Source organism: Sylvia atricapilla, chromosome Z (assembly GCF_009819655.1).
Source record: "Sylvia atricapilla isolate bSylAtr1 chromosome Z, bSylAtr1.pri, whole genome shotgun sequence".
NCBI classification, from domain to species: Eukaryota; Metazoa; Chordata; class Aves; order Passeriformes; family Sylviidae; genus Sylvia; species Sylvia atricapilla.
This window is the reverse complement of record NC_089174.1, coordinates 77,703,973-77,764,920: the sequence shown is the minus strand read 5'-3', so window position 1 is coordinate 77,764,920 and position 60,948 is coordinate 77,703,973. Positions and strand designations below refer to the sequence as shown.

Genomic DNA, 60,948 nt, shown 5'->3' with positions numbered 1-60,948 from the left:
GGGCAGTGCGGGGCGGAGGGCAGTGCGGGGCTGGGCGGAGGGCAGTGCGGGGCGGGGCGGAGGGCAGTGCGGGGCGGTGCGGAGGGCAGTGCGGGGCGGGGCGGAGGGCAGTGCGGGGCGGAGGGCAGTGCGGGGCTGGGCGGAGGGCAGTGCGGGGCGGGGCGGAGGGCAGTGCGGTGCGGAGGGCAGTGCGGGGCGGTGCGGAGGGCAGTGCGGGGCGGAGGGCAGTGCGGGGCGGTGCGGAGGGCAGTGCGGGGCGGGGCGGAGGGCAGTGCGGGGCGGTGCGGAGGGCAGTGCGGGGCGGGGCGGAGGGCAGTGCGGGGCGGAGGGCAGTGCGGGGCTGGGCGGAGGGCAGTGCGGGGTGGGGCGGAGGGCAGTGCGGGGCGGAGGGCAGTGCGGGGCGGTGCGGAGGGCAGTGCCGGGCGGTGCGGAGGGCAGTGCGGGGCTGGGCGGAGGGCAGTGCGGGGCGGAGGGCAGTGCGGGGCGGGGCGGAGGGCAGTGCGGGGCGGTGCAGGGGGCAGTGCCGGGCGGTGCAGAGGGCAGTGCGGGGCGGTGCGGAGGGCAGTGCGGGGCGGAGGGCAGTGCCGGGCGGTGCGGAGGGCAGTGCGGGGTGGGGCGGGGGGCAGTGCGGGGCGGTGCGGAGGGCAGTGCCGGGCGGTGCCGCGCCGTGCGGAGGCGGGGCGGGGCGGGGCGGTCCGCCCCCTCCGCGCCCTCCTGCGGGCCGCCCGGTGCCGCCGCGCAGTTGCCGCCCGGCGGTGCGGGGACAGGTGGGGCGCGCTCCTGCCACGTGAGTGGATCCGGCGGGAGCGGGAAACCGGAGCGCGGGGCACCGCGGTGATCTTGGGAAGAGGAGTCTGCGGCGTTCTTTCGCAGGGTCTGTCCCGCGCTGGGGCGTGCGGGGCTGGGCGGGACGGGATGGGTATCGGGCTGCCTCTTCCCTACCTTCCTTTCAAACTCCCTGGTTTCTCGCGCGTACCCCTTCTCTCTTCTGCAAATCCCTGGCTGTGCCGCGCTGAGGTTTTTTTCCTCCCCACTTTTCGTCCTCTGGCTGCACCTGTATGCCTGGTCTTCCCATCTGCCTTCTCCCGTGCCATACCTCCGGATTCTCAGGCAATACCCTATGTTGCTTCCTGCTCCAACCCCACTGAGTGTACTTCACCCCGCAGTGCCTGGCCTCCAAGCTTTCTGTCTGTGCTCTTCACCGCGCCGTGTCTGTGCCCCTAAACCCTTTGACTGTGTCTGGCGCTAAGCAGTACTTGTTCCTCCAAACCCTCTGGCTGTGTCCCACACCTCACGATGGGTGCCTGTCTCTCAAGGGCCTCTGGCTATGCCTCACATGAAGAGAGCTCACCTTCCTTCATGAAGAGCAAGTTACGTCGTGGCATGTGCCTGGCCCCACTGCATCAGGGACCTTATTTCTTCTTTCTTCTTTCTTTTTTCTTCCCACACCTTTTACTCCCAAAGAGTGGTCCCAGGCATCAAGAAACTGCTGTTTCTTTCTCTTCAAGGGTGAAGGTTGGAGAAAGTCAGGGAAGAGGTGTGGCCCATGTGCTTAAGATGGTGGTATTGAAATATCGGGCTGGAGGGGTGATGTCTAGGCAAGCTGGAAGGGTGGCTGTCTAGCTTGCTGCTTTCCTCTTCTTTGGAGACGGGTCACCTTTGCTTCCATGTGGGGCAGGTCTGTCCTTAAGGGTTGGCAACATTGGCAGTGGGGCCAAAAACCAAGGAGGCAGGTCAGTGCCAGCTCAGGGTGGGGGGGATTGATGAGGCTACATTGGGGCAGCCTCTTAGACTTGTCCTTTGCAACTGTACATGTCATGTATATTGTTATAGAATTGTAAGTTTATGGATACTTAATTTTTAAATACATTTTAAATTCAAACTTTGTTTGGGTCTTGAGTGGTGGGGTCACCAAGACAGAATAGTGTGATGCTTGAAAAGTCATAGTGAGACTGCAAACTAGCTCTTACTGATTACTGAGTTGTTTTTTTGTTGGTTTGGTGGTGGTTTTTTTGGTGTGTTTTTTTTTTTTTTCTTGCATTGGAAATCAAGGTATGTTAATTAAAGCTGTTCAGACAAATCATAAAACTTACAGTCATGTATGGATACTCTCTTCCTTACTTCATTGTTATTCAGTTCTTCCCAGACCCATATGTAGGTCTGTACTGAACACTACCATGTGGGAGAAGTTTCAACAAGTTTTTCTGGTTGTTGGGAGCAGCATGGGAACAGCATGCTGCCTGATTTATTCTGCTGCTCAACACTTGGGGTGCTGCCCGGGATGCACTCAGGCTGCCTTGGGGCTGCCTCAGGTAGAATCCTGGTGTATTGACACGGTGTTAGGCAGCATGGACATACTCTGAAAACACTTCCATGAGGAGTGGGAGCACTGGTACTCATGTTTACCTGAAGAAAATGTACAAAGACCTAGGATTTGAAAACCTGGAGAAGCACAGCCTTAAAGTGAGACACACTTTAAGAGGTTGCTGGGAGAAGCTGTGGATGCCCCATCCCTGAAAAGCCAGGCTGGATGAGGCTCTGAACAGCCGGTCTAGTGCAAGGTGTCCCTGGCCATGGCAGGAGTGTGGAACTAGGTGATCCTTCCAACCCAGGCCATTCTTATGATCCTTTGAAATTCTTCCTAGCCAGCACCTCTGTTGAAAGTATGGGGAATAATGCAATTTATGGTGTTTCAATCTAACATGTGATCTTTCTATTAAGTATTTATTTGTAGAGCAAGACAGGTTCTGGTACAGGAAGCAATATTCATGGAATGTGTTGGGAAAGATGCCACGGCATTAGTCAAGTAATACAAGCCAAATAGGATTTAACTCATTATGAAGCTCACCAAATACCTTGAAATACTTATCAACCGGTTGCATATCAGTAAAAAACTAATCATGGATGTTTCTGTATCCTGACACAACTTGATGGCTTTTGCTGAGTGTGCACCCCTTGCCTCTCTGTGCCCTTCCTGGCTTTGTTTCTCTCTGCTGCAATAAACTGGGCTTTATTTCCCCCTACTGTGCTTTCCTCTTGAAGCTGCTTCTGCCCAGTCTGTCTGGCTTAATGCTAGTTTCTTCCTCTGGCCTGCCATATCTGGTTGCCTAACACAGATTTCTGGAGGTGTGGGCAGATGCAGAGCTAGGCAGAGGCACAAGCAGGGATAGGCATGGGAGACATACGTGGGGTGAGGGAAGTGGGAGGACGTCACCTCTGTGAAGTTCCTCTCCACGTTCAAGGACAGGAGGTGGAAGGGAGCCAGAATCCCTTTCTGGATCTTCATTAGCTGCTTGTGAAATCATATTTATTGTGTTCTGGATCTAACTTGGCAGAGTTCATGTGGCATCTCTCCCTACCTGATGACTTCCTCAGCATGGCAGTCAGAGGCTGCTGCCCTGTAATTCTCTTGGTCAAGGCTGGTGTGAGCTCGCTTGCCTGCCCCAGCTGAAATAAGACGGTTTAGCTATCAGTTTTGTGTTTAGACCAACAGTGTAGTTTTGTTTCAAATGGATCAAGGACAACTTGTAAAATATGGGTAGTAGAGCTATAGTATGTAGGCAAGTATGAATAGATGGGATGTTGGCATCTTCAGTGGCACAGCATATTCTGTACAGATAATGTTGTAGCCTAACATTCATATTCACATCAGGCTAATGGACGTCTGAAACTTTAGCTGCTTCTCAAAGACTGGGTAGCTGTAAGAGAAGAAATACTTGTTCCCCTCAATATTCCTCTGTCCCTGACTGCAGCTCTTCACTATTCTGGTTTTCTTTCATGAAATCACAGCATGTGGCACACACAGGCAAGGTTTTTATCAGTTTCTTGTTGCCCAAGTATGTACTAGATTCAAGAAATGGCAGACTTAGTTATGTTGTTCTCTACTGCAGTTTATGGATTGTTAACTTTGAACAGCAGTTTTGGTAGTCCTTTTTGAGTACTTAAAGGAAAGTTGGTCTGTGCTTGAAGGCTGAGGGGGTACTCTGCATTGTTGCACAGTGCTAGGGAGCAAGTCCCATGTGCTTGCCGAGGGACCTCAACCAGTACTGAGGCTCAGTGCTGCTTGTAAAGGGCACATGCAGCCTAAATGGTGGAAATGAAACCTTAAACTCCTCAAAAATGTGAGATTATTAGAACAAAAGAATTAACAAAAAAGTAGTTAATTTTGTAAACCTGATTGTACTTTTTTTTTTTAAACAGTTTCTTTTAAAGGGTACCTTCAAAGCTAGAGGGTCATGCAGTAGTTTCAGTGCCTCTTGTCACATTTCCAGTTTGCCAAAAGCTTGGCAAAGTTGCCAGTGACGTAGCAGTTAAGAATTGTTCTTCTATGTATATGACATTCAGTTGAAATCCAAAATGTAGTAAGTTAAGTACATCAGTTTACACTGGTGAGAGACACCAGAATAACTCAGGTGTCTTTTATCCTTGCTTGTCTTTGGTTTCAGTGTTTAATGCTGACAATTGACATGGAAATATTGAATAGTAGATTGTCTTTGGTTTTTTGGTCAGTTTGTTGAGGTTTTTCTGTTTTTGCTGAATTCACAAAGTAAAATGCTTTCAATGTGACTGTCAACGTCTTCTTTCTTCTTCTGTGTGTATTTTGTTGTTTTTGTTCTGTCTTCTTTTGATAGCTACATGCAGCAATTTATCTCTGATGATGTTGAGTAGAAAACACCTGTAAGTGGTTTGTGAATGGAGTAATGTGAGATGAATAGACAGCATAGAGAACCACAGATTTAAGTGTCTTTAAGTGTTATCTTGGTTCTTGATGAGAGTCTGAGGAATTGAATTTCAGTAGCATTTAATTTCAAAATCCTGAGGTAGCTCACAAATCTCTTAAAAACTACTTGTAAAGCCTATCTGGCCCAAAGCAAACTCTGGCTTCCATCTGCATAGAGGCACAGATGTTACAAGCAGGACAAATACAGGTGTCAGTAAACTCTGTGAATCATCTTATTTGCTAGGAACCGTGGTATTCAGATTGGCCATTTTAACTGTACCAGGGGAAAAGCAGCAAACATCTGCCCTTAACTCCACTCCACTTGTGGTACTTACTCAGGCTGATGTTGCAGTTTCGCCAACATTTCTATTATAACCCATGCTTTTCTTTACATGTGCTTCTTGTGTCACTTTTCTTTTGTGCTGGAGTATTTCTTGGTGAAAGCTGGTACTAAGAAGCACTGAGGAAACAGTCTGGGTTAAAAAATACCCTTTCTTTTTCTGTGAGGCTTGCTCTCTTGAGCTAGGTCTGTTTCCCAATCTATTTTATTATGCAGCCAGAAAAATGGTTGTTCCAGCAGAAGTCAAGGGTGACATAGGAGCAGGTATGAGTAATGGGAAGAGAGGTTGATTAAAATTACATTGCTACTATTAAAAGTGCTCTTATAATTGCAAACTTATCCTGTAAACAGCCAGACTTGCTCTGCTTGAGCAGGCTGTGCTCAAGAGAAGCTGCTTTTAGCAGCTTTATGAATTCCTACATGCTGCCTGCCTGTGTTTAATTGTATTGTGAATTCTTTGTAGTTTGGATTATGTTTTATATTGATATGGGCCTTGCACACTGGGCTCTGTGCCTGGAGCTTCTATTCAAAGACTTTTTCTTTTTTTTTTTTTTTAGCAATGCCTCACTGAATGCATGTGAATGTGAGCGTAACTTTGTCTAGTGCACTGCAAAACCCTATGTAAAAAAATGGGATGGACTGTGCAAAAAGCTGCTAAGTTTCAACAGCCATCTCATGGGCTGGAATTCAAGAGAATGCTTCTATCCCAGTGATGGCATTCAGGGTTTATGGCTATGCCTGAGATAAAAATATAGCTTACTCTATTCCTTTTATTCTTTGTTTTCTAACAAAAGAAGGGGACGACTCTTGCTGGAGTCTGACTCACAAAGATCAGTTTGTTGATTTGGAAATAATTTGCATTGTATCATCAGTCCTGAAATGACTTAAAGCAAAGTCACAAAAACCTGATTCAGTGGTTCTCTGTGTCCTTTTAGAGTATGGGAATGGTTCACATTGGTACTGTGCTCTTTCTTTCAGGAAAGTTAGTTGAGATGGCATGTAGATGTTTTTTGTTTTATTTTTGTTTTCTCCTGAAATGTTATGAAGTGAAGTGCAAAAGTTTTTCTGTTTTTCATTAAAAGATGCTGGCTGAAGCTTTAAGGTTATCAGGATCGTTGCTCAGATGTGCTCATTTATTTTGTTAAGTAACACTGCAGTATTTGTTTACCATGTGGCATTATGAATAGATGGGGATGGGCTTGTGGAAATGTCCATAGTCAGTTCAGAGAAGTAGTAGCTGGCAACGTTTCCTTTGGTACAGGTGAAAATTACTTGGATATTGCAAGAGAACAGTGTATTTTACAGTATTTGTATTCTTAGCATCCTTAACATTCTTAACAACAATTCCTTTTGTGCTTGTCTAGATTAAATACATTGTTTTTCATTTTGTAGTGAGAATTCTAGCTTGTTTGTTCAGTGCTTTAGAAAAAAATGCACTTTTTCGTCTTAAACTGTACAGAAGGGGTGTGACAAGCTTAATGAAATTATTATTACTATATTACTATTACTTTGGAAGTGCCCTGTCCCCCTTTGTTTCTTGTGAATGAGAATTGTAGAATATACAGTCGACCAAGGCCAGGAGGATAATGAAGTAAGCTCAAATGTTCACTGTCAACTTTAAAAGGAAATATTTCATAAAAATACTTGTAAGGTGCATTTGTCAAAAGCCTTCTTACAATCACCCTAATTATTTCTGCTGTGCTGACAACATTGTTTCTGTAGCATCTGTTGTTCTGTAACGGTTGCTAAGAAGTTTGCTTAACTTTGTTTTTACATGAAAAAGGAAAAAACTATTAAGACAAGGCTCATGCCATAGCCTCATGCCATAGCTCTGATGTTCAGGAAGTTCACTCAGTTTAACTTCTAACTAGGATCATGGCAGATTTTAGAAAGCGAGAACAGAATGTAAAATACAGGTGCCATTAGAATACTCTGTGCCTCTTTTCTACTAGTCAGTTAATGACTGCTTGAAACCTTTTGGGGTGAAGTATTCTCTATCTGAATTTCAGGTTATCCTGAAACTGCTTTTCATAAACTGAAAGGATGCACTTGATCAGTTAGGGAAACTTATCAGAAAGTTATGGAGAAAATGTTCCTGAACATGGACTGGACCATGCTGAGTTCTGGTTTGCTCTGGAATTTTTCCCAGTTTTGAAATGAGGTTGCTACCTTATTTTAAAATGGAACATCCCATATACCCCATTTGAACTACATTTAAAAGTATGGAATGGAAAATTGCCTCTGGAGGTGTGGAAATTGTGCAATCTGCTGTTCTTGCTTTTATCCTGTAGAGACTTTATGCCTGTTGTTGTAAAGTGTAATATTTCATCAGTTGCTTTCATCCAAGGTGCTGAAGCATCAGACAAACTTGATTGAATGTAGAAAGGCTTTTGTGATAAGTGAGGAAGTCACTTTTACAGACTATGAAATTATATGACTGTGGCTCATTGTTTGAGATGGCTGCAATGGAAAGAGATCCAGTCTTCCTTTCCAGTCACTGGGATAGCATCAAGCTTTTCAGATATGGTCAGCTGGATTAACCTGCACCTGAATAATGTATATATAAGACAAAGGATGTGTATGAAAGCAAATTGTTCAGTTTAAATGTAAGCAATAGAGTCATACTGAAGTGAGGCAGAAGAAAGTTAGAAGCAAATCATGTTCACTTTCATGATGAGGGCTATCGTGTTGCTTTAGGTTCGGGGGGGGGGGGGGTGTGGCCTGCTAGTTTTGTATACTAACTGGAATATTGAACCACAACACTTTGGTTTTGAGCACACAACACTTAGGTTTTGGTTACCACTTTGCTGTGTTAACTGGTAGAGGACATGCCCCCTTCTCTCTGGGGACTGAGAACTCCATACAGAGAGCGAACCAAACCCACTGACTGACCTTTTCTGCAAGGCATTGAAACCTTTATGTCAAAAATACTAAGACTTTTTTTGATAACTTAAATAAATAGCTATATGTAAGTCTAATTTTCTTTTTGTATTGGAGACAGTCCAGTTTTCTTCTGTTTTACTGCTGTGGCATGCTGAGTAGACTGTTAGACATTTGTCTGTTTCTGGTATACTGGTGTTTTAAAGGAACATTAGTATTAGGCTGAGTACTCTGCTGCTTGCCAAGCTTCTTTGTTGGAAGTATTATTGTCTCCTGTGTTATTCTGATGTTGCACATCCATTGCCTAATGCACTTTGTTGATAGGATCTCTCTCTCTCTCTTGTTTTTTTTTAAGCTATTTATATTTGGCAATCTTTCAGGATCGAAAGAGGAGAAAAAAAGTGCAGTCGCCTTGGCCTGACATAGCTGGTTCATCCTACATGCTGTCTGGATGAATTGTTGTATTTTAAGCTGCAGATATGCCTTCTGGTCCTGGGGGTCTCCAAATGCTTGGAAAGATGGTAAAAAGTACATTTTATTGTGGTAGTGGAAAATACTGATAGAAGATGAAAAATCCTTACTACATACCTGTGATTAAACCTGTACATGGATGTGTTGTTTGATTCTGCTTTGTGAAATTACTGTTTGGTGTTCTTGCCTGATTTAAAAAAGCTCTGCTGTTACAAACTCACTGCCTGCATAGTGCTGCTTCTTGTGCTGTTCTTGAGTTTCCAGAAAGTGCAAAATAATGAACAGTTTTAGAAATCTCTCTTAGCAAAAGAACTAAAGTCTAGATAACTAGATCTGGGACAGAAGTATGCCTTCACAGCTGTGTATTGTCATTAATGTATCTTTGCCCATAATATCAACCTCTGTTTTTCATTTTGTTGTGCAAACTCCGGCATATTAATTTCTCAGGCTTTGAATGAAAAATTGATGCATTTTTAAAGCTGGATTTTTATAACAAGATCTGGTTTAGAAAATCTTGTTAGATACTTTTGCTGATCAAGCCAGTTAGTGTTTTTAGGTGATGGCTAGTTTTGCTTTTGTGCAAGCTGTTGAGGTTAGGCTGTCTTCTGAATACTGTCCATGCAACATTGTGTTGCCCACACAACCTTTTTCTTTAGTCTCCATAGGCCTTTGACTGTTCTGGGTCACTGTGTCTGGATGTTTCCTCACTCTGATGCTCATAGGCAACCATCAATATTCCTATTCCATACTATTTGTTGAGTTCTGACCTCCTAGTCTGTTGCAAGAGCCCTTTGAAAGTCCAGCACTGCCATAGTCCTTAGAAGAGTATCTGCATAGCAAGTGGAAAAGAGTCTTTTTGGAACTGGTGCCAGCACTGTATGAAAGCAAAGGTGCTCCCATTCTTGTGTTCACCCCATGTGCCCAAGCTGTCAAACTGGATCTGCCTCCAACGGGTGAGTCACTCAAAAGGAAAAGGTACTGGGGAAAGTAATCAGGCAAGTAGTGTAAGCAACATGCAAGATGGCTTGGGTGGTACCCAAATTTGAACAGAATCTAATGGGGGTTTATAATGTACTAATTTCCATGCATTCATCTTTGGATTAAACATATAAGCACCATGCAAGTGGCTTTGACTTCAGGATGAGCCTGTGGGATCGTTTCTTCCAGTTATCCCTAAACTTCAGATGCCTCTTTGCTGCCCAATTCCATGCTCCACCCCTTTCATTCCTCCATTGAGTATGGAGTGTAATAGCGACATCTGGGTTTTCCATTTCAGAAACTATATTTCACTTTTCCCCTTCCACAGTGATTTTGGGATTTTGGTCAGGTGTAAGTGTCAGCTAATTCCTTTTTTTTTTTTTTTTTTTTTTTTTTTTTTTTTTAATGGAGATCTTATTTAGGATGCAGAAATAAAAAATGGAGTGCCAGGAGAAATTGGCTTTGCTGCTCTATTTAGTTGTTCTTACTGAGAGGCCTGAGTCTCCAAACAATGGTAAAACGTGCCTTCCTGGGTTGCCTGATGCTAATACTCATGAGTGTGTTTCATAGTGATTAACCAAACCTTTCATCATGCCGAAGAATGTTAATCTAAACAACAACAACTGAAGTTCTGTATACCTCCCTGCATATCCCTCAGTGATTTGAAGCTTCCAGCTGCAGCTGTATAAATTACCAGCTCTGGACTGGATTTAGGATGTGGCAGTGTTGTAGTTGCTTCCTGGAGTGCTCCAAAAATTACACGTGCGCAGACTGGACTTGGGAGCAGCAGCTTTTTTGGTGATACTGTCAGCATGCTTTATTGGGCAGGAGCGTTCTGAGGCTTTAGTTTAAAAAGCACTTAGTGCATTTCCTTTAAAGTTGCTTTTGTCACCCCGAAGTTCTGCTGTCACCCGTCACTGTGCCACTGCTATCTCTGTCACACTTCCCAAAGTTCACGTTGCACTGTGCGGGTCACTGCCAAAGGTGCCAGCACAGCTGGTTCCTGCTCTCTTGGAAGAACTTCCCAGGGAGGGTGCAGTTGCTGATGTTTACAATGCTCAGCAGCATGTCCACTCTGCTGCATGGTAGCTTAAAAAGAGGGGGGAGGGAAGGGAGGGTGTCAGTTCTAGGTCAGCTGCCTTTAAAATTTATGCCTGCCTACTGCAATGCAAGCAAAATGGGATCAGAAGGAATGCATTATTTTGCTGCCTAGGATATCGGCCCAGGACCCAGAGGGTGGGTAGGTTGAGCAAGTGCAAGGCAGTGGGAAACAATGGTAAAGCAAATTAGCTCACGTCAGCATGGGAGAGTGGTGTGGGAGCAGTTCAACTATTGTAAATTGCTGCGTTAGAGGATGAACAAAATAGTATGTTGCAACTCTGCACCAGTGTTATCAGTGTTACTACTTACTAATATTCTGGACCCAGCAAGGTTAGAGCTGGTGCAATAAAAATTCCATAAAATGGCATTGATTTTGCAATGTTGTTTTGCCATGGCAACTACAGTGACAAGAACTGAGTGTATGCTGTACACAAGATGTAACTGTGGAAAAACACCTCTTCATTTAATAATTACAAATATTTTTCACTTTACTTGCTTACCTCTTCTTTCTTACTTTAAGAACACAATATTCACTGTATTTACATTTTTTCCTTCTCCTCTTCCTGTAAAACTCCTTTCTGATGTATTTTTGTGTTACAAAGACAGTCCCATCTACCTGTCTTTTGTCTATTGCAGGTGAAAATTATGGTCTAGTTTTTTCCCCCTATTGCTGAATAGCAACATTGCCATTGATTACTTGGTTATGGCATGTCTTTGGAAATAAAAAGGTTTGTCTGCTTTTTTTTTTTCCATTGGCATTTGCTAGGGTAGCAAGATGCTACCTGTGTAACAAGTCATGTTTCCTTTTATTTTAAGGAGTCTTCTCTGGAAGCTGAACTCCAGCTCTGCTTTTCTGTTTCTGTTTAGCTTCCATGGAGTGACCCCCACTGAGACTATTTAATGACAAATTATGCTGTTGTTCTACTAAGGGGTGGGTAAACACAAACCAAGTCCTTGGTAGCAAACTGCTTGTATTGTGATTAATTCAGTGTATGAGAGCCTTATATTCAGTTAACTCATATGCATTAACTCCTAACTGTAAATTAGGATAGACTTTATGGTAGAGCCAACTCAGTGACTCAGCTTGCTGCTAAAGGAAGGGGACAGTCTCAGACATTAGACGTCTTTGATCCAGTTCATTCAAAGTATTTGGTTGGCACTTGCACTCCCTCTCTTTAGATCTTACCTAAAAACTGAGTATTAAAAATGTACTTCCTAGGCAGCTTTAAAAAGTCTGTGTTATATTTTGCAGTGCAGGTGAATAGCAGTCCTTACCGCTCTAGTTCAGAGCTCTATATTCTGTTTTGCTTGGTTACTAATGATGTGTATACACTTTAGAAACACCGCAGCTGTAAATAATTCTTACATATCCTTATCAGAACTGTCTCTACCATAGCCGTTTGTAGAGGAAAACCAAACAGAATGGGTAAAAGCTGTGTCTTACCAAGATGTTGGCTTGTGGATGAACAAGCAAGGAGCACAGGGAGGTATGAGTTAGCATGACTGTGCAGCACGGCTGAAAATACTAGATTGTTTTATTGCTCTCTAGCCCTTAGTTCCTGTTTTGTGAAAGTCTGTTTAAAATAACTAAAGCTTAGTTGATCTGGTCTTTAAAGAGTATCTAAAATGCTGCTTTTCTAGTTGCACAATGAAGTAAGGAGGTAAAAGGAGAACCTAAATGCTTTGGGGAAGGAGGATATTAATATTAACCTGGGTCAGATATGGCCTAGTTACTAAATCAATGCATTACCAAAGGCCTTTGATAAGGGTAATGATATACCATTGTCTAATGGAAGTGAGGTTGCATTAACAACCTTATTTTGACTTCTAAGTGAAAGTTGTCACGCTGTGTGTGCCACAGGAGTCACTGTGTACCCAGGTCTAGGTGACATTGTGAGCTGGTGTCACTGAGCTGGAATCAAGCTCAAAGGAGACAAGTGTAAGTTGTTTACTGGGGCACCAAGGGGAAGAACTTCTGTTCTAAGCTGTGTCAGGAGCTGCAGCAGAGTAGTTAGGTGAGACTAGTTGGCTGAAGGATGGCTGACATTTAAACGCTCAGTAAAGAGCTTTTGTTAAAGGCAGGTGAGCACTGAAAACAAGTTAAAACCTTAGGAACTTTTCCCCTGCTAATGTTTTTGGTTTTCTCTGGTACATTGGAAATATGGGAAGAGAAATTTGGTGAAGATCCACTGATGTCCGTGGTGCTCAAGTCCTAAGTGAAACTGAGAACATTTTCAGAGATGTGCCCAGAGTCTTATATTTAAAGTGATAACTGGATTCAGGCTTGTAAAGAAACTTCCTTCCAGGCTATGGTTGCAAGAACTGTTTAGACTTGATAAGTCCTTCTATGTGATGTAGGAGATTAGTCCCTAGGATCATTCCATATGCATCCCTGCAACCTCAGGTGATATATTTAAGATATTTAAGATACTGATGATGACAGGTCTTTTCCTGCCTTACTGTAGCACAAGGTAATTTTTGGAGCTTCACATCTCATCTTGTAGAGTGTCCCTGGTGGACAGAGTGATGACTTTTTGAGGTGGAGCATGTGAAGTTCTTGACTGGGGGTCTTTTACAGGATTGTCTGTGAGTAGGCAGGACTGGAGGATGATGTGGCCTCTCTACATGACTTCACTATCAGCTTAAAGGCATCTATGACAGGGCGGTTATTCCCACTTTTCTCCCTTCCTGTGGCATTTCAGTTTGTGAGTTTTAATGTTTCCTTTGCACAAACCAGTTCAGCCTTTCAAGTCGGAGTTGACTGAGAAATATTTTTTTTCTGTCTCAAAGCCTAAGCTTTCATTTGGATTGGTGAATTGCTGTGGCTTATCCTGCAGCTGCCTGGAGCAGACCTGCTGGCAGTGATGCTGTGGGACTGGACTGCACAGGGCACCTTCCTCATTCAGACACTGCTGACTGGTTCAGTGTGTGTGATCCAGGAGGGTGCCCCTGTAATTCTGGCTGGGAGCTGGGTAAAATCAGGGCTGTACTCCTGAAATTGTTCACATAAGAAGGGGATTTTCCATGCCTGTTGTTACTGTTCAGCTTTGCTGTGAGGTCTTCAGTATCTGTTATTTTAACAATTCATAGAGAGGCGTGGAAGCAAATACAAACTGGTCTTTATTTTACACAGCAGTAGAATGGGAAATCCATTAGACAGAAAACCAGTGTGAAGTGTGGTTGAAATGAAACCTCTTTTCACTAGTTCTGCTAGGGTAACTTCAGTCACATAGGTAAATAGCAGATTTGATGCTAGTTTAAAAAGAAAAGGATTAAATAAAAGTGCGATGCAAAAAGTTCAGTAAGGGCGACTACACAAAGATAAGCATTAGATACCTTACTGAATGATTCAAATGAGGACTTTTGTAAGTAGATATTCTAATAAAGTTTCTGTAATCTGTTTTTAGGATGTCCATTGTTGTCTAGCAAAGGCAGTTTATAAGCAATATTAACAAAAAGGAAAAAGCCATCTAAATTTTAAGCAGAATGTAGTAAACCTGCGTTGTGAGATTAATCTCTTGAAAACTGGTCTGAATGTTGAGAGAAGGCATAAAAATGGAAAAAGTGACAGAAACTTCTCTCAGCAAAATCCATAACAACAGGTGACACCCAGGTAAAGTTTAAAACTTTGTTGCAGAATATGGGTGAGTAATCCGTGTAATATAATAGGCAGTTTGTAGTTGCTTGCCATGTGACATAAGGGAGTAATGTAGTTAAAACAACTGCAATTATGTAACACACAGCCTTGGGAAATAGGAAGGGCAGAGCTGGTATTTCCCAGGTAAATCTTAAGATACCATCTGTGAAACGTCCTAATTTAATTACCTTCTGAACTTCAAGAGCAGATTTAACAACAGTATACAAAGTGATTCTGAAACATGAAAGTTTCATAATTGTGCCTGAATATATAAGCTGGTATTACAGCCATTTCTTAAGCTATAATTTTGAAATCAGACCTGCATGGGTCAATGCTTTCTGTAGGCTCTCCCCCGCTTCCAGTGGGGTCTGCAAGGGTGGGTGATCCTTCAGTCATCACTGTATGGGCTGTAGGGTGTGTATGGGCTAGGTGTGATACTCCAGAAGCTTTGCTTTTGGGACCTATTCTGGGTGCAAATCAGACCACTGAAATCTGCACTGAGTTGTCATAATCTTCAGGCATTTTCTGAGGGATCACTGTAAAAGTATCTTGTCTCTCTTTATAATAATAATAAACTGGTTTTCTCGAATGTAAATTTTTAATGTTAAGTGTTTTAAGTTCACACTGAATTGAAAATTGGTTTTTAGAGTGACAGAACTTACATTAGAGTGTTTAATTCTTTTTTTGTTTTATTGAGTTTTTGGGGTTTTTTTTGGTGAAGTTCTTTTGTGTATTTATTTTGTTCAGTAGCCATTAACATAAAACAATTGTTTTAAAAATAACATTTAAAAGTTAATCTTGATACCTGTTTTATTATTTAAAAACTATGTAAGGGGAATAAATGAACATAAAGAATGGCAAATATCTTTCATGTGGGTTAAGCAAAAGAATGTGAAAAACTTCTTGTTCTCATTTAAAAATTAGGAATATTTGCGGCATACCAGTAATTCCCATTACAAAAGTCACTAATAAGTTTGTGAGCTAAGTGAACTTGAGTACTTCCAACAGCTTGTTTCCTTACCACTCCTCATCGTCAGACATTCTCATATGGTTTGCTGTAGTATTTGTGGCATTTTTGTTGGTGTAAACAGTCTTATCTGTCCTTGCCTTTCCAGTAAAGGTAATGGTCCAGCTTGGAACTTGTTCTGCCAAGCTGTGTGCCTTAGCTCAGCTGCATTAGTGGGCTCTTCCAGCTGTCTGCTGAGCTGCAGGCAAACAGAGCACAGCAGATTACTTTGCTCTTTACCACAAACCTTTTCCTCCTTAGCCTCACTTTCATCTCCTTTTTTATGGCGGTGGAGGCACATTTGTTTAAAGAAATCTTCAGAAATTATGCTTCTACACTAACTTGAACTTAGGTGCACAGTACTATTTCCATTGACAAAAAGAAAAGTAGTGCCTGTTTCTTTTGAAGAACTGATTATCTTGCATACATTTGTGAGGTGATTTTGATTCTTGTTTTCCAATTGCATATGTTTGAGAGAACTGCCTCTTGTTTAGAACTTTTCAAGCTGGGCTACTTATATGACTACATTTTTCAATTGTTTGCAATATATCGTTTAAAATAATCCAATTTTGAAAATGAGTCTGCTAGTGTTACCTAATTTTGAGAGAGTTTGCTACAAACTGGACAACCTATTGTGCATTTTAAAGGCATTTTTAAATTTTGGTATGAGCAGAAAGGGGAAGATTGGAAATAAAAGTGCTGGTGTACTGATTCTGTAAGTACATTAGCAGGTAGGTAAACCAAATGTATGTTTTCCTGACTGAACTATGGCTATACAAATGCATAATGGGCAGATGAGTTTATAGTATGAAGAACTAAAACTGTATTTAACAAATGGCCTTCTCTGGCCCCAAGTCTTTGACCCTTCAGGTGAACTCTTTCCAGTCTCACATTTGGAAGATAATTTCTGTAGCTTACAAAACTGCCAAACATTTTTGAAGATTGCATTATGGTCAAAGCATTATGACTTTACTTCTTAACAACACAGTTGTATTGTAAAAAAAAGTCTTTAAAAATGGTTTGGGTTTTTTTGATGAAGCACAAGCTAGTTGCTTATCTTGTGTGTAGGCATGTGATTTCCTTTTTTTTTTCACTCTTCTATTAAAAAAAGCAGGCTTTGATCATACTATTTTCCAGTGTGTATGAACGTGTGTGAATAAGTGTAAAAAGGTAAGAAAAAATACTTTCCATGCTGCCATTAACTCTCTTTTTGTAGGTGGTTAACAAAAAAATTATCCTGACTACCTAACATTAATGTAAACTATTGTTCACAGAAGTGGATATATGAAGGAAAACTGGGTAGCTAGGTAAGAAAATAGGTAGAATTGTAAAGCACATTGAAAGTAAAATAGTAATGTCATATATAAAAGTTGGTTTTAAATAAATCTTTTTAATGTAGGAAAGTTCTGAACAGCACTATCTTTCTTGCAGGCATTATTTCTTAAAGTAACTGGAGTTAACTTACTGTATTTTGCTTACCTTTAGATTCAGATTAATTGATCAGTCGCTATTGTGTGGTGAGTCTGGGGCTACTTCTTGTGTAAATCCTTCTCTCAAGTTACTAAACTCCAAAAGCTTTCAGAAGAAGTTTGGTAACTGTAGTGGAGTTGTATCTTGCTTGATTATGAACAGAAACAAAATCCTGAATGCTGAGAGCCTCTGCTGTCTAAACGTTTGAGGACTGTTTTAAAGGAGGAGGAGCTGTGAATGCTGAGGTTAGGAGAGGTGGGACAAATCCATCAACATAGTATGGCAAGAGCCAGTCTTACTGTTTTCATCATCTGCCTTTCTGCTACAACTAGAAGAAATCTATTGGAAATAGTCTGATTGCAGATAAAGTCTTGCATCTGGCTCCAATGCCTGGCAGGTGTAAGAGCTGCTATTTAATGCTGACAGCATGTTTGTCTGACTTCTGATGCAAAAATTAAAAGTGAAGTTGAGAAGCCAAGTGAGTAAATGTAAAGAATTGTCTACCTGTGAGTTCGCAGTTGTTGAGTGACAACTGTAGGAAGGTGTAACAATTAGCCCCCTAAACCCATTGCGGTAGGTTAACCCTGTCTGGGTCCCAGATGCCCACCAAAGCCTCTCTCTCGCTCCCCTTCACAGCTGGACAGGGGAGAGAAAATACAACCAAGGGTTCATGGGTTAAAATAAGAATTGGGGAAGATCACTCACCACTTACCATCACTGGCAAAACAGACTTGAATTAAAGGTAACAATTGAATTTCTTGCTAACTCAATCAGAGCATGATAGTAAGAAGTAAAATGAAAACTTAAAACACCTTCTCTCTGCCCTCCTCTCATTCCCAGCTTTGCCTCCTCCCTCCAGAGCACTGGGGAGATGGGGAATGGCAGTTCTGGTCAGTTCATCGCATTGTTTCTGCTGCTGTCCAGGGAGTCTTTTCCCTGCTCCTGTGTGGGGTCTCCCCCATAGGAGACAGTTCTCCATGAACTTCTCCAGTGTGAGTCCATCCCATAAGCAACAGTTCTGCATGAGCTGCTGCAATGTGGGTCACTCTTCCATGGGGTGCATCCTTCAGGCACAGTCTGCTCCAGTGTTGCTCCAGTTCTCTTTCCATGGGTTCACAACCTCATCTCAGGCATCCACCTGCTCTGGCCTGTGTCTCCTCCAGGGGCTGCAGGAGGATCTCTGCATCCCCAGGGATCTCCATGGGCTGCAGGGCACAGCTGCCTCACCATGTCTGCACCAGGGGCTGCAGGGGAACCGCAGCTCCGGTGTCTGGAACATCTCCTGTCGCTTTCTTTTGCACTGACCTTGGTGTCTGCAGGTCTATTCCTTCCACATTTCACTCTGCTTTTTTCTGGTGGCAGTTAAAACTGCACAAACGTTAGGTGTTTTTTCTTCTTACATCTGTTGTCACACAGGCATTGCCACCATTTCTAATTGGCCCAGCCTTGGCCAGTGGCACATCCATCTCTGGAGCCACCATCTCTGGCTCGGCTGCACACTGAGGAAGCTTCTCACAGCCTCTCACAGTGTAGTCCTCACACTACCAAAGCTTGGCTATGCAAACCAAATACATGGCTGTTAAATGGCAATTGATTTAGTGCCAGAATCTACACTGAATTTTCTGGATTTTTAAGAGCATGTTTTGAAGCAGATTTCTTGTTTAACTTTAGTCTTGGTCAGCACATCGAGCTAGCCATTCTGAGTTCCTGTAATGCAAGGGTGGGAATACTGACTGGCAGTGAAATCAGTAAGCTACTTTTCTTACCAAAGAACCAGTTAAATATAATATGATTGTTTGTACTGAATGAATATATTTGTTGAAAAATTGAGAAATACTCTGCACAAGGTTTCTGTGGGCTTGGCTAGAATTGTTATAACCACTGCATGAAGTATTTTCAATTTGCCATGCCATTTCTCTTGACAAACTGTTCTCATGTGTCTGAAAGAATACTGGATTAACAGGATAATTTATTGTAATCTATCTAACAGTTTAATACAATAGTTATTTATAAAGTAAACATTTTTAATGATTCCTCCCCAGCATCAGTTATGGCTGAATTGCTTGGCTGTCACAGTTGAGCACTCTGAAGTACCTGTGTTCAGGACAGGGTAGGATTTACATGTGTTTGGTATATCCATAGTTGGCTTATGGAGCAAGGTGACAATAGTATTTATGATTTGCCTCTAACCATAAAATCCTTTCTCTCATGTGATTGCTAGTGTCAAACGCAAGAGTGCTCCTCATTAGTAAAGAAGTTTCCATTAGTAAAGAAAGAAGATGTCCCCTATTTCTTGTTTTGTCAGCACCTTTTATCAGCTTAGAGCACTGAAGCAAATATTGTAATATGAATACAGGATGCATGAAAATGGTCAACATGAAGGCAGTGACATTGAGTTGGGAAATGCTGATGCTGGAGAGTGATTTCTAGAAATGTAAACTTAAGGAGACTTGCAGACGGAATAGTTTCCAAATGTGAAATTGGTGGTGGTTTCAGATATTCAGAGACACAGGACAGAAGTGCAACCAGGAAGACAAATGGGCAGCAAAATGAGAATGGAGATGAGGTAGATCAGATGAATTCTAATGGAGGCAAGCTTGTCTGTGTTGCATCTTGCAATGAAGGTTTAGTGTAATGGCTAAAAATTCCTGCAAAATGGTTGTGAACAGGATGTACTTGTAGAAGTAGAAATAAGGGTGAAATTGTTTTTCTGGACTGTGAAGGTGAAGATAAATGAAAAGATGATAGTGGGGAAATCTGAGGAGAGAGATGTATTACCATTATGAGGGAAGAACTGGCTCTCTCAACTGGCAGCTGATACAGCCTGGAGGAGATGCAGAAGGGCTGCCGGAGGAATGGTTATCAAGGTGTGCTGCAGCCTGAAATAATAAATAAATAGTACAAATAAAGGTGAACACAGTATGAAGATTGCACAGGGGTATTGAGAGAATTCATATGGTAAAGTGAGACACTCAATGAGTAGGGAGAAACACTGTCAAATGTGCTGGAATTTTTCAAAGGTATTTTCTAGGGGGGATGGAGCAAGGGAAGGGCTGATGTGTGCTTAATTGTGGAGAAAAAAATCAGTATTCATATAAGCATACTTCTCTGAAAAGTTTTACATAAGTAGGAGGTACTGCATGCAAAGTGTATGTGCTGGATAATTTTTGTGGGTTAATGGTATTGCCATTGGTACTATGACATTCCATGATTCTGGTGTGGAAACAGTTGATTCATCAGAGTGGGATTTGCATACTAATTAAAACATGGCTAATTATTGTATTTAAAAGGAGTTTCCTGACACGTTGGTACCTTTTCTCCTTCCCACATACTTTAGGAATACTTTTTATTTAGAATTTTTTTTTTCAATGATAAGTGTTGCAAAGCTAGACTTCATCATATATCAGTAGCTTGAACTTTAGGTGGAGATGGTGATAAAAATAATTTAAGCATCTGCTGTTCATTCATATTTACCTCTTAACTGTAATGGTTAACCACAGCACAGTTTCTTGAGATAACACTTTATGGCACGGAAGCACCTGGTTTGTATGTACAGATTGCAAAATCATATTGTTGTGCATAACAGCTCTGCTATAAATTAGACCCAAGGATAGTGGGATGTGGCCAGCTAGTGCTTCCTGATCTGTATTTCGCATATGGTGCTCTGTTAGCCTTTTCTCTTTTTTAACACTTTGTTTCCTGAAACTCTTTCCCAAAAAAACTTATTAATCTTTCTTTATTGACAAAAATCTGTATTTCTTTTTGGTTTGTTTTCTGCAGGCAGCATCATAAAAATCAAGTGAAAATGGCCTTTAGCAATCTGACATCAAAGGCTATACTACTGTATGATGAATGGATTAAAGATGCTGGTGAGTCATTTAAATCTAAAACTTACTAACTCCCAATAATTTTGAATAGCAATGTGCAGCTATGCTAGGTGTGCTGTTTATCAACTTAGAAGTAGCTTTGTCATCCTGTGAATATTTGTAAGACTTGCCAGGCTACCAATTAACACGGCAGTCTAGCTTCTGCATTTTAGAATAGGAAGTAAACAAAACTCAGGTAGTTTATATCCATAAACTCAGTGTAAATAAGGTGCAGGCAGTGATTCTCCTGTCAGTGTCTCTGGCTGCCTGAATATATAGTTTGAGTTTTTCCTGTGGTGCTGAATGTATAGTTTTTACTCTTTTTCATTACCAAACAATTGCATTTTATCAGTTAATTAATGCAGGCATATGGTGTTACTGCATTTTGCTTTTGCAAAAGGGAAAAAAAAAAACCCAAAATCCAAGCCGGGATAAGTTTCAGTATTTGAAATTAATCCTCAGAGTAATTAATTCCATCACAGTGGTACTTTGAAAATGGATATTAGTCTCTTGTTGCAGTTAGTAAGGGATATTGATCACACTTTACTTTTATATTTCCACTCTTGTTATTCTGTATGCTTACCAAAACCTGATACAGAAGACCTCAATTTTGGGGTTAAGACCCATCAGTCTTAGAGTTTCTCACTGTGGTAGACAGATAGTGACAGGGATCAGCTAATTCCTGGAAAAAAACTGAGAAGTGGTTAAGGTTTGATAGATAAGATTATTGATTTATCTTTTTTATTATAGCTGAGCACCACTTTTCTTGTTCTATTGAAGCACAGCCTGAAAGTGAGTGGGGAGTTTAATCAGTATGGCTCATGTGGTGAAGTGGATTGAGATGGAGTGAGCCTTTCTGCTGCAGTATCCTTGACTCCAGAACCTGAGCTGTCTCCATACCCAACTGTGCTTGTATTTGGCATATTGTATCATAGTGTTGGTGGTGGAACATGGTTTTCTCAGCATTCAGGCTGGGAAGAACAGCAGGAAAGGTTTGGTAGGAGCAGGGCAAGGGTGGATACAACAAAAACAGTCAGTTGTGAAGAAATGGTGGTTCTCTTGCAGTGCACATGAGCAGATTCCTCATGCTGTGGGTCACAGTCCTCCTTGGTCTGTGGGCAGTAGCACTGGAACATTACAAGCTGTGAGCAGCATTGTAATGTGCTCTCCTCCTCAATTTGTTTTCACACTTCCAGTGGCTGTTAACCACATGAGAGGGTCTCATGGGTGAAAGGTTGCTTGACTGCTGTGGGTTGAAAATTCGCTGACTTGAAACATTTGGCTCTGAATTAAACACTTGATGAAAATAACCGTAGTATAATTTTACCCTTAGAGTACAGCAGCAAACCATGAAAGCAACAGTTTACTAAGTCAGTAGTTAAGTTTGGGATCATTCTGAACCAAATCTTCCAAAAGTCAGAATAAAAAATTAAAGAAAATAAAAATTACATGAGGTTTGTATCAGTTCAACTGCTTATGGAGAAATGTAATCTGGGACTCTGTGATGAACCACAGAAGGGTGCAGTGGAATCATGGTGATGCTCAGATGAAATACCTGCCAGCCTCATCTGCAGGGAGAGGGAGTGGGCTGTGCTTAGGAGGAGGTGCCTCCGCAGTACAGCTCTCTGGCATAGCTGTGGGGTACCTTGCAACATTTGCTTGTTGTATTATAACTTTCTTGTTGTATGAAAGTGTGTGATTTTTTTTTTGTGCTGTAAAGACAGAAAATCATGTCACTCTTTGTCTCCTTTTCATTATATGTGAAGAAAGAGGCACTGAATCCTACATGGGTTAAACCATGTAATCTAATCAGTATGGATTTGAGGTGAATGGACTCTGAAACATGATTGGTGACAGAAAAACTTAGACCATCATGAATTAAAGACTTTTCTGTAGCTGTTTTAGTAAGTACTGTAGACATCTGATTTCTTTTTTTTTCTTCCCTCATGCCCTCTAGATCCAAGACTGGAAGGCTGGCCACTCATGTCTTCACCTTTTCCAACAACTTTTATCATTGGAACCTACGTTTATTTTGTCACCTCCTTGGGACCCAAACTCATGGAAAATAAAAAGCCTTTTGAACTCAGGCAGATCATGACGTTTTACAATTTTAGTGTGGTAGCCCTCTCTTTATATATGACTTACGAAGTAAGTACTATGTTTTTAATGTACTTATATATTTCATGTCTTTAACAACTAACTTTTAATAAATTTATATATTAATTAATATAATTCCCACACTGCAATTATCAAAAAATATTGTCATGGCAGTAATTATATTCCTCCAAGCTGTATGCTAAACTTGTAATTCTTGGAAAAAGAGAATAAATCATACCCAGAAAGAGAGAACATGAAACGTTTTGTGTCATTATACATAATCTAAAAAGTTTAAAGTTTTTATCTTTTAAAGGCATTGTACTGTGACAGGTAAAGCAGAACAATATGCTTTTCTTAGTATTTTGTAATTGTTTCTGTCCTAGCAGGTGATAATGTAACAACCTGTCCTTAAGGGGAAGGAACAACTGATGTTTCAAACACTGTATAGAGTATGTCTACTATGAAATAATCTTCAGTTAGATCTGCCTTTTAAATAACCGAAACATTGATAGGGGTTAACAAAATCTAATTCAAGGCATTTTTCCTTTAAACGAACAAACAAAACCCATCTAAACAAAAAACCTCCAACCTCTGCCCCCTGCTTTCCCCACGAAGCCCAGATTATGAGTATCTTTAACACTGATTTTCCTCACAACCCCAAAATAGCTTTTTTTTTTTCAAAAGCAATGTTGAGATTTTGCTGCTGTTGGGCTTTACTTGTTTGTTGGGATTTGGTGGGCTTTAGTGGGGTTTTTTGAAGTGTTGCTGTTCGTTGGTGGCGTTGGGAGAATGACAGCCTTACATGTTTGCTTGGTGAAGCATCAGTGTGCTAGTACTGACCCTGTGCATGACTGTCAGGCTATGTGGTGATTTCAGGTTTGGCAACCTAGTAATAAAAAGTTGTCAGACCATTGTGCCAAACTGGCAGGATGTGTTCCTGTTAGCTTAATTTGCATGAATCTTATCATGAGTTACAGTGAATCTGACATTTCTTCTAACCTCTCTAAAACCACTTGCAGCAGCAGTTACTTTGTGTCATGACTGTTGTGTGGAAAGTGGTGGACAAGCTGAATGCTTTTTTATTTAGATTTTTTTAAAAAAAATTGACGAATTTAATTTTGGAATTTGGTTCCAAGTTTGGTTTTATTTATAAAGCTCAGAAACAAACAAACTAAATACCACCAAAAACCCCACAAAGAAACAATAAAATAAATAAATTTAACCTCTATTAGTATCTGACACTATTCTGGCAAGGTATTCAGTAAGTCTGCTGTCAAGACTTCCATGTTACAATTTCATGAGTGCATGGACAGAGTGTAACCAACTGAATTTTTGCTGTGTTGTCTGGTGGTCAGCAAGAAGCTGATTGTTTCCCTTTTTGGAACTAAGTAATTTGATGGTATTTTAGTACTGTGCTGTTGTGCTGGTGTTTAAAAAAAAGGGGGTTTTTTTTAAGCAATCAGTTCTTTCAGGAAGTTAAAAGGATGAAAGTCTGCTTCAGTTAGGACAGGTGAAGCTCTTACCATGCATGAGTGGATGGTGATAATGAGAAGCATCATAAAGTTTTAAAATACAGATGTTATTTTGTATTCTGGCAGTAGAATAAGCCAAGTATAATACAAATATTGTTGCTCTTGCCTAAAATTTAATATATTTCAAGAGAAATGATGCTATATTTGGCACTTACAGTCTTTTGGTCATGTGTGTGCTCTCAGTTGTAGCTTCTTGTCACTCATATGAGTGGAAAACTAATTAAACCAGAAGTTTAACTAATGAAATTTAACTAAGCAGAATTTTAGAAACTATGATATTAAATGTATATCATGCATATTGATTTGTTCATTGTCTTTAATGATAATTAGCAATGGCTTTCTGTTGTACTGATTTTGTTAGAGTATTAAGATGCTGTGTTGTATTCATTTTTGTATTAAGATAGCTGTGATAGCAATGTTCAGAATAATTATATTTGATTTTGTGGTCTGACTTACACAGTAAGTTTTTTTTTAACACTGGTTTTGAGATGCATCTCTTTCTTCTCTTCAGTTACTAATGCTGAAATAATGGGTGTAGGAAGAAAATTCTTGTCTATGGGTGTGGTCCTGGAATTAGAAATTCATTAATCTGCAACAGCAAAGGATTTTTGTGGTAGCTATCCCACACACAGGTAGATGATTGACAAAGTTGCTGATTTAAGGTGTTTTTAATATTGTTTTTCCCCTCCTGCTTAGTGATTGCAAAAGTAATCTAAAATTAATGAATTTTTCAAAAGATGTAACGTTAATCTTTGCCCTTTTCTTTCCACCAGTTTCTTATGTCAGGCTGGGCCACAGGATACTCTTTCCGGTGTGATATTGTTGACTACTCGAGGTCACCAACAGCTCTAAGAGTAAGTTGCCAAAGACAAAGGCAAATTGTTATCATAGAACAATAGAATGGCTTGGGTTGGAAGTGACCTTGAAGGTGATCTAGTTCCAATGTCCTTGATATGAGGAAGGACACCTTCCACTTGACCAGGTTGTTCAAAGTACTATGTTATACATTTACTTTATTTTTAGAAATGCTTTTTGAACAGTCTGTTTTTTGAATGCACTGTTATAGAGTGGAATGCACGAAATGGAAATGCCCCTCTTGCATAATGTAGAGCATGTGAGGGACGGGTTGGTTGGTTGGGAGAAAGAAAGAGGCAAGGAATTCATTGGCTTGCTTTTGTTGGTTTTAAAATTCCTTTAAGTTTAAAAATGGTTTTGTGTTTTTAAAGAAAAAACAATCAAACTATACATTTAAATATTTCTGTCAGTCTTGGAACATCACTTGACTCAGTACTTTCCTTTACATAGATACTTATTTGTCCAGCCTAGTTTTGTTTATGACTTTTATGGTTTGACAGTTTGATTTTTACTCTTGCAGATGGTGCGAACTTGTTGGCTTTACTTCTTTTCCAAGTTCATTGAATTATTAGACACTGTAAGTATTTGTAGCCTAATAAAAGAAGTGGTTCTGTTTCTTTTCCACAGCAGAAGAACTGGTGCTGCTCAGGGCTGAGGATATAAGTTGCTTTTTATTTAGTCCTCCAATCTTCAATTATTAGAATACTATCACAATGTTTACCCCTATCATCTCTTTGTATCTTATTGTCTTTTTACACTGCTCTTCCTTCATTATCAGGAAAAATGTTAATGAGGGAACACACCTTTAAATATTTAGGAAGTCTAGATAACTTGTCTATTTAACAGCTGAGTACATTAATCTGTTATGGTAGGACAATGCTTGTCTCAACACCGCAGATAAAAAACAGTTGATCATGCTGAATATATTTTTCACATCATCTTCAGATTTTATCTCTTCCATTCATATCATCAGCAGCTCTGAATGCAGGACAAAGTTGCCATACCTACTTACTCTCAATTCCTGAGATTGTCTTGAGTGCTGTGACTATAGAGATGCTTGAGGTCAGGCTGGCACTCTAAACGATTTAAACAAAGTCTGAGCAGCAGTGAATTGCAGCAGAATGCAGTCCTCGTTCACCACCAGCAGCCATCTTCACAAGACTGGCACCAGATGGGACTGACTGACATATTTCCAAATCAGCTTCTGAGTGTTGGAATTAGCTGCAGTTCTATTTGCCCTGTTGTTTGGGGCATAATAGTGGTGGTTCAGGAGCTGACTCATGAGCAGTGAGGATGTTCAACATCCTCTGAGCAAAGCTGGCTATCAGGCTTTTCATCTGCAAATGTTCATGATTCAACACTGGAAGATCTTACTGAGTAAACCAAATGGAATGGTAATGGAAGTGTCAGGAATGCTAAAACTGGAAAATCCTGAAAAGTATATTTCTATATTTGCCTTTATTCTCCACAGGATATAGTGCTCCTTTTTAATTAGTCCTGGGCCTGATTTTTTTCTTTTTTTTTAATTTGTTTTGTTTGAGTAGAGACAATTAAGTACCTGTTTCTTGTCAGCTTTTTTATTTTAGTGCAAAAGTAATTTCTTAGCTGTATTTGTATCTGCTGATTCCAAATGTTTTCTCTGGCACACCAGACTTCTTTTCTTCTGTGTTTATTTGCTTACCATCTGATACTACCCTTTCCATGACCCAACTTCTCCTTGCAGTTTTTTTGCTGTCTTCCCTCAACATTTCCCTTGATGCCTGTTCTTTAGAAGGGGGCCTTCTCAATATCAATCGAGAATATCTACATATATTCTGTAGCATTTTAATGTTTTCCATTGGTAGCTAAGTCAGAGTTCATAGTAAAGTGCTATTTCTCTAACACAGTATTTCCTACTGTTATTCTTTCAGTTAACTTTCTCAAATGGCCTTTCATTAATAGTTTAGGGGACTTAAAATCTGATGTTTGTAGAGACTTCTCAATCCAAGCAAGTCCATCTTCCATGTTTTTTTGAACATGTAGGTGATGGCTAAACTTTTGACATTTGGTTTCAAAGCTTGCCTTGGCTTTTGAGATTTCACAGGTGAATTTTCCTTATTGATTTTAGTTTTTTTGAAAACTAGTTTGCATAGTCAGACACACACTCAGCTTTCCTTCTTCTGTCAACACTGTAACTGTGAAGAACTCTTAAATGTATAGTAGTGAGCAGCCAGCACTGATGTGTACATTTTTCTTTAAATATGTTGGGATTGATTACCTTCTGTAACATTCTGTTCATTAAAAATCTGTTTCAGATATTTTTTGTGCTGCGTAAGAAAAACAACCAAGTTACATTCCTGCATGTCTTTCATCATTCCATCATGCCATGGACCTGGTGGTTTGGAGTCAAATTTGCTGCAGGTATGGAGAGAGAGAGAGAGAGTGGAGTTTAAGGCGAACATACCTTCTGGTAGTGAAAGTTACCTATGGTAGGAAAAAAAAAAAAGAAATAGAATTAAACATCTTGGAAACATCAGTGTTTTTAAATTTAGACTTCTGCAATATTTTATGGAACAACTGAGATAACCATAATTATTTAAATGGGTAGGGATTACTCATTTTTCCTATTTGACAGCATTTTATTCATGTTGATTTCTTATGGGAGGAAGAGGTGCAGAGAAGAGGGTGGGGTACAAGCAAAAAACAGTATTAGAGGAAACAGTGAAGTTATTCAAAAATCCTAAGTGCTAGAGGAGATAGCAATGTTAGAACTGAGGTGGGGGGAGGACTGTTTTCAATTTTTCCTTTTTTTTTTTCCTGTTTAAGAAATTATTCAGTCTTTTTTGCAGGTACTTTTACTGACTTTAGGTAGCATGTGTGTGATTTATTTACACCTGATACTTCAGCTGTCACAAAACTAAAGAAATATTTTTCTGGACCTTCTTTATTAAAGAAACATATTTGAATTTAAATTCTTTTACCACTATCAGCTTGCCTTCACTTTCTCCTTTCCTGCTTGGTGTGTATTTGCATCCATTTTCCTATGCCACATTATCAGTGTGCATCACTAATAAATACAACTTACCATGAGAATAGTCTGAAAAGCACAGAGTGGGGAAATGCACAGTCATTTATTAATCCATTTCTGGGACAGCTTAATCTTTTTTAGGAGTTTCTACTGAGAAAGAGTGGGGTTTCATACTTTTTTACCTGGAAACATGTTTTGTGTTTTTTCTTTTTTTTTTTTTTTTTGTCACAAAATTGGTGATGAATTGATGAAGCAGTTATTCCATTGCTCTTCAGTCTGATCTGTTAGTGTCTGTTTGGTCCATAAAGCACTCCAGAAAATTTGTAGATCTTGTGAACATTTCCAGTGTGCAGCTTTTCATGTGTATAAATGGATATACTTTTGTTGTATTTGTTGATTTTCTGTTACTAGGAAAGTGGTGGATTGATTATGTATTTTTCAGATCTTGCTGAGTGACTGGTATTAAGTTAATATTAAAACTGAATAGTTTTCTTTTACACACCCCAGTGTGTTTATAGGTCTGCAAAGGGAAACCTGCAGCAAATAGCAGTCCCTCCTCTTCAACCTTGAAAATTTTCCACTTATAGGTGATTAACTTTCTACTTTTTATCTGGATGTTGGATCAGTATACCAGCTACAGGCTTCTGATTTTGCATCAGATTCAAATTTCCCATGTGACAATTTGACAAATACTTTCAGCAAAATGTGCAAGAATTGTTTTATCCTCTGCTACTAATAGTCCCTCATATTTATGCAGAGCTGTGTTTATTCAAAAAACTGTATTGCTTATCTTTACACTTAGCTTTCCAAATACTGTTGTTTGAGTTTAATTTTTTTCCAAGAATTTCAGTCCTGCTGATGTTTACCTTGTATTCAGTTTCATCAGTGCCTGTCCTTCTAAACAGCAGATCTGTCAAGTTTTCAACCTGTTTGTAAAAAAACTAACAGTTTTGGATGGAGATGCTGTTTTTTACCTAATGTGATATAAATAGAGAATTATAAAATGATGCTTACTATAATATTGCTTTTTGGAGCATATTTTTGTACTGTTGTGTAGGTTCCTTTTTTCTCTGCTTTCGCTATTTATTTTTTCTTTTGAATGTTCATGGCACAGGCCAAAAAAAGTATGTGTATTTGAACTGTAAGAACATTCAAATTATTTTTGAAAATACAAATAGCTAAGTTTCAAAGAAAGTTTGCAATCACAGCTGGAGGAGATATGTCTTCTCAAGCTGGAAGGTTAGTGTGAGCTACTAAAAACACAAAATGTGTTTTATTTTTAATTGGAATGATTCTAAATGGGAAAATGGCACTCTTTTTCTCACTAAACGTCTCCTTTTATGTAATCTTGTTTTATTTTTGATGATCATTGTTTTCATGTCCATGTTTCTTTTAAAAATACTTTGCTGTCTGCTGCTTCTTGGATCACTTTTACTTCTAATTTCTTGTGTTCATTAAAATAAAGCTACTTTGAACAGGATCATGTAGCTCCACGGTTAATCCAATGGAAAAGGAAATGTTTCCTTACTTGTTCTTTTAAATGCCCATGTGTTATCAGTTTCAGCCATAAATTTATCCCAACATGAGCCAAACTTAAGTTTACCTTTCACTGTAAGTATGTTTTGAGTTTGACAATGGATTTGTGAGACCCTTGTTCATGATTACATAAAATTACTGTCTGAAACTGTATGTCATTCCCTGGGAATCTGGAAAATCTGTATTGAGAAGAGACTTGTTATTTATCCTCTACAACTTTTTGAAGTTCATCATGATGTCTAGAAGGGAGGCAAAAACCAGGAGGAATGCTTTCTACTAAGTTTTCTGTGTCTCTATCAAGTATGTGTTTTAATAAAAAATAATTTAAAAAAATGAACCCAAAGAACAAAAATTCCACTAAAATGTTTTTACAAGTAATTGAATCAGATGGGGTTTACTGCTTTTTTGGGAATGCTTAGGTAAACCTTTCCTGAGACAAGAAACTGATACGACTTGTCAGAACAGGTATCAACCCAATTCAGGTAAAATACCTTGAGGGTTAGTCAAATCTAGGTTTTGTGGTGCATGTTTTTTTCATACCCTGGCTCAAAACAGTCTGCTAGGACCCCAGTGGCTTTTTAAATATAATACTATTACTACCTTTTGTTTTTCTGCAGGTGGTTTAGGAACATTTCATGCTTTGCTGAACTGTATTGTGCATGTTGTCATGTACACTTACTATGGAATCTGTTCTTTGGGACCAGCCTATCATAAATATTTGTGGTGGAAAAAGTACATGACCACTATACAACTTGTGAGTAACTGTCCTTGACATATGCACCTCTCAAAAATCTGATTGTAGCTAACACAGATTTAATGCAATAAACTTGTCCTTTTAGTTATGCCCATGTGTGGAGCTTACAGTTGGTGTAAGATTTACTGATGTTACTAATGTTTTAATTGAGGATAACAAAAGGTGTGAGCTCTCCACAGTAATATACTTAAATCTGCTAACTTCAGCATTCCCCATAATGACAGATTTAGTCAAATAAGCTTTTCAGTTATGCAGTACTTAGTAAATATGTTTACAAGACTCACTGCTTATATGAAAATTATCAAAATACAAATTTACACCAAGAAAATACAATTAATGTACAGAATACACATGTAACTAGTAACTATATGTAACATAGTAAGAAAAGGGAAGAAGTGTTTCTTTAGAACTTGATGTTCTTTCACAGAAAATGTTTATGTTTAGAAAATTTACCTCTCTCCAACCCAGAGCATTAAAAGCCACTCTTGCAGTAATTATGTTAAGTGTTTGAGCTTTAGGTCACTTTGAAAAGATTGCTCTTCTGAGTGCTTTTTCATGCCCACCTCATTTAATAGATGGATTTTCAAAATTCAGTTTCTGGCTTAGAATTGGCTTAGAATGAGCAAGGATGCTGATGGAGGAGGTAAAGGAGTCCCTGTCTGCTTGCACCAGGGCTGGTTTTAGTGGAATGGTTCATGTAACCATGTGCAACTCCAAACAATGTAGCCTGAATATTTATAACTTGGTCTTTTGGACCTGGAGGCACTACCAGTGAACTATTAACTTGGATTTGTGTGGAGTATCTTTTTGTCACATGCTAGTGATGCAGGGAAGGTGGAAATTCTTGTTCCCTAACTTTTTAATGGTTGCTTGCTTTTGTTGTTTTTTGGGGTTTTTTCCTGGCTAATTTTTCGAAAGGAGCCTCTCATTTGTCAATGGAAAAACACTGTCTGCCTACTTCCTTTTTATCAGAACTAATCAGGGTAGAACCCTATTTTCCTACTATGAGTTTCTTAGTTTGTCCTAGAACTTCTCTTCCTTTATTATGTAAACCTGTTTTTCAGTGGAGTAATATTTCGGGGAAATGGGCTATAAAGATGCATCTGTGTCATGTTAGGAACTTGGATTGTTGTCCGTGTTGTTCCTTGCTTTCCTCCCACTCCACCCCTATTATCTGTTTTTCAGCAAACAAGCTATGCTGAAATTTTTTAAACTTCTGTAGTAAGATTGTAATTAATTTTAAAAGTACTTATTTTCTTCACCTTTTTCCTCCAGGTCCAGTTTATTATGATTACAGTCCATATAGGACAAATCTACATTATGGATGATTGTCCGTACCAGTATCCCATTTTCATGTTTATTATTTGGCTTTATGGCTCTATGTTTTTAGTCCTGTTTCTCCACTTCTGGTACCACGCGTACACAAAGGGACAAAGACTGCCAAAAATGGCAAGAAATGGCATCAGCAAAGATCAGTGAAACAAATTATTGTCTCTGAAACCAAACAAGTGTATATGTCAAAGGGGAAACCTGCACTACTTGACAATCAAGATGTTTAGGTGCGCACACTACACGGTGTATATTTTGTATGTTTTCTTCCAAAACAGAATTTGTATTTTTACCGTAAGTTATTTGGGATTCAGAACATGGGACTGGGGAAGAACTGTGGATGTCTGATTTAAAAAAAAAAAAAAAGGTAGATGACCTCTATCTAGAAAATGCACAAAAATAAAGATAATTGGAAAGAAAAACTAAAATGTGTATGACAAGTACTGAGTACTTTGAACAGACTTTGAGGGGATAAAAATTACTTCATTTTAAATGTTGTAAGTTGCTAAGACTGTCAGCTTCCTTTTATTATAAGAATGATTCTTCAGTAAGTACTGTTTATAGAATCTAAGGCATATTAATATAGTTAATGCATAAAACTTGTTACATCTGTTTATAAACTATATTACTTTAAATAAAAGATTGTATGTTAATCTGTCAAAACATAGCGTTTCATTTGAAGATCACAGATTTTTGAATATATTGTCTTTTACTAGGAGAACTGAATTCATTTCATGTTGTACTCAGTTGAACATTATCGTAAATGTTGGAAAGCTACTAATATGGGGATTATCTGAATTGTCTTGTAGCATAGTGATCAAAACATCTTACTGATTTGTTCACTGTAGTAGCCAAGTTATACTTATTATTCAGTGTGTCTATGGAAATACTTTATATTGGTAGCCTGTGCTGTTTGTGAAGTGGGGCTAGAAGGATTATGGAATCTTTTAATTCAATAGCCAAAATCTTAGAACTCAAATAAAATGTAAAAAAAAAAAAAAAAGATTTATTGATTTAAGCTTAAATGTCACCTATCATGATTGTACTGTGCTTTCTTCCATTTCCATTGTCTATTGAAATACATGTCTAGAAAGAGTTTGTGTCATCTTGGTTTTTTTTATTATTATGGCTTGTTTTTATCAGCTCAAGGTTAAAGTTAATCCAGTTATCTTCTGTAGAACCAGGCAAAAAATATGTGACATTCTTTGAGCTTCTGAAAGCGTGGCAGGCAGCTGTGACTGGGCATGGCTCCATTCTGTGTAGAATTACCCAGTAAGTTGTTTTCCAAGGTTAGGCAGATTTTTCGGGTCAAATTTGTGTAGAAATCAAAGGAACTTGCTATTTGTAATTTGCATTTCTACTGCATGAGTTTATTAAAGAATTAGTGCATTCAACAGACCTGGAAATGAGGAATTAAATGTATTTAGATTAATGCTACCATTAAAGGTACTGTTTTCTACAACACCAAAAAAAAGAAACTTGTAATATTTGCTTTTTACTTGAGCTGATCTGTGGGATTTTCAAATACTCAAAAGTTTGAGGCAGATTTAATAACCTCCTTGTTGCACAATTCCAAGAGAGTAAGCTTTGTTACCTGAACACTTTTATTTTACTGGCATTTATGGTGCATTGTAAATGCTAAAGGAATGTAAACTTTAGGTTGGACATGAGTTGCAGATGTTTTCTTTTGAGATTATGCCACTTTTTTAAAGCAAATAAAAAACAAATTGTATTTTATCTATTCACTATTTAATCCCTATAGCTGGCAGCTCTCAGGACATCTTGACAGTAGATCTCAAAAGTATTAGGATGATTTGAGATTTAAATTGCAACCCCTGAATTTTAGATGTTTGATCCTAAAATTATCAGCATTCAGTTCCCAGCTCCCTGGCAGTACATGTGGAGAGGTGCTTTACCACAAGATCCTAAATTAAACAGCTGCCATGCTGATCAGGGACCACACCTCTTTTTGGTGGGAAATGCAGTCCATCACTGACTCAAAGTTCCAAGTCCAGTCAGCTCTGGCCTGTAGGTCTGCCCCTGGCTTCCAGTGTTAGGGGCGCTTTCTTTAAGGACAGAGACCTATTGCTGTTTTTTCAAGTAGCATTAAAGGATTTACCAGTTTTATCTTTTTTAAAAGTGTTTATTACATAAGTACTGATGAAGGAAGTAGGACAGTTTCATTCTTTTCAGCCTTCTTGAGCCTGTACATTCAACTGTGTTTGGGAAATGTGGGCCTAATGAGGAAAAGGCTGCAATAGCTGGTAAAACTGGATAATAGCACTCTCTGCTTCTTGTGCAAGGAAGCAGGCATTACTCTGTAGCCTTGCAGATGATTTCTGTGCTGGTAGGGGAAGTCCTAGTTCTGCTCTCTGATTTTGCAATCATACCTCCTTCCTTGCCCTGTAAATATGGATGGAGGAATGCATCCTGCAGCTGGGTGTGGAGGGACAGGTCCTTGTTTGTTGGTTTGGGAGCTACATCTGTAACTGATTTTTCAAACTCCCTTGGGCTTAAATAGTAGCTGAGACTATGCACAGTCAAAACTAAGGAGTGCTGCATGTTGGCAGGTGCTGAACAGAAAGGAGCCAGGAAAACTTCCAACTCCAGCACGCTGTACACTAGCCAAAGGCTTCCAGAGTCAGTTGCTTGAGATTAAGAACTAATAAGCCGGAGCAGAAACTGGAGATGCTAATCATTCTGTGGGCTGTCAGCAAGTGCCGTGTCACATTCCTGCTGCATAATATCTTGCACAGTGGTTTAGTCTTCTGTGAGTTATAAAGCATTTGGAGAAAGAGAATGCAGAGTTTCACAGTCATTTGCATGGATGCAGCCTAAGAGGATGCATATATTGTAACTGTGCCAATGATATCAGCTCAAAACAAATTCTGCCTTCCTACACACAATGTAAGAATCACACATTCTTTATCTGAACCTAAAAACTGTGCATCTCACATACTTAAGTGTATATTTTCAAGTTAGGCTAGAAACAGTCAGCTAAGTCACCGATGTTACAGTGAATATTGACTGACAGTGAGGGGAATGGGACTAAAATTTTGTTTTCCTTAGACGTGGTGGGGAAGAAACAGCCACTGGTGTTAATAGCCACTCCTCTCCTGTGAGAGTCCTAAAAATGGACAGAGATAGCGCATCTCTAGTAGGTATTACAGGAGTTTCAGTTGTATCCCTGCCTGTGCAGGATAGGTGACCTGGTATCAAAATCTCCTACCTAAAAATGGAGGTTCCTATTTCCAAATCACCCTTTCTTTAAAACGCTCAGAAAAAGCTAATATGCAACAACTCAATGAGTTCTGTGGCACCAGCATCATCCCCTGTCTTCTGTATGAATAATATCAAATGTAATTGTAAGTAATTATCATCCCACACACTGCCTGAATTCAAAATGAAATTCCTAAAAAAAAAAAAAAATTGGAAACAATTTAAAAACATTTAAAAGTGAGGGTTTGGGAGGGTTTTTTTAGTTTGACTTTTTTGTCTTGTTTGTTTAATTAATGCCAAGGTTCTCTTCCCTTTATCAGGGGAGCAGTTCCCTGGCCAAAGTTTTTCTGACATGTTTGAACCTGCAGCCACACACAGAACTGCCAAATGGGCCAGGCTGCAGGGGAGTACAGCATGTTCACCTGGCCCACAGTACCTAATCAAGCAGGGCCATCCCAGAGCACATGGCACAGGATTGAGCCCAGATCGTTCTGGAATATCTCCATGAGGGAGGCTCCGGGACCCCGCCTCTGGGAAATCTGTTCCACTACACTGATTCCAGAACCCAAACGGCAAAGAAGTTCCTCCTCATGTTCATGGAGAACTTCCACTGGGTCAGTTTTCTGCCCGTTGTCTCCTGTCCTAGTGCTCGGCACCAGGGAGAAGCCCGGCTGCATGCTGCGGGCTCGGCCAGCGGGACCCCCGCCCGCACTGAACCCCTCAGCGCGGCCGCCGCCCCCTCAGCGCCCCCGTCACGATCGGCCCCGCCCCTCCCCTGCCCCGCCCCACCAATCAAGGACGGCGCTGACCCGTCACGTGCCGCGCCCGCCACCCAATGGGCGAAGGCGGCGGCGCCCGGCCGGATTCAAACGCGGCGCAGAGCCGGCGCGGCCGCGCCCATGGAGCCGCGGCTGGTGGGGCCCGGGCCCTACCGCGCCACCCGCCTGGTGAGTGCCCCTGCCTCTGTCCCCGCCGGCAGCTCGCTCTAGGGCCTCCTTGGAGCCGGCCCGTGCTCCCAGGCCGCTTCTGTGCAGGGCGGGGGCGCCCGAGGCCGGCGCGGGGCAGAGCCCGGCCGGGCGGAGCGGCAGGTTCAGCCTTTTGTCCCGGTAAAATCTAAGGGAGGCTAGAGCCGTGTCGGTAGATCCGCATGTAGTGTGGGGCTCTGAATACTTCAGCCTCCTAAACTCGATGTTTCGTCTCGGGTCTCGGCGGTTTAAATCCTGGGCTTTGGTTTCGATGTTCTTGTGAATGCAGATGGTAAAAAAAAAGTATGTAGTTCTGCCTGCAGAACTGGCTGCGTTCTGGTCGCAGGCGAACCTGGGAGAAGAGCTCCCGTAACGATTTGCTTTGTTCCTTCCCAGTGGAATGAGATAATCGAGCTGTTCCGTGCTGGGATGCCCTTACGGAAGCATCGCTGCCGTTTCAAGAGCTACGAGCGTTGCTTCAAAGCCTCGGAGGCAGTGGACTGCTTACATGAGCTACTCGGCTCTAACCAAAACTTTGGCCCGGAAGTGACCCGCGATCAAACGGTTAAGTTGCTTAAAAAGTTCCTGAAAAATCATGTTATCGAAGATATTAAAGGAAAGTGGGGCAAAGAGGACTTTGAAGACGATGGCCGTTTATATCGGTAAGCCTGTATATACTGATAGAAAAGTTTTGGTGTTTAATAACTCTTGCTCATGTCTTAGGAATATTTTTTGTAGAATGCCTCTGAAAAGGTGTTGACCTGTTTTCCCCTTTTCCTTTTAAAGGCTTTAACAGGGAGTTGCCATGATTTGATGTTTGACTTCAGTTTTCTTGTTTGTTTTGAATTATTTTTGAAGGTCACTTCTATTCAGTTACGTTCTTTAAATACCAACAAAAGCCTTTGCAGCTTTCACATGGTATTGAGCTCTGATTGCTGATTGCGGACATCAGGTTTGTTGGTCCTGGAAGAGTACATGTTAAGACATGTAGGTGGAAGTGAGAATGCCATTGGTCATCCAGCTCCGATTGTCCTCCTTCACCACAACCCCCTCACTATTTTGGTTGCTGTCTCCACTTCTGAGAGAAGAGAAAGGCCTTCTGAATCTAAGACATTTATGATGTAACCTTTTTTTATGCTCCTTGGTTTGTAGATGGACAAGGGACAAAGCTTTATTTGCTTATCCTCAAGGATGGTTGCTTACTTATCCCTGTTGAGCATCTCAGCTGATGGCTTGTTAACAGAAGAGATTTCTTTGTAATAAAGGCTTAGCATTACTGGACTAGATTCTTTGACCTCTTGTGACCTCAGTTAAGGTTTCGGTGGGCAGAAATCGCAGGTTCTGGATTTGTACCATTTGGTAGTGTTCTGTTTGGTGCAGAAGTATTATAAAGATGACCATTACTTCAAATTTGGATTTGTAACTTTTATCATGGTGAGCCTTCTTTTGAGGAAACGGAAATACTTGTCGTGCAAAACATTAGAGAAAAAAGGTTAGCAGTAAGTTTGTGCTTGTACTTCTTATAGCTATTATTATATGCTCAAATTTTACATATTAATTTTTAAGTAATGATTTCTTAATATTATCTTTGTAGAAATAATACTGAATTCCCACTTGATATGTATTAAGTCAAATTTTCATTTTGCTCTATTGATCTTTTGTTTTTATTTCTGGGCATTAATTCTTGTCAAGAGATTTAATATGGGGTTTGATAGCTGCTGGTGTTATGCTATATTTCTTTGGTTTGATTTTTGCCTTGTTGGTGTGACTGTGGGTTTGTTTGTTTGTTTTGGATTAGCATGAGTACATATTCAAATCACTTTGTTCTTTTATTTCTTTATATTTTCAGTCATGACTTTACTGAGTTGCAGGCTGTGGAAGTTGGCTGGGTGAAATATTTCTGTTCTTTTAATTTTTTACGTGTTCTGCCTGCTGCTCTGCTATTAGACAACAGAACTGTTTCGTTATGTATTTTGTTGTGGTATTCTTTCTCCCTCTCCCACTGAAAGAGTAACTAAGTTACTAATTGAACTTTTTTTCAGTTAAACATGCATACATTTCATGCATTTTGAGCTGGAGCTAGCTTTTTCCTCACTGGGCTTGGTGCATAAGTAGTCTATATACATTACTCGTGGCTTTAAGTATCAAGACGTGCTTCTCTCCTATTTAAGTGGCTAAACATTAGTTTTCCAGCCTATTTTGGTAATGTATTCAATGTCATGGCAGCTCCCTCTGGTGGACTTTCCGAATGCTACATGTAAAATAAGGGCTTTTTCCCCTCACATTGCTGATGGGAGGCAATGATATGAGTCAGTTCTACTGATAGTGCTTACTTTGGAAATATTTAATGTGCTTCATACCTTCTGTATAAATTTATCTGTTAACGTTCTGTAACTGCACAGTGTGGAACACAGTTATGACATTCATTAACTTCACATGTTTAGTGTAGCTGTCTGTTCTTGTTCGACCACAGAGAATGCAAAAGAAATATTGTCAAAAGTTGGTTTGCTTGAGAGTATTTGGCAAGTATTGAATGTGAAGATGTGATCTCATGCGATTTCTAAAAGTAACAAAGACTTGTCAGTGTATCCTGACTTATTGGATAAGTTGACTCTTACAGTAATGAATTAGAAGTTACTGTTTTGGAAGCTGTTGGGCTCTACACATTTTTTGGGAGAATCTAAGCTATTCTGTTAAAAGCAGAAGAGTTAGCTCTCCTGCAATGATAGCAATCTTTTGGGAATTCAGCAGTAATACTTGTTATATCACAGATATAACTGTTAGCTGACCTTGTTTTATATCTTTTGTTCTGGACACAAACAGGTATCTCTAGTTCCACTTTTTATAAACTCCCCAAACTAGTGTTGCTGCTATAACCAATTCTGATCTTGATGTGCCAGCCTTGGAGTGCTCCTCAGTCCTTCACTTTGAGTGACATTAATCCTTCTCCATCTAGATCTTTCTGTAATGCTACATGAGAAAGGGGAATGCACCTCCTTTTTCTGCTTGTATGAACTCATTCTTTTACTGATTGGTTGCAAATCAGGGCAGTAAATGACGCAAAGCCAAAAATTGTGAAGAAGTCGAGAAGAAACAGGGAACTACTGAGATAAGTTTGGTACAAAGGAAAAAGGCTGCAGATATGTGGATATGTTTTATTTTAACATTAAACTCTTAAGAAATAATGGATATCTGAAAATGGCTGAGAACATTCAACAGCTGAACATTTGCCATCTAGTCTGGTTTACCATTAAAAAACAGTAAATCTTGCAGGATTAGAGTCAGGTGCTTGCTGATGATTCTGAGAGTTTGCCTGATGGAAACTGTGTTATCTCTGTGTTGTACATGTGCTGTTGGAACAGCACTGTGGAATGTGCTCAGTGTGTGTGCTCAAAACAATCAATGTGTTTAACCATTCAGTGTAACAGTACTGGACTAACCAAACTGCAATACAAATTTAAATAAAAAACTTATTAAATGTTTGAAGTGCCTTTAGAGGATGGGGTGACATTTTGGAGAAACTTCAGGATTTCTAAAGTATTTTTTTTTTCCTGGTGGGAGACATGTACATGCTATCCAACAGTGTACAAGCTGTTGTTGCAATGTCATAGACATATATTTTACATCCTGATTTAAAAGAGTGAGTGAGGCTTAAGCAATTTCTTAATGCATCAGGAATCTCAGCACCTAAAACTTGGGAGTGAAATTAGACAAGATTGGACCTGGGTCAGTCTGAAGAGGTGTTGCCATCTATCTGATTTGTCTTTCTGATATGCTGTCATTAGTTCCTTTGTAAGTGCTCTGACCTAAATGCAGCAATAATTTGGTTCTGGTCAAGCTGGATAGTTTGTTTTCCTTCTTTTCTACAAGGGCTGGTTTAGGGCTTATTTCTGCTAATTTCTCCACGGCACTTATTGAAATGCCTTAAGAAGTCAAATAGTTACCTGCAAAACCAGCTGGAAAAAGACTCCAGAAAAGAACTGCAGGATGTGATCTTCACACAGAAAGCATGTAAACGCAGAAGAACCTGGTAATGTGGGCAAAACTTTGTGTGGACACTTGCATGCACTCTAACTAAATCCAAGTGCTGGTCATGGAACTCAGCTTTGTATCTTTGCTTTAGGAAATGCATGCTAACAACGCACTTGACATGGGGGAACACACACCCACAGCTTTTTCAGCAGAATCAACATCTTCTAGTGAAGACGTGTGTCATTGCCTGTGCAAAGACAGCTAATGCTATATGAAATGCCCTGGGATGGCAGACACTCACCCAAGACCTGAACTGTTCTGGAGCAGCAGCTGGAGGGCAAACAAGACAGTCCACAATGTTTTACATATCATGTAACACCAGTCTACAGGAAGCTAAGCTGGGCTGTGAATGTCCAAAGCATTTGTTGTATTTTTGCATGTAAAGGCTGACCACAGTTTTGCATTGGTGAATAGGGATTAGGTTGGCATTCAGAGACTTGAAAAATGTTCTCTAATTGTAGATTTCCTCCTTCCTCACCACTGAAGTCATATCCAAAGAAACCTTCATGTGGAAAGGAAGTAATTAAATTTCCAGATTGGAATGAACCAAAGGCTGGCCGTTCTCAAGAACACATCCCAGTGAAGTCCGTCGCAATGGTAAGGCACACAGTTTTATTTCCCCAGACAAAAGCATGTTTGAAAAGCAAAACTGAACTGATGACCTCTACACTCTGCAGCAAAATACTTATAAAGTTAAATGCCAAATATTTTTTATTTTAAACTTCTGTGAAGTAAAGTTTTTCTTACAATTTGCTGGAGCAGTAAGATTTTTAGTGTTCTTTGTGCTACACATTGCAATGTCCTGAGCAATTTGAGTTCAACATGGGTGTATTTTCCCATATTTCATTCCAGTTTGCTCAAATTCCAACAGGGCATTTATTATATTGCAAGACAAAATAGTCACACTCTAGCTCTTATTTGGACGCTTCATATATTGGAGTATATCCAGTATTACAGCCTTCCTAGCTGCTATAAGGCTGTTACTGACTCAATTTCCTAAAGAATTTTTTCATTAAGAATGTGTTTTGGCTAAGAAGTGGCCCTGATTTTTTGGTTATCCTTTGTAAGCATGGAAAATCATCCTGTCTCATACTTACCTGGATTGATCCAGCCTTTGTAAAGTTGTTGAGAAAAACTTACTTTTATTAGTAAACCAAAACTGTATCAACTCTGTTCACCCAGACAGACATTAAAAGACTAGTCTTATGGAGTTATGTATATTCTAAGCTCCTCCTTCAGTGTGACTTATATGTGTGTGTTCTCATAATTTGTGAATTTGGGATTTCTTTGATGATTTTTGCCTTTTATTACTGTACTTCAGAGTAGGACTCTGGCCTCATCATTTCTTGATGAACCAGTCTATTTGGAAAAGTAGCTCCTACCATATTGCTGGACATCTGAATGTTCTGAATAAATGGTTATTCCATATTTACAGTTGTGTGCAAATCAAGTGCTCTCTTAATTTACTACAAGCTTCTGAAGAGGAAAAACGCGGTCTTTAGAACTTCAACAGTAGGTAGAAGAAAATATGGTGCCAAAGACAAGAAAAGAGTATTTTAGTTACTGAACAAGTATCTGTTGAAGGTGTAATATATTACAACCTCCAACTATGCTCTAAATTTCCATCCAAGCACCCTGGCCTGATAAGAATTAGCAAAAGTCTGCCTCTGTATCTGACTCAGTTGCAACAGCATAGCTTTTCCCTTGGCAGTTTGGGTTAATACAGTGGATTGTATTAAGTGAGGCAAAGGCACAAACTTCTTTCTGCTTCCTCTTTTATAATTAGATCTAGCTTCCACTGGAATGTTCAAGTAGACAGCTGAAAATGATGGTCCCTTGAATTGCTTCAGCATCCATCTGAGCACTTAGTGGCTGTGTGTGGATTGATAAGCATGGGTCTGTGTCATAAAATTCTGATGTGGAAGACCAGACTCTTAATTTCAGAGGGTGCTATTTGCTTCCAGCTAGTTCTGGTCTAGTCTGCCATGGAAGGACAGACAATTAGTGCTTGGAGTGTTTAAGTGCATTCCTGGAGTGCATTTCGTGGCTTCGTTGTGATCACAAGGAATATTTTAATGTGCTTTAGCACTGGTCTGTAGTGCAAATCAAAGAACTGGGATGATTAGGATTTTTGCCTTGAAAAGAACACTGCTGATACAAGCTGCAATATATGTCCACCCACTGATATCTTGATGATAGTCTTCAAGAATCAAGCAAGAATGTGAAGGTTGCATAAAGGATAGTGCTTTCTGTGTTCTGAGCTTTACTTTACACTGTTATAATGGTGGACTAGATCTGATGGGTGCCTTCAGATGCAGTGATTTGCTTTTACTTTCTCTTTGCATAGAACCTGTCATTGAGCTTAATGTTTAGTTATTTTCAGTATGTGCTGAACAAGGATTAATTTTTTCTAATTCTTTTGTACCTCATCTTACAATTCTCTAATAACTTTTCCATAAACATATGTTTAATCTTAAAGTGGTAGATGAACAGATTTTAGTCATGGATAGGACCTGAACATAGGATTAAAGGTTGACTCCTGAACTTTAATGGTTATTCTGACACACATAAGTTTTCAGCTTTGGACAAGTTATGGAACTGAAAAAAGATGTATGCAAGATTGAAAAAAAATGTTAAATTTCTCTGAAACACAAATACTTGCGTCCTGAAGACTTCACTGGAATTCAGGAACACTTGCAATTCTGTACTATAAATGTTTTATACTGTTTAACTTGAAAAGTCACCTGTTAATGAGGAGAGTTTTTTCTGATTTCAGAACTCTGAGATGTGGTACAAGCGACACAGCATAGCTATTGGGGAAGTACCGGGATGCAAACTTGTGTTCCGCAGAGAGCTAACACAAACAAATATAGAAGAGATATGGAAATCCATGACTCTATCACGGTGAGTATACTTATGAGTCATTTGCTGTTATAGTAAAACTGTGTAGTAGGTAATAGTCTTGTCTGTCTTCTCTGGTAACACTTGTAATTTCACCCACTCATTTTCATCACTGCCTTCAAAGCCACAGTGTCTAGACTAACTCTACCACTTGTTATTTGGCTAACAAATTCAGCAAATAAAATCTGCAAAAAAACCCTTTACTGTGCTTAGTAGCTTTTGACTTCTGTAAGTTGTGTTATACAAGTCTTTGTTGTGTGGGCTTTGTCTTGTTTAATTACTTTTTTCTCTGTCTCTTTTTCTTGTTGCTAGGAAATAAAAGCACTTATGTAGAAGTACTATGAAACATTTCAATGGCAAGTACAATACCTTGTATGAGATAAATGGAGTAGCTCATTGAGTGCTGAAGCTTTGTGATTCAGATATTCTTTACTAAATTCAAAAGGAATATCCTGTGCAAAGTGGAAGGAATTGCTTTGGACTCTTTCTGCAGAGGAAAAAAATAACATACACAAGCTGATATTACAGCATAGTTGGGTTTTACTAATGACCACTTTAGTGTAAATTAACCTAGCACATTATCTACACATAGTTTACTCAGTGCTGAGGTGAGCAGTTTTGGTGACAGCATGATGGGCAGCAGAGAGTTTTAGTGCATGTCTACTCCTGGGCTTCCCTGAACCAAGGAAACTTCAGGGGAATGGAGAGACCCTCTGGGTAGCCTGGAGCTCACATGGTAGCAACTGACAGGACCTGGGCAAGTGAGACTAGGGGCAGTGGTGGCCAAGACCCTCCTTCACATAAAGGCCCCTACAGAGCTCTAGCAACCAAAAAACTGGGTGGGAAAACATGGTTGGCACAGCATAACGTTCACCTGACAAAAAGTCCTGGCCTCTTTAAGTTTGATAATTTACACTGAGAGTCACACAGCTCTATGTTGGAAGAGTATGAAGTGCGAATGGGGAGACTCATAGCTGACCCTGAATTTGTTTGAAACTTTCTGCTCCAGCTGGATGTGCTTAAATCTATGAAGCCCAATCGCATTCATCCCAGGGTACTGAAAAAACTGGCTGATGTTATTGCCAGAACTCTCTCCATTTTTTAAAAAAATTTATCTTAATAATCTGGAGAGGCCCATGTTGTCTGGAAGCTGCCAAATATTTTCTTAATTTTAAGAAAGCAAAGAATAAAGACCTTGGTAATTACAGGCCTGTCAGTATTATTTTAGTGCCCTTAAAACTGTGGAAAAAGTTATTCTGGAAGTTAATAAAAAATATTTGAGAGACATGCGTCATTGGTCATATTCAACACAGTTTTAAAAGGGGAAAATACTGCTTAACCAATTTAATTTTCTTTTATGACAAGGTCACCCATCTAGTTGACCAATGGAAGCCAGTTCATGTGATTGCTTTGCATTTAAGCTAAGCTTTGGATACTGTCTCTCACAGTAGGCGTTTACCTCTCTTCTAGGTAAACAGTCCAGCATGCAGATTGATAAGTCCATAATACTGTTGGATGAGCAGCTGGCTAATGGGTCAGGCATAAAGCATTGTAGTAAATGTGGTTATCTCTGATGAGCAGTCATCTGTGGGGTTCTGCAGGGCTCCATTCTAGGGCCAGTGCTTTTTCATATTTTTATAAATGATACGGTTGCAGGAATTGAATGAACATTTAGTTTGTCCATGATACTAGGACTCCTTCAAGGGTAGACACAGCCTGCAGTGAGATCTGGATAGAGCTAAGAGCTGTACAGTCACCAAAAGCTTTCAGAAAGCTGAGGGGTGATCTCATTGCAGTCTACAACTTCCAGAGAGGCAGTGGAGAGAAGTGTGGAAGAACTCTGGTGACCAGCAATAGGACAGAAGGAGTTGGAATCAGGTGGTGTCTGATGAAGTTCAAACTCTACATTAGGAAAAGTTTCTTCACTCAGAGGATGGCTGGGCACTGGAACTTCCTCCTTGGGAAGTGGTCACGGCACCAAACCAGACAGACTTCAGGAGCATGTTGGCAACGATTTTAGTTATATGGTATACTTTTAGGTTTTAAAATTACTAAAGTTTTTCTAGGTACTAAAATGAAACTTTTTTAGGGCTATGAAGACTGTGAAGCATCTAGAGGGGAAGACATGAGGAGTGGTTGAGGTCTCCTGGCCTCTTTAACCTAGAGAAGAGGAGGTTTGAGGAGACATTGCAATGCAGTCTGTGATGCGAAGTGGAGGAGAATACACTGATCTCTTCTCTGTGGCCAGTGGCAGGACTGAAGGAATGGCCTGAAGTTGTCAGGGGAGGTTTAGGTTGGATATTAGGAAAAGAGTCCTCATCCAGAGGGTGATTGGGCACTGGAACAGGCTCTCCAGGAAGTGGTCACAGCATCTAAGCCTGACAAGAGTTCAAGAGGTGTTTGGACAATGCTCTCAGGCACATGGTATAATTTTTGTGGTTGTGCTGTGCACAGCCAAGAGCTGATCTTTGTGGATCCCTTCCATCTTAGGATATTCTATAAATCTGAGGAGCAGGAGTTGCACTGAATAATTCTTATGGCTGCCATCCAGATGGAGACATTCTCTATGGAGTAAAGGTTTCTTTTTTTTTTTTTAATGAATTGTATCCTAATACTTCATGTTTGCCTTTTCCAGATTAGATGGTGTATGAACTATGTGTTTATGTATTTTTGCAGATTACAAAAGGTCTTGGGTTTGGATTCTCTGGATGAAGTGTTAGACACAAAACTTGTGAATTCAAAACATATAGTTCAAAATGTATATAATGTCAATAAGCAAGGCATTGTCACTTTAGAGGACAAATCAAGTGAGTATTTTAGAATTTTTTATTTAATTTTTTATATTGTAATCTACTGGGATTTAAGTGTCAGTTCTAATCTACACTGACCTGTTGCACCTTTATACCTGACCTTTAAAGGTATAAAAGGCATCCTTTTAAAGGTGACCACACCTTTAAAAACTAGAGTTTTTACAAAGTGAAATGCTATTATTTTCCTCTGATATCCCAACAGTAAGAGTCAGGGTTCATTCCATATTTACTATCTTAAACATATTCTAGCTTTTGTAGGTTTGAAAAATGAATATGAAAAAGCGGCAAGTTTTTATCATTTATAAATATAGGGATATTGATCACTTCAAGGTAACTTTTTGAGCTCCACCCTTTTAACTACCACAACTGGAGTGTTTACATGAAAAAAAAATGTATTAAAAATTGTGAGAGCGCCAAAATGTACATTGAGAGTTTTGAGTTTTCAGTCATGTGTTTTGAAGATAGTACCATGCTTAAAACTGTTTTGCACATCAGGGAAAAAAGTAAAGCATCTTTGCTGCTTTGATGTATCATAGCGTTACTGGCACCATGTTTTTGATAAAATTTGTAGAGAAATTAAATATGATATTGAAACCTGATTTGGTTGTGAATAAAACTGCCTTCAGAGCATATCCATGTTCATTTCAATGGCAGCTGGACCATCTCAAAACATTAACTTCCTCCTTGCAGAAATGGCAAAACTGAATATATGAGTGCTTTTCATCATTTTTAGTATAAAGTAAACTCTTCACTGTATAGCACTGAGGAAGGCTGTATCTAAAACAAGTTTAGTCTGATGTTTTTTATTTTAACAGTAGGTTAAAAAGTAGGTTATAAAAACAGTAGGTTGTGATATGACCTGTTTTGCTGCTTGGGTTGCAAGGGCAGAATGAGTAACTTATAGTAGTGGAGGTACTGATGTAGAGATCTAACTCAAGCTAGATCCTACATTAAGGTATAGCCTGCCTCTGGATTCACTTTGTTTGCTATACAGGAGGAACATATTAAGTGGTTTCAGCTTTGCTTTTGTCTAACAGTTGATTTTTTTTTTCTCCTTTTAATTTCTGTTTCTTCCCTGTGCAGAGGAACTACCTCATTGGATATTATCTGCAATGAAATGCCTAGCAAATTGTAAGTAAATTCAGAAGAGGAAAAAGATCCCACAAAAAACCCACCTTCCAAAAAATAAATTGAACTGACTGTGTCTTCACCACTTTATTAAATCCTGCTTACATTCACTTTCAGACTTTTTTATGATGATTTTCTACAGAAAGTTGGATAAACCTGTCAGCATGTACTCTTCTTCCAGTGCAGCTTATTTAAATGAGTTATATAAAGGTTTAGCTATTCTACTAATATTTTTCCTGTGCTATATATCTTCACTAGACCTATTGGGAATAGATCAGTGCAGTAAGAGATCAATAAAATTTCACTTATTTTGAAGATTTTTTTTTCTCTAAAGATCCATTTTAATGGGCTGGATTAGAAAACACTGATCTGTTTGGTGGCTGAAAGTCAGTCTATTTTTGTCCCTTTTTGTTTTGATGTTTTTGTTCTTTGTAGGGCCCAGCTGTTCAGATCTGAAGCAGCCTACGTACTCAGGCTTTGAAAGAGATGTCTTCAAAACTATAGTGGACTACTTTGGCCAGATGAAAGAACCTCTTCTCACATTTCATTTTTTTGATATTTTTGTTAGTGTGCTAGGTAAGTGTGGTAGTTTGGGGTATAATGAAAAAATGTTTTTTAATGTTAATTTCCTGGAGTTGTTTTGCCTTACTTATGTACTTATCACAGATGAATTATTTAGGACCCATCCTTTCCATTCTACATAGAGAACAGCTTAATATTTGAATTTATTTCATATTACATAGTGGTTTTCTTTTTGTATCTTTTTGATCACATTACTTCAAAATTCTTTCATTGCTTGTCTATAATATTAAAGGCCTCTGTTCATTGCTCAGCATCCAACAGATGGATTTTAACAGATTTTTGTTTTTTTTACAAATGCTTAAATGTCTTAAAAACTCTCATAAGCTTTTAGAGATTGCTTGACTGAAGTCTAGATTAGAAAGGATTAGGGCTGTAAGCACTGTTTTTAACCCTGGAAATATGATATTTGAAGGGAATTGAAATACTTTGTTTCTTAAATTTAAAAGTTACATTAACTAATGTAGTGCTTTAAACACGCAATGGTTTAGTTATTAACTAGAAATTTTCAGGGGTTCACATATATTAAAATTGACAATTCTGATCCTATAGATGGCTTAATGAAAGACAGTAAATAGGAAAGTATTTTATTGCATTTTATGTAATTAAATTCCAGAAAGAACAATTGAGTTGAAAAGTAAGTTGAAAAGTAAGCCTGTTCCTCTGCTTTCATACTCTTTATGTTTGCTTTTCTATTGTTTTTCACATCTTTCAGGTTTTACTAGTTTTATTTCACCGTATTTCATAAATGTAAAATTAGAAGAAAGATTTTATGCCACGTGTATGTGGAAATCAATGAAAATTGTGCAATGCTTCAAGAAGTCAAACGTTAGTTTTGTGGTCTCTTTTTAAGAAATAAAATGTTGATATGGGATTCCTTATTATTCTAAAGATATTCATTAATATGCTTGCCAAATCATCTTTTGAAATTAGAGAAAGTTTTCATAGTAAAGCTAACTTCAACACTTTACTGCTCTTTGGAATGCCTTACCTACCGCATACTTCTTTTTCAATAAGAAACAGTTTCCATGTTTTACACTATGGAGTTGATGAAAATGGTAGACAACAGGGAGACAGCAGTGGATACTGTTTATGGTGAGAATAGTAAAGCTTTCAACACTGTCTTCTGTTAGGCAACCTGAGGAAATACAGGCTGAATAGGTGGATAGGGAGGTGAACTCAGGAATTGGTGCAGTTGCTGGACTCAGAAGGTTGTGATCCGTGGCACAAAGTCTGGCTGGATGTCAGTCAGTGGGGAGCACCTCAGGGCTGATAGTGTGGTAGTGATAGGCCAGTGATGATTAACACTTTGTTAATGACCAGGTGGTGCACGTTCTGTCCTAAACAAGGGCACAGTGCTCCTAAACGAGCAGATAACTCAAATGGAGAAGGGTCTTATCCAGCAGAGGACTGTAGTACCATGCGGGGTGACCTCAACTAGCTGCAGAAATGGGTAAGCATAAATCTTATAAAGCTGAGAAAATGGGAAATACATGTCAACTCCTCTCCTGGGGAGGAATAATCCCATGCAGCAGTAAATTCTGGGGGTGACTGGTTTGAAATCAGCTTTGCTGAAGAGGACTTGGAAGTCCTGGTGGGCACTAATGTGACCATGAGCCAGCAGCCTTGAGGCAAAGAGTATCAGCAACATCCATAAAGCCCATTGCTGGTAGGTCAAGGGATATATTTCTTCGGCACTAGTCAGCAAGTCCAGTGAAACAAATTAAAAATTATTAAAGTCTTGGAAGTGTGTTATATGGGAAGAAACTGCTAACAGGGAGTGTTTAGTCTGGAGGAGGAGGCTCAGGGAGAATCTAAGTAGTGTGTGTAAAACACTTATACTGGAGGAGTAAAGAAGAAGGAGCCAGACTTATATCAGTGATACCCAATGACAGGGCAAGAGTCAATGGGCAGGAACAGAAGTACAGGAAATGTTATTTTCATAAAGAATAGCATTTTAATTGGAAGGTGATCAAACAGTGGAAGTAGTTGATCAGAGAGGCTGTGGAAGGCCTGTCTTTGAAGCTATTTGAAACCTGAGAGGACACAGTCCTGGGCACCTTGCTGTAGATGAACCTGCTTTAAGCAGGTGAAGAGGTGTATATAATCCAGAGATCTCTTACAACTTATATAGTCCTATGGAAAAAAAAATCCCAGTTTTTGTCCTTGTTTCTTTTCTAACAGAAATTACTGCTAGATTTCAGTCATGCAGATATTTTGTTTCCTGACTTTTGTCCTGATACTAGTGATGTTTACACAAAATCATAATAGATGCTTTCTTTGGCCAGGCCATAACCTAAAATAAGACAATATTTTGGTGATTTTTCTGTAGGTACCTAAACCACTACTATTTTCTACTGTGCCTGTCCAGTCTTCAAATATCTCTACCATGCTCACTGGAGTGTCTTCTCCAGTGAGTTAGGCATAGATTTAATGTCTATAGGTGTGAGGCATGTGTTGGTATTATAGCTGTCACTAATGCATAAGCACATTTCCTTTCCCTCTGAATGTTGCCACAGACTTAAACTTTTTATTTAACGTAGTTGCTATACCTGTGCATACCATTCAGTTGTGTTTGGTGGTGAGGTAATAAAAGGACAAAGGATGAAGCAAAACCTCGTAATTTTTCATGCATTCTAATATCTTGTTGGTTACAGCTACATGTCTTCCAGTGCATCAGAAGAAAATCTCTAAAAACTTAAACAAATCCTAGTAGACCAATTCTAGTGATATCTTTCTAGTCTCTCTGGGAAGTGGAGTTCTAAGGCAATCTTGAATGAGTAAGAAAGAAATTCTGGGAGTTAGATTTAGAAATATTATGTTAAATGTTATGGAAATATATAACTGAGAAATGTTACCCAACCTTCTGATCTCATATGAACCAGGACTACTGCAAAAACCCAGCAAGGCTGTAGAAGCTCTTCAGATATCGTGTCTCCTACTGCCACCAGAAAATAGAAAAAGACTACAACTGTTGGTGAGAATGATGGCAAGAATTAGTCTAAACCAGGATTTGCCCCCTCTTTCTGAATCAGTGAGGACTAGGACTTTGGTACGTATAACTGTAAGGTCTGGACAGGCTTTTGGAGCTGCACAGGTTAAAGATTGTTACTGGAGAATATGAACAAAATACAGTTTGCTTGTTTAAGGAACTGGTTTGTCTATCCCAGCTCTGTGGAAAGCTAATCTGAATTTGAATTAAGTGGGATTTCATGATAATTTGTGAGCACACAAAGAATTTAGAGGTTTCCTTACCTTTCAAAGTTAAATCACCACTGATTTCACTATTGAGTAGAAAAAAAGCAAAACCAAACAAGCAATCCCCAAAAACAAGCACACAAAATCAACCAAAAAGAAAGAAAAAAAAAACCAAAAAAGCAAAACAAAAAACAAAAACAACAAAAAAAAAAACCCAAAGCAGATGAGGTCTCTGGTGTTCTTCATCACTGCAGACAGTGTGAATGAAAAAGACTGCCTGTTTCAGTCATAGCTAGAAATATGGAGCTGAATGTTATGATTGGCCTGTTTTCAGCCATTCAAAAGAAATTAAAATCCCAACAGTTTATTTCAGTAGTTGTTTTCTTTTCACCACACGCAAGTCTCTTAAAGTAAGCTCCAGTTTTTGCTAATGCTCCTTCTGTATGATCATATGTAGTGATATCACTAAACTGATGTTTTCAATAACACCTTTTTACAAAGTTATTAGGTATAACTTAACAATTCCAACTAGCTAACAACATTTATTTATTTTGGTTAATTTAAAAGTGTTTGAAAATTAAGTGCAATGGAAAACTAAGCTGCAGAGCCATTCTGTAAAAATCCTATACTAGCATGCACAAATCTAAATGCGCTCCACAGCAATTAAGTTTTTAATGAATTCTGAACAGCATTTGATTAAAATAATTAATTTTTTTACTGACAAGGTTATAATTTAATTAACCATAAGTGGTCTCTCATTAAAATTATCGTTGTAATTGAAATATTGTTTTTAGAAGTGAGTCCTTACATTCTGAGTATTTTGTACTAAATTTTAATTCAGCAATGTAGTCTATGGTACATGACAGAAATCTTTATGGCCTTCTGTGATTTTAGTGTTACAAGTGACTGGTGCACTTGTAACTGAGTGTTTAAGCACAGGTCTACATGAAGTTAACTTGATTTGATGATTTCACAATAGTGGTATTAAGTTTTCCCTCTGATGCCTAATTTCTATTACATTTCCATGCTATTTTAAAAAATCTCTGTAAATACATATGGCACCTTTAAATGTGAAATGTGAAATTTGAATGTGAAGTGGCTATTTGACAAAGTCTTGAGGATAAAATGGATTTCATCAATTCTATATCTAATGTCAGGACTGGATTATCTGTATGAGGCAGGAGCAATCTTCAGTGCACTCACATAATGTGACTGAACATAATACATTTTTTAAAAATATTGATATGTTTGAAGTACAGTAAATACCGTGATGTTAAAATGTTTGATGCAGCCTGGTTCTCTACTCCTCACTCCCCAACAGAAAAATACATGATAATGAAATGGGTTTTTTTCCTCAGATGGTTCAGGCGTTTTCCCGTTGTATTCTCTGCTCAAAGGATGAAATAGACTTGGATGAACTTCTTGCTGCTAAACTAGTATCTTTTCTCATGGATTATTATCAAGAGATCTTAAGTGTTCCTTGTGCTTTAAAGTCTTCCATAGAGGATCATGTTGTACATCTCCAGAGGGTCCAAGTAGGTATCTAGTGGAAAAACCTCTTATGTCTCCCTGTTTCTAGATTGAATTTATCCTTTGTTCTCTGAAGATCAGCAGTTTTTAAAAAACTTTATTCTGTCTCTGTTAGCTTTTGAAGAGCTAATTAATTTTGACTATTGACATTCAACCAAAAATACGTGCTTATATGAAACTAAACAGATCTTGAATTTGTTTAGAGTCGTGAACTCTCAAATATGTTTTCCTGTTTTGTCAGCACTATCTTCCTGTGGAATGGGCAAACTATGTTTGTGGTAGTGAAGAAAACAGAATGATTATGAAGTGTTTCCATTAATGTTCTGACTTCTTTTTCTTAAGAACCATCTTAACTTGCTTAGTTTTTTAATCTTTCTGTTTCCTGATACCATATTTTGTTTTTATTCAGAGATGGCTTTTAGTTCTTTTGTCTATTTTCTGCTGGAAAAGTAACTTTAAACTTATTTCAAGAGCTGAACAGGCTTCCTTCGTGTCATGTTTTTTGACTTATGGGAACTCAGTCATTTAGGGCTGGAGAGAAAAATTAGAATTTGTCTTCTGTATTCAGTATTTCGTCTACTTAATATCTTGGGGTGGTCAAGTGATTAAGCCAGTTTATGCAAGTGTTTTGCAGAAAACATAGCTACTCTTTTGTTTTTTTTACTGTATCTTCAGATAAAATATGCTGGGGCTGATAGTGATGCACCACTTCCTCCTCCATCATTTTGTCAGCAAATCAGTACAGGTGAATTTGAATACCAAAGGGCAACTGGCTCTCAAGAACCACTGGCAGCTTTGTTGGAAGAAATTGTAATGAATAAAGAAATATCTGTGAAAGATAAAAAGAAGAAGCTCAAGCAAGTAAATAAAAATTTCTCCACAGTTTCTAATTTCAACTCAAAAATATTTATCAAGTCTTAGACATGTATTCTTCTAGAGAAATACTAAAATTAAAAACAGTGGCTATGCTTGGGAATTTTAAGATTTATAATAATTTAGAACAATTATGCTATGATGAATTAACCCAAATAGGAAATATTGCCTAATTTTCTATATAGAAGTGCATAAAGTCCATTAGAGAAATAATTTCCCTGCCCCAGAAATGCAAGCTTCACTTTAATAGTTTATTGTACAAGTTTGAACAAATTCTTAATTTGAATTAATGTACTTTTCTAGTTTCAGAAATCTTACCCTGAAGTGTACAGAGTACGATTTCCTACCCCTGAAACTGAAGCAATGCTATTTCCTGAAAAAATGAAACAGAAACCACCAATACTGATGTGGGCCTTAAAAAAGCCTTTTCAACCATTTCACAGAACCAGAAGCTTTCGAATGTAAATAGTTTGAAATATATCAGCAAACGAAGAGTTGACAGTGTGTTGTCAATGGATTTCATGCAAAAGGAGCCTGAGCAGCACGTGGTTACTCAAAAAAAACTACTGGGGATACTGCTAAGATAGTAGAAAATGTTAAAAGAAGAGGTTGTAGTAAGAGATTGTAGTAATGTAAACCATTATCAGTATTTTTGTAAAGCGTTATTTTTTTCAATGTCTGTTACGTTAAAGCAAGTAACAAAAAATAGTAAGAAAAACCTAAACAAACCCACCTACCACACGCTCAAGGGGATTATTCTATGTATGGATGATAATGTACACTTGTTGTGGTTTGGTTTGACTATCATTTAAAGGTCTAAATGTATTTGTATGTAATGTATTCTTTCTAACTAGCTGTCAATAGCTTTTTTCCCTCCTTGAAAATGAGTGTCTTGCATAAACTAGCTGTATTTGTGCACATATAGTGTGAGGGGTTAAGTTACTGTACATGCTTGAGTAAGTATGAAACACTGGATTTTGCTTTGTTTTTTGTGAGAGACTGTAATATGTTGTAATAAAAGTTGATTCAGCCAATTGACTGCTTGCAAAAGCAGCAGGTGCTTTGTTTGCACTCCTCAGCCACAGGGGAAGGGGAGTGTTTTTGATTATGTGGTTATGAAACCTCAAAACTGCAAAAGAATGGCCCAGGTGCAAATACAATGAGCACCCATCACCAGAGAATGACCAGTGCAAACCCACCGTTGTGTAGTAGCAAGGTGAGGTTTGAGACAAATAAGGGAAAACACCTCCAAGAAGCAGACCCTGCAATGTGGAATACTAGTTTATATCATGCCAATTTCCTCCCTTACACAACTGGCTCAAGTAGAAAATTCTCTCCCATCCTGAGAGATACAGAGACATTCACCTCGGCCTGAGCCTATTCATCTCTTCTCTTAAGGCAGAACTGGCTCAACTACACTGGCATGACAAACAGGGGTTGTGACTTTGTCCCCAGGCTCATTTCTTGAGCTGACCACCAGAGGACTACACATGATCCACAGAGTTACAAGAGACATTGTAAAAGTATCTATCTATCTATCTACCTTTTTATTTATAAAACCCCCACCATTCATTCAGTGTTGTGTCACTCTAGTCTGCCCTGAGGGATCTATTAACAAGAACCTCAGTTAACCTGCCTCTTAGAGCAGATTGTAACATTGCTGACCCTAACATGGCAGTTTTATTTTTGAAAGCTAATTCTCAAGTTTCTGATTCATATGGTGCATTAGAGCTTGAGTGAACTTCCCTTGAAATTCAATTAACTTTATGTAATGATGACCTCTTCTGATAGGCAACGTATCCTTTCCCCCTATTTTCTTACTGCATATTGTTGTACAAAGCTGGGTGCTTGACAATAGGATATACTTAATCAGAAAATTTTAAAGCTTTGAGATTTCTCTAAAAAAGAAATTCAAATATTGAAGTGACATTGTAGTGTACATGCATTTATTGATTTGATTAACATTGCATTATGAAATCTACTGTACCTATAACCTGATTGTACATATTACATAGCTGATTCTGAGAGCACTTTTTTATCTATTAAAGCATTGCCCTTTTCCTGTGTATACCTAGAGTCATGATTTCATGCTATCCATTAGAGATTTGAAGAGCAGCATTTCGTAGCATATTGAATGTCAGGGGAGTCTATGCCAGAGAGGAGACAGCTGACATCTCAACAAATTTCTGACATTTTAGTAGAAAATGTAATGCAATATTGACAGCATTTTTACCTTGCCAGCTTCCTAACCAGTCAATAAGTTTCATTATGTACATTACAAGGTGGTTGCTTTAATAGATTGGGTTATTTCTTGGGCAGTGTGATATTGAACAGTACACATTTTCATGATCTGTTCTCACAGACATACTTGGACTTCATATCAATAATCTTTTTCTTAAGCAAGTTTGACACAGAAAGGTACACTTTTCAAACATTAAGACAATATAAAAATTATTTTTAAAATGGTCTGAGGCCATTTCTAACCTTTTGTGTTAGGTCTTCAAGGGTGAGAAAATCTTAGATGTGCCATATTCTGTGTATGTTTACATGCTGTCAAACTTTTATTATAGCTAGACTACTCACATGTATTTTGTTAGATCACTAATCCATGAAGTATAATAATGAGTAAAGCTGGTTGGAAGCAAGTCCTGCATAAAAGTGGAAGCCCATCCTAAGTGATCTCTGCCATCTCTTCCTAGATTGCAGAGTAGAAGTTGAAGCCAATCTGCCCTTTGAAATAATCTTACTGCTTGCCAATCAGCCTTCTGTTGTCCTATTGAATTTTTCCCTATTGTTACTTTTAAAAGTTATACAGCCTTCCTGAGTCTATTTTAAACAGCAGTTAAAGGTAACTAATTAGTTTTCATGATGAGAAGTTGAAGATAAGCTATATGCTTCTATTAATTGATTGTCCTTTTGTTTCAGAGATCTAGTTCTATCCATGACTGAGGTAAAACCCCCCCAAAAAGTCAATTTGCTCACAATTCCCAAGGCTGTGAAAAATACAAAATATCTTTGAAAAACTTGAAGGGAGGGAATTTTATTTGAGATCATAATTTCACAGACTGAATTTTAGCTGTGCTCCTGTCTTGGGAGATGCTTTACAAAAGCTTATTTCAATAACAGAAATTATGTGAGTATGGCTCCTTACAGCTGAACCAAGTGTAAATATGCTAGATGAATAGTTAGGAGCACAAAAGTAAGGTTAGCTAGGTAAATTTTCTTATTCCTTTCAGGGTGCAAGTTAGAAAAAGTAAGCTTGAAGGCTAATTCAGGGAAGACTGCAAGCTTGATAAAATACCTCAGAAAAAACAGAAATTCTCTAACCCTAAACTGTAGGAATAGAAACTTCATTTTTTATATTAACTTTCTCAGGAATTTAACATTTATTTCTGTGTTAAAGCTCTACAATATCTTGATATTGCCAAAGACTGAACATCACGACCTCCTCTTGTTTCCCTCGAACCATGAGGCCCACAACCAAACTTTGTTTTGCTTATCCTAATGACTGTTCTGAAGACCCTTGCTAAATGGAGGACTAGCTGACATTCTTTTAAAGCACATCTGGAGGAAGACTTAATAAAGGCAGAAGATGTTGCTGCTCTTTAAACCAGTTTGTAATCTAAGTGGAGCATCTGGTGTAATCTTGCATGTAAGTAGGAGCTAATTCTTGTTGAAATTGGATAATATTTATCTTCGTAGTACAGAAGCTTCTAGTGTAACACTATTAGTTGTCAAGGCAGTATTAGACTTTTTGAGCTAGGTCTTTGAGCAGAAACATTGTGTGTTGAGAGAGGCTGTTTGTTTGGTTTTGTTTTTTGGTATGGTTTGGGGCTGGTTGGTTGGTTGGTTGGTTGCTTTGTTCTACTTTTTTGGAGATTGTTTGATTGTTTGTTTGTTTGTTTGTTTTCTGTATTCTTTGTCCCTGAAGAGCAATCTACTTTCTCTCACTCTCTATTCCATCTTGAGCGTAACATCTGTCCTGACCTACTGGTTATTAGGGACACTTCTGTGACAATTTTTCTCCAGCACTTCCTCAAAGAGAAAATAATGTTTATCTTCCTTTCTTGAGAGGGGAGCCAAGCCTTTGCTTAACACTGCTGTTTTTCCTTACACAAACACAGCATGTTCCAGCTCCTAAATTAACAATCAGCCATCTGCAAAACCTATTAGTGTAGCCCTGTGTTTTTAAATTGAGGAATAGCTGCCATTCTTATTTGCTAATATGTAAGGATTATTTAATTTCTCGTATTTTGTGAGAGGTCTCTTTAACTCCTATTTGATTTGCCGGAATTTGGTATCAACTGTTTACACTCATGATTACAGAGAATGATTGATGACAAATGTTATTTTCTGAAATTATTTTCAGATGTTACTTCATATTAGAGGGAGCTTAGGCAAAATCTGTGTGAGCTTCTGCAGCGGTGCCTGTGTCGCCTGTCCGGCCAGCCCTGGCACCACAGCAACACAGTGGTTCTTGGCTTGTCGGGAGTGCAGCGTGCCTATGGCAAAGGAAATGAAAGGAGGGACTCTCCAGTGCTGTATCCAATCGAGTTTATTGGAGGCTCCGGATGTGAAGTCCTCACCTCGGGACACCAGCCTCAGAGAGACCAAGAACCCCTCTGTGCTGTAACATTTAACAGGGGGTGTGACACAGGGGAGGGTTCAGTCAGGGACCAATGGGGTACAGTAAGGGTGTGGCTCTAACATAATAGACATGTGCAACAACCATACAAAACACAATAGGAGGGGAAAGTCTGGATCCTGCCCAATCACTCGATGCCTTCCCTGGAACTTTCTGGACACAGGGAGAGGCCCCAGAGTGACAGACAGGACCAGAAGGTTATATAACCAATGACTGACATAAAACTGAACATGGGGTAAACCATACAGGGGGAAACATAGAGGATTACAGAACAAACCATTATGTAAAATCTTATCGAACAAATCATACAGAAACATGAGCAAAATACACCACCACAAGCTTGCCTTTGAATTCTACTAAATGGAAACAGGAACAAAAGTGAAGAAGATAGTATGTTAATATACCATGCTTTTTAATTTATTGTGATCATGTGTCATAGATTTTTTTTGTGCTCTTTTCTAAGAAGATGTTTTACTTTGTAAGAACTTGTCTTTCTGTCACAGAGACTGTGCTAACTCAAATAACTGTCTTTATTTCTTGATCACATTTTTTAAAGTTTTCTATTGCCTGAGAGCCTAGGATTTAACCTCTAGACAACCTCAGATATCTTAAATTGAAAATCCTTAAACTCACAGATACAACACTGTAGGTATTTTATTACTTTGGAACTTCTGGTGCACGTTATAATAGCTGTCATCCATTAACACTACTATTTTCATAAATTCTTTGGTCTTGAAGAAGAAGTGGGAGGAGAGAAGCTTTTCAGAAAAAGAAAGCCAATGCAATGGGTTTTACTTCAAATCTATTTCCAAAGATTTACAGTATGACATTTTTTAATCAGCATCTCCTCCTGTATTAGATTCCAGTTTTGGCGTTGATTTTCTTTTTCTGCAGAATTTCAGATTATAGAATAGCTGTGCATCCAAGACATATCTTTCTATATAAATCATGTTTAAAAAATGAGCATTGCATTCTACTGACTAGAAGGAATTGACAAATTTACTGAATATAATTATGAAAAACTATGTGACATAAATTCTTGAGTTCTTGTTTGTGTGTTTAAGCCACATTTAATGTTGCCAAGCTAATTAACAAACAGAAGATTTAGTGTGTTTTTAAAAAGAAGGAAGTTGTTACATGTTTGTGAAGTCCCTTTTAAAAGTAATCAAAAGGGACAGGATATTTAAACAGTGTTAGTTCTAGACACTAATTTTCAATTTTGTTGCTTTTTTAAAAAACTTTTGATATCTAAAGCTGAGAATGATCCAAATAGCCAATAGTAAATGAGTCTGATGCAAAGCTAGGCAAAATGGGCAAAAACATATTCAGAATTTTAGTGGGAAAACCTAAACACAGTAGTAGAAGCCTATCAAATGCATTGCTTTAGTTCTTTATAGAAAACATACTCTTGCATGACAAATTTGCTTTCCTTCATGATGGAGCTTACAATTTTTAGTGTCATTTTATAATGTTTGTTGGGTTTTGCTGAAAATTTACTGAAGGTGAGTTATTTATATAGAAAATTTAGGTAAATTAACAATAGACTTAGGTTTTATCTTCTTTTTATGGATTCCTTGGAAGAACTGATAGAGCCAAGGATATGGCCATATACTGTGGATACATTAAACTCATTATAGCATTTCATTTAGTAGCATCTGATAAAATTATTCCTGGGTAATGTCAGTAAGTGTTTAAAGAATAAGAGCTGCCTAAATGTACAGATAAGGGGTCATGCTGGAGAGATGCCCTATGGGTTTTTCCATAAAATCAATATATTTTCTTATCAGTTGGTTCTCTTTGAGGATGTGAAAATAAAAATCTGCTAGCATTGTTAGCTAATCTTATCAGTGTTCTCAGATTGTTCGGTAACAACAGAGGCTTTAATATGGAACAGTGCAGGTTGAAAATGAATTTTAACATGGTCTTTCTAGCTTAAATGGCTGACAAAAAGATATGTAGGTCATGTAAGAAAGAAAAGTAAAAGGAAGGAAAGAGTATGTTTTGGAAAATAACACGTCTGTAAAAAGTTTCCTTTATAGTCAGCAAGGCTTCCTGACATAATGCTGAGGCAAAGGGGCTAATGTGGTTTTCAACAGTCTAAACTGGAGATTGCTACATAAAATGAGATGATTCATCTCATGTGACCTCCACACTCAATACTGTCTAACATTAGAAAATTACGTTTTTTGCAGCTTTTATAAAACTGTAGATTATGCAAGGTGAGTATTTGGAATTATTTCCTTCAACTGAGAATTTGCATTACATCAGTCTTTCGCATTTATCGGAAAAAGAACAGAATCACAGAATATTTCTTGAACTCTGTCAAGCTTGTTCAGGAGTTCATTTGATTATGTCGTTGGAGAACACTACAATAAAGCAGTGCTTGATAAGCAGCAGATTTGAGTTGAGAAGGGAATATAATACTCTTTGGGTAGAAGATGGAGCTGGATGTGTTTTGGGATTTTTTTGTGTTCAGGCTACTGAATGATGAATATGGTGAGTTTTAACTCTTCCTTGTGTCTTCAGAAGACATTTTTGGTAGCTATTTACTGAAATCCAAGTCACTGAGCTCAAGGCACAGTGAGAAAAGAGTAAGTATAATGACTCATCATCTGTAGAAAATGGGACAAAATCTCACATCTGCATGTCATGGATTTTCATATATGAGTCAAGTATCTATTTAAGTTCATTAGCTTCAGTCAGTGGCTTGATATTTAGGGTGTGATGGGAAACCGTTGATTTTTCATTCCTCTCTTGATTTTTGAGGCAACTAAAGAAAACAACATGTTATTTCTTTTTTTCAGTCAAATCCCAGTATTTATGGCAAAAGGGGTCACATTTTTGAGTTGCCATGGCATGACTTCTTCTGAGGATAATGGAAATCATCTCTCCTCTGCCTAGTAGTCTGGTTAAGGAGGGTAAGGATACCATGTCTCTGGTATGCTGCAGTTGCTTTGGCTGGGGTTGAGGCAGAGAATAAGATACCTAGAAGTGTGATCTGATGGCTGGTATAAATTATAGTAACACATGCTAATTTAAGGCTGTCTAAGGCTGTGTACTGCTGCTCGTTTCTGTGAATTTTTTAAACTTTATAACTGTGATTTGAAATCACTTCAAGGTTCTCTGAAACTTTACTGGTGACAGAGAGAGAAGCTTCTGGCAATCATTCTGGCAATCCCTGCTGAGTAGAGGAAGAACTGACCTTGATAATTCCAGGCAGACTCCAAAGATGAATAAAAGATACAATGTAATGTGTTTATATCATCGCAAGTTTTCCTCCACACATCTGTTTTTTTCACCTGAGCACGTGTTCATGTGAGGATCTGGCCTTGTGAAAGACTAAGACTTGTTGGATGATTTCAAAGGATATCTGTAGTGCTAACTTTTAAACTTAACTTCATAAAAAACAGTAGTTCTGAGTCCTTTAGCTGATTTTATATTCAGATACTGGTGAGGGAATAAGTAGTGGGATCATTAGTTTCCTGTTTA

General features: G+C 38.8%; 2 protein-coding genes across 2 annotated transcripts; both read left to right on the top strand.

Annotated features, from left to right (window-relative positions):
- Nucleotides 1–733: 733 nt before the first annotated feature.
- ELOVL7 (ELOVL fatty acid elongase 7) lies at nucleotides 734–32,421 on the top strand. Its single transcript, XM_066338552.1, has 8 exons — nucleotides 734–874; nucleotides 20,384–20,472; nucleotides 22,427–22,617; nucleotides 24,872–24,952; nucleotides 25,474–25,530; nucleotides 27,248–27,353; nucleotides 30,114–30,250; nucleotides 31,526–32,421. The coding sequence occupies exons 2-8, from the start codon at nucleotides 20,409–20,411 to the stop codon at nucleotides 31,727–31,729; spliced, it is 840 nt and encodes a 279-aa protein (XP_066194649.1). The 5' UTR covers nucleotides 734–874; nucleotides 20,384–20,408; the 3' UTR covers nucleotides 31,730–32,421.
- Nucleotides 32,422–35,697: 3,276 nt separating this feature from the next.
- Nucleotides 35,698–54,580, top strand: DEPDC1B (DEP domain containing 1B). The gene is made up of 11 exons (XM_066338624.1): nucleotides 35,698–35,745; nucleotides 36,160–36,425; nucleotides 40,257–40,392; nucleotides 42,572–42,699; nucleotides 45,373–45,503; nucleotides 46,590–46,637; nucleotides 47,070–47,210; nucleotides 50,099–50,265; nucleotides 51,770–51,946; nucleotides 52,617–52,802; nucleotides 53,118–54,580. The coding sequence occupies exons 1-11, from the start codon at nucleotides 35,698–35,700 to the stop codon at nucleotides 53,277–53,279; spliced, it is 1,590 nt and encodes a 529-aa protein (XP_066194721.1). The 3' UTR covers nucleotides 53,280–54,580.
- Nucleotides 54,581–60,948: the final 6,368 nt, after the last annotated feature.

Bases quoted from the DNA above. Each gene is read 5' to 3' on its own strand.
- ELOVL7 (XM_066338552.1), top strand. From the start codon at position 20,409: ATGGCCTTTAGCAATCTGACATCAAAGGCTATACTACTGTATGATGAA. The intron at 20,473-22,426 runs GTGAGTCATTTA...CATGCCCTCTAG, and splicing joins TGAATGGATTAAAGATGCTG to ATCCAAGACTGGAAGGCTGG. The intron at 22,618-24,871 runs GTAAGTACTATG...TCTTTCCACCAG, and splicing joins CTTTATATATGACTTACGAA to TTTCTTATGTCAGGCTGGGC.
- DEPDC1B (XM_066338624.1), top strand. From the start codon at position 35,698: ATGGAGCCGCGGCTGGTGGGGCCCGGGCCCTACCGCGCCACCCGCCTG. The intron at 50,266-51,769 runs GTACGTATAACT...TTTTTTCCTCAG, and splicing joins CAGTGAGGACTAGGACTTTG to ATGGTTCAGGCGTTTTCCCG. The intron at 51,947-52,616 runs GTAGGTATCTAG...CTGTATCTTCAG, and splicing joins TACATCTCCAGAGGGTCCAA to ATAAAATATGCTGGGGCTGA.